Below are 72,089 nucleotides of genomic sequence, written 5' to 3'. Positions count from 1 at the left end.
CCACACTTTTACTGCAGTGCTGAAAATTGTAGGAATACAGCATACAAATTACCACACTTTTACTGCAGTTTAGAAAACTCCAGGAATACTGCATACAAATTAACACACTTGAACTGCAGTATAGAAAGCTGCAGGAATACTGCATCCAAATTGCCACAATTGTACTGCAGTACTGAAAACTGCTGGAATGCTGCATCCAAGTTACCACACTTGTACTGCAGGACTGAAAATTACAGGAATACTGTGTCCAAATTACCACACTTGTACTGCAGTTGTACTGTTGTTAGAACTGCACTCTGCACTTCTACACTTAATACATTTGCTGTACTTCTGTAAATTCTTCAAAACTTGACCAATGACTGCAAACACAATGCAGGTTATTAGCAATCAGCAATTTATTGACATTAAAATGTTTAAAAATGTTTAAAAGTTTTTAAAGATGTGCCTGACCATTAAGACACCTGAGAATCAGCAACGTAATATTTCATATTAAACATTTACTAGCAAATATAAAAATATAAAATAAACATGAAAAAAATTAGAAAAAGTTAAACATGAAAAAGTTAAAAACTTGAAAAAGTTAAAGGCATCCATTTTCACAAATTATCAGAGCAAGTATCATGAACATGTGATACAGTATGCAGTAAACAGTACAACACCTCTAAACTGCAGTACTGTAATGTATAGAACACCCAGCACTGGTAATGTTGTTTAAAATATTTGATCAAATTTTGTATAGTTAATCACAGATTTTCAAATACTGAAATATGACTGTATATATACAGTATACATCTTATTTGTCAAGATGTATAGTAATGTGCATGTGTAGAAATGTTGGAAATTATTCACATTAATAAAGTTATGTCCCCACTCCACCACAGTGAGTGGGAGCTTTTACGTAGAAGAAAAATAGAAAAAAAAAGGTTGCACTAAGCTAACTTTTCCTGATATTTTCCACATTTTCTTTACTGTATGTGGTATATGTTTGGCTTTTCTCTCTCTCCATATGCATGTGTGAGTGTGTGTGTTTGATTGCGTACTGGAGAGAGAGAGAGAGAGAGTGAGAGAGAACTGATGATGTGCTCTCATCTCTGCGCAAGAGAAAAGAAAGCATGAGCAAAGTGCTCACTCTATTTACATTTTAATGTAATTTCAAATATATTTGCATAGCCTATATTTGAAAATGTATTTTCACAGAATGCACAGAATGCAGTTTGTGGACTAAGGAATATTCCTCTTGTTATCACCATATGGAGTAGTAGCCACTAGTAGGCACCAACCCAAATGCGCTGACTAGTGGAAGAACTAACCAACAAGTCAACTAAACTGGACATACCCTAATACAAATATTTCAAATATTGCATGTGACTGACCACGTGAGAAGCAAATTTCCGGGTTCGGGGGATGACCGAACTCGCTTTTCCACATGAATTAATTGTTATCCAAACACATGAGTTTTATCACAGAGGAGCCATGCAAATTTTGTTTTACAGACATCACTCTGAGAAACAATGACCGTGCAAATAGGACTTTGTTTTGCTTTTAGCGCTTATACTGCCCTCATAATTATACTTCATCGAATAGTCCAGTAAGACAAAGTGCAACGAGTTGGCGAGGAAATACTTACCATTGTCACATGTCTGCCAACCATGTTGATTGGTTCAAAAAAATGCTTCACTCCACCGAGTCCTGTGAATGAGTCTTTAGTTTGCTGCGTCTGGGTTAGTTTTGTTCAAAATAATTAGAGCTGAAGGGAATGCCAGAATCTAATGTCAAACTGGTAATTACGTTAATCACGTTAAAAAAAAAAATAAGTAATGTGTCAAACATTGTAAATTAATTGCATGCATTAATTTTGACAGCCCTAGTTTAGAAGCTTTAGAACTGCAGTTCCTTATCTGTCACTCACTCGACGTTGTGTCGATGTAGTGACACTAGGGGTCGCTCTTGGGAGCCCGAGACACCTCTGGTCTTTGATAAAAGGCCAATGAAAATTGGCGAGTGGTATTTGCATGCCACTCCCCCGGACATACGGGTATAAAAGGAGCTGGTATGCAACCACTCATTCAGGATTTTCTCTTCGGAGCCGAACGGTCATGCTCATTGAGCTGAATATTACTGTTCATTCACCTCTGCTGGATCTGACGGCGCATTTCAGCGGCTTCTCCCTCCTCTGCACTGGTGCGATGAAGAGAATGTTTTTCGGCAGAAAAACAAGAGAGTATATTTTCTGAAAGAGCTTTTCTTCCTCTAAAAGAGTATATATTTCTCTAAAAGAGCGGCACACACGGAATGTCTTTTTAAAGATGCCTTTCCGGTTGTGTGTTATTCCTGGTTGCGGTTGTTATCTCTCAACTTCGGATGGTCATGATCGCTGTCTTTCGTGTCTGAGCGACCCACACTGAGGCAGTGTTTGTGGATGGTTAATGTTCTCACTGCGAGAACATGACCATGGCAATGTTGCGATCACGATCAAGCGGCTCCCCGCCTCGGTCCTTCTACCTACGGGTATGAGGCCAGCGCGGTTAGCACTGTGGGCGATTTGGGAACCCCAATGGGATAGTCTCCGCCGGGCATACCCTCGCAGGCCTCCCATTCCCCAGCACGCTCGTCTGCCCCAATCGGGCTTCCGGATGAGTTCGCCGACTCGTCTCATGGCGAGTCTGGCTTCTTGTTCGGAGCCCGTGAAGATGATGAGTTCTCGAGCGCAGCATCGGAGAGCGGGCTTGTCCAGTCGGACACAGAAGCCTCAGCTGGGCTTCCCTCTTCGGGGACGATTGCCCAGTCACAGGCCATTGCCGAAATGATGGACATGCTTTCCCGGGCAGCCGCGAGCGTTGGATTAGAGTGGAACCCTCCACTCTCCCCTGAACCCTCGCGGCTTGATGATTGTTTCCTGGGCTCGCGGCGCCGCTCATAGCAGCCACGCCCCGCTCCAGTGCCATTCTTCCCGGAAGTGCACGAGGAGCTGACGAAGTCATGGGAGGCACCTTTTACTGCCCGGCCCCAATTCCGCAGTTCCCCTGCTCTCACTACCCTCGATGGCGGGGAGGACAGGGGCTATACGGTAATTCCCCCGGTGGATAAGGCGCTCGCGGTGCACCTATGCCCGCAGGGCGCCGCCACCTGGCGCGGATGCACTAAGCTCCTGTCCAAGCCCTGTAGGCTCACATCGTCCCTGACGGCTAAAGCTTTCAGCGCTGCTGGACAAACCGGTCCACCAAGGTGTTGAAAGAACTGCACGAGGGTAGTTCCGTCCCAGATTTGCAAGGTTCAACAACCTCCGGGTGGAACCGGTTTCATCCCAGGTAGTGGCACGCAACACAAGCGGATAAGCCCGGGATAGCCGGCTGGGTGTATCGCTTGCACATAGTGCCTTCCACCTCCTTTTGAGCTGAAGATGTGCGCCATTAATTCCCAGTAGTGTTCACAAGTTTGTTCCCTGGTTGACTTCCTCCAAGCCCTGTGGCAGTCGAGTTTTCGGAGAGATTCGCTGCCGGCCCAGTACACGCGCTAACTAAGAGTCCTGTTCTGGGGTAGGTGCTCCACATGTGGCGGTTCTCAGTAAGGCTAACCCCATGCGATATATATCTTCCGCTAATTCGTTTCCCTGTTGGCAAACTGCATCTTCCTTGGGCAGATCCCCTCTGTCCCAGTCTCCATGTTTGTAGTAACTCCTCCCGCATTGGGCAGGATCTACCTTGAAGACTCTCCACATGGTTGGAAAGACCATGTGATGTATCCTTCCACTTAAATATCCCCCCCTCTCTTTGGGCGAGTTGTGGTCTCCGCTGTGTCTTCCCCTTGGGAGGGACACCCCCCCGACTAGACCTGGCGGCCCAGTCGGATAATCCCCCTTCTTTTTTAGGGAGTGGAAAAAGAGAAGGGGAAAAGAGGCCACGACTGGGTTAAGCCTGTCTCTATCTTTTGGGTAGTCGACTTGTCCCCAAATGGCTGTTCAACACTCATTTCTATGTTGGGGGAGGTTACGTGTCGACCTGGTGTGCTGGCTATGAGGCACACAGTAGTCTGCCCACCACACACCACCAGTTCACGTAACACAGTTCAGCCAATTGTGGCGTTTCGTATAGGGACCCCTAGTGTCACTACATCGACACAACGTCGAGTGAGTGACAGGTAGGGAACATCATGGTTACTTGTGTAACCTCCGTTCCCTGATGGAGGGAACGAGACGTTGTATCCCTCCTGCCACAATGCTGAACTACCCGCTGAAATGGCCGGACCTTATATCGTCTCCTCAGCATAAAACCTGAATGAGTGGTTGCATACCAGCTCCTTTTATACCCGTATGTCCGGGGGAGTGGCATGCAAATACTACTCGCCAATTTTCATTGGCCTTTTATCAAAGACCAGAGGTGTCTCGGGCTCCCAAGAGTGACCCCTAGTGTCACTACATCGACACGTCTCGTTTCCTCCATCAGGGAATGGAGGTTACACAAGTAACCATGACATTTTGTTCAATGTGAAAACTGTATTTGCAATTGAAGCTCTGTTTATGCTGCAGTGCAGCTGTTTAACTACACTGAACTGCAGGTGAACTACACAAACTACAGCTCTACTGCATTGATTTGAAATTGTACTACACTGAACTGCTATTATTTTCCAATGTACTGCAGTTATACCAGTGTGGAATGCAAGTATACTTCACTAAACTGTAGAAGTACTACACTGACCTGCAACTGTACTGTAGTGCACTATATCAGTACTACAGTTAAAAGGCATTGTAAGTGCAGTACAGTTTGTCATTGTCCAGTACAATAAAACTACATAAAACTGCACTTTTTACTACAAACTGCAGACTGCAGTTTAACTGCAGTTCATTTTCGCAAGGGTGTAACTTACTTGGCCAATAAATTTGAGTTCTGATCCTAATTCTGCTGAAAATACCAGCTTAAACAAGCATGAACTTCCATGTTGTTCCAGGCTGGTAAGTGCTGGCATAGCTGGTGGACCAGCACAGTATTTCTCAAGAAGCTTGTTGATCAAGATTGCTCAATCATGACTACTCTCGGATAGATTTTGAAGTATTATGTTGTATATGACAAGTTAGTTCGTAGTCTTGGCGGTCTAGAGCAAGTACGAAGACTTGCTATACAGATATGCTGTGTTGGGCATGATATGATGCTGCTGTACAATAAGACATACATAAGATCCCATCGAAGCAGATCTAGACAGGTGAGACCGTCTTACCAGCAAATGACTGAAATGATATACAAAGAGGGAGTACACAAGATGATTGGCTCATGGATTACAAGACAAAGAAATATTAGTTTGCACCATGGAGTAAACGAGCCGATTGGCTTCACAGATTACATGTCAAAAGAACCTAGATTGTGCAGTGTACCTTTATGACAACATATGACTATTATTCTTGCTGGTTAAGCTGGTCAAGAGGCTAGTGCACTAGCATTCCATTCTGGAGACCAGAATCCATCCATCCATGCTGGCTTGAAAGAGTCACTTTGGTTAGAAATGTCTGTTAAATTATTACATGTAAATGAAATTGTAGCAGATGCTATTGCCAACTGTTTTCTTATGGATAGCCCTTTGAAGGTTTAGGAGGGGATGAACGGAACTGCTGTAATGACAAAATAATATTGCAATTCAAAAGCACCATGTGTGTGCATCTGTTTTTGTGCAGTAAGTGGATTTGTGTTTTGCTCATTTGCGCTTGTACTGTATGTTCGGCTCAAATTCTTAGGTCAAAATAGCTGTTGGGCAAAGCTTTGAATCTGAGATGAATCAGCCAAAAACTTTTCTTTGCACATTATAGGTGTCCAGAGACATGAAGCAGTGCTTGCTACACAGAGGCCTACAGTATCATTTAAGGGGCTTATGGAAAAATGCAAAACTGGAACAATAATGTAAATCTCATGCTTTTTTTGCCAGCTGCACTGGTTTCCTGGAATCAAAGACCTCAACTATGCAATTCATAATGAGTAAATAATCAAGAAGGCCAGAGACAAAATGTCGGAAACTGTAGACTATAATACATCCTATAAAACTGTAAATGCTCTTATCCAATGCAGAGGAGTGTCAAGGATGAGACCAGAGATCCAAGTGTGGAGGCAAAAGTTAACAGAATTTATTTATAATGATACACAGCAGAGCTGGTGAAGCGTCAAGGAACCCGGTACCGACTGATGCGTGGAGGTAGAGGGTGTGTTCATAGGCTTGTGTACATTATGGTAGTGTGGAGCGCAGATCCGCGAGGAATCCACTGGAGGAGAGTGTGTTCATAGGTTTGTGTGCGTCATGGTAGTATGAAGAGCAGATCCATGAGGAATCCTCAGGAAGATAGTGTGTTCGCTGGCATGAGTGCGTCGTAGTAGTGTAGAGGGATAACCAATGAGGAATTCTCAGGTGAAGAGCCAAGGCGAGCGAAGCAACCAACAGAAAGGTAACCACCATCTGGGCTCTATGGCAAAGACTGGCAACCAATACAGAAAGCACGTAACAGGACCGACTAGGGCAGAGAGAGAGTGGTGAGTAACTACACACACAACAACAATCTAGCAATGAACACGAAACAGAATGGGGTAAATATAGGCTGAAAACAAACAATGAACAGGTGCCGCTCGCCAGCTGAAAGTTGGCATGATCAGCATTCCCATGGAAACAATCAGGGTTCCCATGTAAATGCTGATTCCTCGTGCCAGCGGCACCTGAAACACATGAAGAGAACGTGAACACAATAGAACAAACTGGCAGACTTACCGATACTGTGACAGAGGAGCACTTCAGGGTCTATAAGGCCCCTGTTTATTGGTCGAAACAGACCACAGCCTGATTCAAACAACTGGATACAACTTAACAGTTTGATGGCTTATCACCAATGAATCATGAGACTAAGGATATGTTTAAAATGGAATACTAGTGTACTGCTTTCTTCATACTGTGCTGTATACACTTAATGCTGCCTAATATTTTGACTACCATACAAATAGTCTTTCAATGAACATTTCAAACAGTAGTGTTTTATATTGGCTGCATCCAAATATGCATACTTCCCTAATATATAGTATGCAAAAACCAGTATGCCAGTGGAGTAGTGTGTCAGAATCCTCAGTATTCATAAAACAGTAAGCGAGAAATGATTTAAATGGTTTAGATGTTTAAATGGACTCCAGTTTTCACATAGAAAAAAAAAATATATAAAATTATTTATATTTTTTTAAATCAATTATGTGTTCAAACTATTGGCAGTTCAAATAATGTGTCCAGAAAATGTAAAAATCATGGTGATATTACGAATTTAATTTATCACACAGTTGAAGGTCATGTTGAGCGCATTCCTTTGTGGGATACAGTATTCCTTGCAGTTTGCTCTGTTGTATACTGCACATATTGGCAAATGTAGTAGGTCATCCTTGTATTCTATGCAAACAGAAAATTCACAAAAATCATATTTGTATTCCTTGTGCAACCCTGCATACACATGCGTGGACATTATATTTTGGCTTCGCTATACACAATGCATAATTTAATGTAATTTATACTGACTGATCTCAGTTCAGAAAACTCTGGGCTGTCAGTAAAGGGTTAAACTTTTGACATATGGAGTCATGTGATAAAACAACTTGGTGCCGCCCACAGCAGAGTTTGTCTTTGGGAGAAATGCCAACAAAACCACATCTGGTAAGAAATCTAATTAAGTTTTTACATTAGAACCTGTTTTAGTCAAAATATTAGAGTGTCTAGTTTCATCCAATATGCCATTTTTATAATTTGAGCGATTTATTGAGAAACGTCACGCTGTTAAACACAATGTACACTAATGTGTACAATATCACAAGGTTTTCATTACAAATCCTACTATATTAACTGTGCATTTTCACATGGAGAAAATGTTTTTGCTTTCAGAGTCTTTATATGGAGTTATGATGAAATTTAAATTTTTTCTGAGTTCAGTGCAGACAGACAGCACATTGGAGGTTAAGTCGTTCACTAAATAGGGAGCAAGGATGCAAGGGAGCATCCTATAGCTTTCCTAAGTGCATTCAATCCAAACTTCCTATCAAAAGACTGCAGGCTGCAGATCATGTTTGAACCAATCAACATGGTTGGCAGACATGGGACAATGGTAATCAGTACACAGATTCAGAATTTATAATGTATAATTTTATTTTAACATGGTCGGCAGTGATTGGTCATTACTTGTAGCATAAATAATTATGCTAATTTCGAATTGGTAAAATGCTTTAGCACTGGCTATCACTAGTCTGTTTGACAGTGCAAAGAGAAAACATTGAGAGCCTGTTGCCAAAGTAGCAAAAAAACATTGTAACATAAAAGTAAAATAATTTTTATTTGTACAGTTTTTTTATTTTGTGCTTTTTCCAATTCACATTGTTCAAAGCAGCTTTACATAAAATCAGCTGTAATGTCTGCAAAGTCTCAAAAACATGAATAACCAACACTCCTTGGTATTATTTAAAATTTTACAATATAGTCCAGCTGTCCACATATGAGGAAAACTATTTGCTCTAGAATTTTATTATTTATTTATTTATTTATTTATTTGCATGTTTTTAGGTGCTATTAGTTATAAAACAAAAAGGGGAAAATGCACACAGCAGTCTCACTCAGGTCTCAGGAGGATATAATGTATACACTGTATTTACTATGTTTTTATTATTAAGGGTGAATATTGTGGTATGCTATTACAAACAAAGTCCTGTTTTATATCAATTAAGTTGGAGTGAAGTTGGAGTCTGCACATGTGCAGCATGCAATCTCTTTTATCTTAGTGTAGATAAAAGAGACGGACAGACACATTGGCAAAGAGGCAAAGAGACGGACAGACACATTGTTGTATGTATCCAGTTTCAGTCTCTGCTCAGCTTGTGCTGTTTCACACTGTTGCATCATATAGTCCAAGCCTCCTGTTTCTGTTTGGGACTCAAAAGACCTAAATGTTGCCAGAGGAAAGAAAAGTGGAGCGTGTATATACAAAAATAAAATTACAGAGAAGCACGAGATCAGTTACGTACAGCTGTTTGCATGGACAGTGATCACATGGTCATAATACTGTTCTGATATTTACATTCATTTTACATTAATACATTTGACAGATGATTTTATCTAAATTGACTTATAATGCAAGGTATACAGTGCATTTCTTCAGGCCATGCATTCCTTGTGAATCGAATTGTGACCTAGTATTTTAGCACAATGATCAGTTAGCGTCAGGAACACTATTAACACTGATTTTGGAAGATGTTTGGAAGAAGTTGCATTATTGTTACACTGAATTGTAATATGGAATTGCTGTTATGATCTTTCCAATAAAATAAAATAAAAAATAAAAAAATAAATAAAAAAATGATGTTGCATAAATTTTCTTTCACCACAATCGCAAACCCATAAATTGTTTGGTGATCAAACATTGTCAGAAATTCCCACAGCTAGGCCACTAAAATATTTGTCATTTAAACACATCTGTAATCATTTTCAGTCCGAAACTGACCATCTGTGTCTTAGTCTGTAAGCTACCTGACCAGTAACACTCCAGTAGAGCCATTGGTGTCCCTTTTCTGAGTGAAGAAATCGTCATGGTTACTGGTGTAACCTCCGTTCCCTGATGGAGGGAACGAGACGTTGGTGTCGATGTAGTGACACTAGGGGTCACTCTTGGGAGCCCGAGACACCTCTGGTCTTTGATAAAAGGCCAATGAAAATTGGCGAGTGGTATTTGCATGCCACTCCCCCGAACATACGGGTATAAAAGGAGCTGGTATGCAACCACTCATTCGGATTTTCTCTTCAGAGCCGAATGGTCATGCTCATTGAGCTGAATAGCACTGTTCATTCACCTCTGCTGGATCTGACGGCGCATTTCAGCGGCTTCTCCCTCCTCTGCACTGGTGCACTGCAGAGAACGCCCCTGGGCGCTTCGGCAGAAAAACTAGAGAGTATATTTTCTGAAAGAGCGTTTTTCCCCTCTAAAAGAGTATATTTCTCTAAAAGAGCGCACACACGGAACGTATTTTTAAAGACGCGTCTTTCTAAAGATGTCTTTCCGTTCGTGTGTTATTCCTGGTTGCGGTCGTTTTCTCTCAACTTCGGATGGCGCCCAGACACGAAAGACAGCGTTTATGAATGGTTCATGTTCTCACTGCAAGAACATGACCATGGCAACGTTGCGGTCGCGGCTTGCTTTCGTAAGGAAGCAAGCCACCCCAGCGGCTCCCCGCCTTGGTCCTCCTACCTACGGGTATGAGGTCAGCGCGGCTAGCACTGGGTGCGATTTGGGGACCTCAATGGGATCGCCTCCGCCGGGTATCCCCCCGCAGACCTCCCATTCCCCAGCACGCTCGTCTGCCCCATTCGGGCTTCCGGATGAGTTCACCGGCTCATCGCACGGCGAGTCTGGCTTCTTGTTCGAGGCCCGCGAAGATGATGAGCTCTCAAGCGCAGCATCAGAGAGCGGGCTTCCCCCTTCGGGGACGGTCGCCCAGTTACAGGCCGATGCCGAAATGACGGACATGCTTTCCTGGGCGGCCGCGAGCGTTGGGCTAGAGTGGAACCATCCGCTCTCCCCTGAACCCTCGCGGCTTGATGATTGGATTGGAGCTGATGAAGTCGTGGGAGGCACCTTTTACTGCCCAACCCCGACTCCGCAGTTCCCCCGCTCTCACTACCCTCGATGGCAGGGCGGCCAGGGGCTATATGGCGATTCCCTCGGTGGATAAGGCGCTCGCGGTGCACTTATGCCCGCAGAGCGCCGCCACCTGGCGTGGATGCCCTAGGCTCCCATCCAAGCCCTGTAGGCTCACGTCGTCCCTGACGGCCAAGGCCTACAGCGCTGCTTGACAAGCCGCCTCTGCCCTGCACGCCATGGCTCTCCTGCAGGTCCACCAAGCCCTCCGGGCAAGGTCACGGCGCGATCTCTCGGGCGGACGATGGCCACACTAGTGGTCCAGGAGCGCCACCTGTGGCTCAACCTGGTCGAGATGGGCGAGGCCGACAAGACACGGTTCCTTGCTGCCCCCATGTCCCAGGCGGGCCTATTCGGTGACACCGTTGAGGACTTTGCCCAGCAGTTCTCGACGGTAAAGCAGCAGACGGAAGCAATCCGGCACATCCTGCCCCGGCACGGCTCAAGACCCCGCACCCCGTCTGCTCATCGCCAAGGGCGTCCCCCTGCGGTGACTGCACCGGCTCCGCCGCAGCCCGCCCCTCCGGCCCGGCCCCGGCGTGGAGCCCACCGCATGAAGCCGACGCCACCTGTCTCACAGCCGGCACTGAAGAACCCACAGAGGTCTTCGAAGCGCCCCTGAGACGGGCAACCCAGGAACGAGGGAACCCACTCACGTGGAGCTGGTAGAAAGACCACTCCATCCCCCGGTGGAGGGCTGGGTGGAAAATCTTTTGTTGCCTTTTTGTTTGATTTCGCCACACGCCCAAGTGAGCTGCGGTACCCAACAGTTCAGCAAAAGAGCGGCTTCCTTCCTCCCTGGGTCACATACCCGGTGTGTACGGTCGTCACCACGACTACTGTCCACGGGCTTTATCTTGCAGGATTGGCACTCCAGCGGTGCCCTTTCCGCCCCTGAGCACCCAGCTGTGGCACAAATCCACCCCCGATGTGACAGCCTCCACGGGTCGTGAGGACAGGCCTCTTCCTCCCCCGTCCCAGGCTGTTCCGGGGGTGGTCACAAGGAGCCAGGTAAGTGCTTCGATGTCCCTAGACTCAGCACGGCCACAACGTGCTGTGGCACCTCGCGCTCCGCACCGCCGCGAGGTCCCACCTGCCGGTACATCCGACGACGTTGTCTCCTTGGTCCAAATACGCGTTTCCCCCAGTAAGCCTACTTTCACAGACTCTGTGCAAGGCCAGGGAGGACGAGGAGCAGGTCGTCCTGGTAGCACCCTACTGGCCCACCCAGACGTGGTTCTCGGACCTCACGCTCCTCGCGACAGCTCCCCCCTGGCAAATTCCCCTGAGGAAGGACCTTCTTTCTCAGGGACGGGGCACCCTCTGGCACCCGCGCCCAGACCTCTGGAATCTCCATGTCTGGTCCCTGGACGGGACATGGAAGACCTAAGTGGCCTACCACCCGCGGTGGTAGACATGATCACTCAGGCTAGGGCCCCCTCTACGAGGCGCCTGTATGCCTTTAAGTGGCATCTGTTTGCTAAGTGTTGTTCTTCTCGACACGAAGACCCCCAGAGATGTGTAGTCGGATCAGTGCTTTCCTTCCTGCAGGAGAGGTTGGAAGGGAGGCTGTCCCCTTCCACCTTGAAGGTGTACATTGCTGCCATAGCAGCACACCATGACACAGTTGACGGTAAGTCCTTAGGGAAGCACGACCTGATCATCAGGTTCCTAAGAGGTGCCAGGAGGCTGAATCCCTCCAGACCACCCCTCGTTCCCTCATGGGATCTCTCCATAGTTCTTCAGGGCCTACAGAGAGCCCCCTTTGAGCCTTTGCAGTCAGTCGAGCTTAAGGCACTCTCCCTGAAGACTGCCCTCCTGACTGCACTCACTTCCATCAAGAGGGTAGGTGACCTGCAAGCATTCTCTGTCAGCGAAACGTGCCTGGAGTTCGGTCCGGGCTATTCTCACGTGATCCTGAGACCCCGACCGGGCTATGTGCCCAAGGTTCCCACCACTCCTTTTAGGGACCAGGTTGTGAACCTGCAAGCGCTGCCCCAGGAGGAGGCAGACCCAGCCTTGGCATTGCTGTGTCCGGTGCGCGCTTTGCGCATCTATTTGGATCGCATGCAGAGCTTTAGACTCTCTGAGCAGCTCTTTGTCTGCTTTGGTGCACAGCGGAAAGGAAGCACTGTCTCCAAGTAGAGGATCGCCCACTGCTTGTTGATGCCATATCTATGGCATATCTCGCCCAAAACATGCCACCCCCGGTAGGGCTACAAGCCCATTCTACCCGTGGTGTAGCGGCTTCTTGGGCCCTGGACAGAGGTGCCTCTCTAACAGACATTTGCAGAGTAGCGGGCTGGGCAACACCCAACACCTTTGCAAGGTTCTACAACCTCCGGGTGGAACCGGTTTCGTCCCAGGTAGTGGCACGCAACTTAAGCGGATAAGCCCGGGATAGCCGGCCGGGTGTATCGCTTGCACATAGCGCCTTAGCACCTCCTTTTGAGCTGAAGACGTGCGCTGTTAATTCCCAGTAGTGTTCACAAAACTTGTTCCTGGTTGACTTCCTCCGAGCCCTGTGGCAGTCGAGTTTTCGGAGAGACTCACTGCCGGCCCTTTACACACGCTAACTAAGAGCCATTTCTGGGGTAGGTGCTCCGCATGTGGCGGTTCCTTGTAAGGCTAACCCCATGCGATCTATATCTTCCGCTAATTCGTTTCCCTGCTGGCAAACTGCGTCTTCCTTGGCAGAGCTCCTCTGCCCCAGTCTCCATGTTATAGTAACTCCTCCCCCATTGGGCAGGATCTACCTTGAAGGCTCTCCACATGGTTGGAAAGACCATGTGACGTATTTTTCCACTTAAATATCCCCCCCCTCTCTGGGGCGAGGTGTGGTCTCCGCGGTGTCCTCCCCTTGGGAGGGACACCCCCCGACTAGACCTGGCGGCCCAGTCGGATAATCCCCCTTCTTTTTAGGGAGTGAAAAAAGAGAAGGGGAAAAGAGGCCACAACTGGGTTAAGCCTGTCTCTATCTTTGGGTAGTCGACTTGTCCCCAAAAAGGGCCGTTCGACACTCATAACTGTGTTGGGGGAGGTTACATGTCGACCTGGTGTGCTGGCTATGAGGCACACAGCAAGTCTGCCCACCACACACCGCCAGTTCACATAACACAGTTCAGCCTTGTGCCGTTTTGTATAGGGACCCCTAGTGTCACTACATCGACACCAACGTCGAGTGAGTGACAGATAGGGAACGTCATGGTTACTGGTGTAACCTCTGTTCCCTGATGGAGGGAACGAGGCGATGGTCCCTCCTGCCACAACGCTGAACTACCCGCTGAAATGGCCGGACCTTATGTCGAGTGAGTGACAGATAGGGAACAATGGTGCTGCCCTAATAAATGTGCATTTATGGGTAGTTTCAGTTACATAAATTTATCCAAATGCCTGCAAAAGTCTCAAAATACAAACCGTTCTTTTGAAATTATGAGAACCTGATCCCTTTTGCTTGGTGACACAGAAAACAGCCTCGCTCTAAATCAGGTGGCTTCTGACGCTAGACTGAAGCGATGGCAGACCTGATTATAGGGGGCTGAAAGTAAGTTACCTGATCTGTAGCACATTGTATATCTGCCATATAAAACCCTTTATGAATATAAACTATTTCATTGTTCATTGGGTGATATACATTAGTGAATCATGAGCTACACAACCTCATTTTATACTAAAAGGCATTTATATGGTGCCTGAGGCAAGAGTGCTTTTGTTAATTAGAATGGATTTCAACTGTGAATTATTTTTGTGGTTGAGGTTATGATTTTCCCTCTTTTCACATGAATGCTTTAATCAGCCATAGCTGAACATAACCCTTATCCCTTATTTTATTCTTCAAAGTTCCTCCCATATCAGACACTCTCCTGGCTCTCATTGTTTTATAAATTAGGCTTTTGTCAGAATGGAAAGAAGCAAATTTTTGATTACATTCTTTGACAATGAGATTTACATTTTATCTAAAACCCCAACTCTGATTCATTCATGTCTGCAACTTTCTTTATATTCCCACATGTGCTACCAATTATCACACAACGATTACTTACATGCTTTTTCTCTTTGTCTTGATCCTTCTTTTTTCATAAGACATTGCATACTAGACATCTAAAACTCTGACTCTTGAACCGTGGGCTTCTGGTAGCGCGACTCCCCTGACAGATTGTGTATGCAGACAGCACTTAGGGTACAGATTCAAAGCCATTGTGCATGCTTCATGCTCACCAGTGAAAACACATAAGTGCACGATCTGACGACTGGTTGCACTGTAAATCAAACAAACTAGAAGTTGCACCAGATGTATTCCACCCGGCAAAATAGTTAAGCCACAAAATAATTTAAAAACATTGGAAAAGTAGTTTAAGTAAACCACTCAAATTAGCACTACACCCACTCATATTAGCATATCATTAGCTTGACATTATAACCACAGCTGTTTATTGTAAATCTAAAATAAAAACCTACTTTGTTCAGCAAATTAATAGCTGTCAGCAAGAGTTTAGCTCTGGATCATATCAAAAAAGACTAAGCCTACCTTGTCCACATATATTTAGCATTAGCACTGAGGTAGGCCTAAGGTGGATCTGGGTGGCAGCTTTCATTAACAACAATAATGCATGCACAGATTGTTTCCATATTACTGCAAAAGCACATGAACATGCATATTCAATGGTCAAACCTTCATAGCCCCTTTTTTAACAAACCACACAGTTTAGCTTGCCCCTAGCATTTAGGTGTTTCTTAGACCTTATAATTAGTCATGTGTGGGTAATGGCATAGAAAAATATTGGCGACCATGTAAGTTGTCATCTGTCTCATTAAAATCAATGCACAGAGCAGTTGTATTGTTCAGTGCTGCATCGTGTGAGATCCATAAGCACAATTAAGACTGGCATATTTGCATCTGATATATATATGTATATATATATATATATATATATATATATATATATATATATATATATATATATATATACATACACAGGGTTGGGAGGGTTACTTTTGAAATGTATTCCACTACAGATTACAGAATACATGCTGTAAAATGTAATTTGTAACATATTCCATTAGATTACTCAAGGTCAGTAACGTATTCTAAATACTTTGGATTACTTCTTCAGCACTGGTAGATTTTTTCACTTGTTTTGACTATAAAAACTCTGCCAGCACAGTATGACAAAATACACATGTTAAAAATATATTCTCTGAAAAACCAAAATATCTTATGCAGTGTTGTTTCTAAAACAAATTAAATCAAATTGATCTTGTTTTAAGGATTTTTAGATATTTTTACAGGAAAACAATACAAAAATGATTATCAAGAAAATGATTTTTGCCCTAATATCAAAGGTCTTACTAGAAAAAAAGAAATGATGATCTAATGTGAATTCCCTGTCTGTCACTCACTCGACGTTGTGTCGATATAGTGACACTAGGGGTTCGATCTTGAGAGCCCCAATCACCTTTGCTTAAAATAGAAAAGGCCAATGAGAATTGGCGAGTGGAATTTGCATGCCACTCTCCACCCCGGACATATGGTATAAAAGGAGATGGCATGCACCACTCATTCAGATTTTTCTTCAGAGCCGAATGCATGTGTGTGTGTGTTCGTCCTCTCACCTTCGCTTACACTGCTGGATTTTACGGTGCATATCAGTGGTCACCCTCGCACGGTCGAGTGTTTTGCTTCTCCTGGGCGCTTCGGCAGCTGAGTCTACGGGTGCTAAAAGAGTATATTCAAAAGAGTATATTTCCTTCTAAAAGAGCTCATGCAAACGCTTGCCGTCTTTTTAGAGATGTCCTTCCGCGTTTGTGCTACTGGATGTGGCTGTTATCTCTCCCCTCTGGACAGCCATGAAATCTGTCTCAAGTGCTCTTTAATGATGAAGGCTTACAAGGCCGTGGGTCAGGCCACTTCCGCCCTGCACGCCATGGCCATCCTGCAGGTCCACCAGGCCAAGGCGCTGAAAGATCTGCATGAGGGTAGGACCGACCCGGGGCTGATGCAGGAAGTGCGTACTGCGACCGTCCTCACCTTAAGTGCGACGAAGGTCACGGCACGTGCCCTGGGCCGGACGATGTCCACTATTGTGGTCCAAGAGCGGCACCTGTGGCTCAACCTTGCGGCAATGCATGACGCTGAGAAAATCCACTTTCTCGATGCGCCCATCTCCCAAGGGGGGCTTTGTGGCGACACCGTCGAGGATTTCGTCCATCAGTTCTCGACGGTGAGGAAGCAGACCAAGGCGATTAAGCACATCCTGCCATGGTGCGACTCGGCCTCCTTAAGGCCTCCGAAGTCCCACGCCCCATCTGCTTCTCATGAGAGCCTTTCCCCTGCAATGCCGACCCCTGCTCCTGTTCCATCTGAGCCCGTACGCCGGCCTCAGAGAAAGAGATCCTCCCATGGGAAGTCGGCTCCACCTGCCCGTCAGCCGGCCCACAAGAACACCAGATGGGCTTCGAGGCAGTCCTGATACGGGCAGCCCAGGGATGAGGCAACTACTTTTGACTGGTCTAGCCCGGGTGATCTCTCCAGCCCCACCATCGCCCTTGGGCCAGCGTGTGGTAAGTATTCCATCGCCGAGTGCCCTCTGGGCCTCAGCACCCACATGGTCAATGAAAGAGTAGTTTCCTCATTTCCTGGGCCAGCGCAGGTTGCCACCCTTCTGGCGAAGGGAGCAATAGAGCCCATCCCCGTAGCCGAGTTGCGCAAGAGCTTTTACAGCCCTTATTTTATCGTGCCCAAGAGAGGGGGAGGGTCGTGCCCAATCTTGGATCTGCGTGCCTTGAACAAGCCTTACACAGGCTTCCTTTCAGGATGTTAATGCAGAAGCACATCCTGGCATCAGAACGACATCAGGATTGGTTTGTGGCCATCTGAAGGACGCATACTTTCATGTTTCGATCCTTCCTTGACACAGACCCTTTCTTAGGTTTGCCTTCGAGAAATGAACATACCAGAACAAGGTCCTCCCCTTCGGTTGGTCCCTGTCCCCTCGAGTCTTTACCAAGGTCACAGAGGCTGCCCTGGCCCTGCTGAGAGAAAAGGACATATACGCATTCTCAATTATCTCGACGACTGGCTGATCCTAGCTCACTCGCGAGATCTATTGTGTACACACAAGGACCTTGTGCTTCAGCACCTTGACCGACTTGGGCTTCAGGTCAACCGGGAGAAGATCAAGCTCTCCCCTGTGCAGAGCATCTCTTTTCTCGTTATGGATTTGGACTCGGTCACTCTCAAAGCACGCCTTACGACTGAACGTGCTCGGTCAGTGCTGACCAGCCTGAAGACCTTCAGGCAGAAGGTAGCAGTGCCAGTGAAACAATTTCAGAGGCTCCTGGGGCATATGGCATCCTTGGCAGTGGTTCTCCCCCTCGGGTTGATGCATATGAGACCGTGTCAGCACTGGCTACAGACTTGAGTCCCGAGGTGGGCATGGCGCCACAGCACCTGGCATGTGACCATCACGCCACAGTGCCATCAGACTTTCAGCCCTTGGTCGGACCTGGCATTTCTACGGGCAGGTGTTCCCCTAGAGCAGGTCTCAAGGTGCATCGTGGTCACAACAGACACCTCGAACTCTGGCTGGGGCACCGTGTGCAATGGGCAGGCATTGTCGGGGCTCTGGACAGGACCCCGACTCCAATGGCACATCTACTGCTTAGAGTTGCTGGCAGTATTGCTGGCCCTGAGGAGGCTTCGGCCATTGATTCAGGGCAAGCATGTGTTGATCCGGACCAACAACACAGCGACTGTAGTGTACATAAACCGACAAGGTGGCGTACGATCGCATCGCATGTCACAACTCGCCCGCCGCCTCCTCCTTTGGAGTCAGCAGACGTCGAAGTCTCTGCGAGCCACTCACCTTCTGGGTGTCCTCAACCATGCAGCGGATGCACTCTTATAGTATGTACCACTCCACGGGGAGTGGAGACTCCACCCCCACATATTCCAGCTGATTTGGGAAAGATTTGAGGAGGCGCAGGAAGACCTGTTCGCCTCCCAAAAGTCCTCTCACTGCCCCCTTTGTTACTCCCTGTCCGAGGCCCCCCTCGGCACGGATGCCTTGGTGCACAGCTGGCCTCGGGGGCTACGCAAGTATATGTTTCCTCCTGTGAGCCTCATTGCACAGACTCTATGCAGAGAACCAGCTTGACAACTTAAATAATAATGTAATAAACAACTTAACCAAAAACACACAACCATAAACACACAGTACAGCTGCCTGTAATTCTCTCTCTCTCGAACTGTCATCCCCGGCCACCTTTATCCCTCACGATCCCCATCAGGCTGATTGGGGACCGGGCGTGCATCATTCCAGCCCGGCCCCGCCCTCCTCGGCTCTACACTCCTCCCGGCATTGCCTCAGGCTGGGGAGCCCCCGGCATGACGTACATCCCCCCTTCCTCTCCGGGGGGGGACGTGCCTTGCGCCCCGACTGCCGGCGGGTCATCCCCGCCTTCCTCAACCTGGGAGACAGGAGGTGAAAAACAACAACAAAACAAAATAGGCGAGGGAAAGGCCAACACGGAGTGACAGAGAGAGAGAGGAGAGAGAGAAAAAGAAACTCTCTGATGCGCCGTCGCGTGGTCCTCGATCACTCCTCCACCCTCTCAGGCAGACGGCAGCTGCTCCTCCCCGGGCGTCCGGAGTCAGACCTCCGACCCCCAGCAGACAGAACGCCCCTCCGCATTCCCGGCACTCCTCTGCCCCTGGCAGCGGCCCTACCACTCCAGGCGGTCGGGGAGTCGCTTCCCACCCACCCCCCCCCGCGGACGGCGGTCTTCTCTGGGCACCAGAGACCTTATTGTGAAACCAAGAGCTTATTATTGCAAAGCTGAGAGTTTATTTTTCTGAAGTAGTTGTTTATTTTTAGAGTGAATTATTGAACACTGTGAAAGCCCTGAAAAAGTGCATTTGCTGCAGTGGGGAGAATAAAACGCTTATCTGAACCAAAAAATCTGCTTCTCACCTCCTCCTTTCACTGAGAAGTGTTACAGAAGAATTGCCAGATCAAAAAGAATGATTAAGAGGCGCGAAGACCAGTGTTGACCATACGACCTCAGCTTTCCCGGATCACACAATGACATCAATAAACAATGACTCATGGGCCATGTAGGGATGCCGTGGAATGAGTTTTTGACTGTTAGATTTTTTTTAAAAACACGGCTAACCGGTTTTACATTATTTGCACATTTTCTTACTATGCAACAGAACTTAGGCAAATAATTAATTTCATATCACAATTGAACGTGTTAGTGGATGCGTTTCTAAGGGATATATGGACTCTAAGCAAATTCACAAAACATAAATAGGAGGTATATAATAATAGACTCTGCTATATTGGACACAATGTCGCTTATCTGCATCCCGGGAACACTTGAGCATTACAAAAAGTTGCATCTCTCAATTCATCCCTTTTATAGCACCACAGCAAAAAATATTAAACTTACTAGTCTGTCGTTGGACGACTTGTGAAACATCCTGTCCAATTGTTGTGCATCTTTATATAATTTCTGTCATCTGACTTCTTTACATCCGCTGTCTTCAGTAACCCTTGGTCATTCAAATGCTCCCAAACAGATGATTAAAGTCGCTTTTTTAGTGGATCTGAGTCTGGTAGATCAAATTCATCTGTTATATTTTGGAGTTTGTGTGTTTAAACCCCAGTTTCACGTGAATTGAAAGTTCCTCCTGATTAGCATTATTAGCAGCATTGTTCAGGGGTGCGGTTTCATTTTCTCGTGTACTCCTGTAGGGGCAGTGGTGGCTCAGCGGTTAAGGCTCTGGGTTACTGATCAGAAGGTCAGGGGGTTCAAGCCCCAGCACTGCCAAGATGCCACAGTTGGGCCCTTGAGCAAGGCCCTTGACCCTATCTGCTCCAGGGGCACCGCATCATGGCTGACCCTGCACTCTGACCCCAGCTTAGCTGGGATATGTGAAAAAAAAGAATTTCACTGTATATGTGCAAATGTGTGATAAATGAAAAATAATTAATTAATTAATTAATACTCTTTTGATCAGGAACAGTATCAGCTTTATTTGTGGTTTTAAATAATGAATATAAGCTTGATTGTCTTTTCATCATTTTTTATGAAATTAGCCTACTTTTATAAGAAAATATCACCAGTTATACATGCTCGTTCTCCTCTTTCCTGTGCTCAGTGCGCATGCAACTACAAGCATCAACCAATGAGAGATATTTCGCACTAATAAAGAAAGCCGGCACACCTGCATGCTCTCTCTCTCTCTCTCTCCCTCTCCCTCTCTCTTTCTCTCTCAAACACACACAATCAGACACAGGCTGTTACAATTTGACAATGCTCTGGTTAATGCCAGATCGTCAAAATCAACTCCCGGAATGCAAATATCCCAAATCTTACATTTTCCGGAACAGGATCTGGCTCAAATTAAGCACTGGATGCGACCTACTTTACTTCCGTATTGTGATGTATTTGCGAGTGAAACGGCTTATCGAACAAGAAAAAAATTTAGGTCTGGGATTTTATCCATCGATTGTTGATTGTGTTGTGAAAAGTGGCTGTTGCATACCGGAATGGAGGCAGATCTGAATGACAGTGGTACAAAACAAAACCCCTCACCAAAACCTAATGGATAGTGTCATAGAAAGTGTCAAAAGCATAATCTCACAGTTTTTTATATGAGATAAAAAAAAAAAAATACAAAAAAATGCAACAGCTAAAGCAACCACATCATTTCGTGGCACTCCTATGACCCTTTCGGTTCACCTGTCCACTGGCATGCTGTTGTTGAACCTGAAATATTATTATTTATTTTATTTATTTATTTATTTTTTTAAGAAAGTGTATCTTGTTTTAGGTATGTTTTTAGATATTTTAATGGAAAACAAGACAAAAGTAAAAAGCTATTTTTTCCAGAATTTTAAATGGCTGTTTTTGCATGAGTGACAGATATATGGACAAAATGCTGTCATAATGTTCATATAAATAAATAGATATACTTGATTAGGCATAGAGCTTTGGGTCGTTCATGTTTTCTTAACACATACACATTGAGACACACACACACTAGGGTGCTCCATGGACAGAGGCCAGTAGCAGGGCCATCATTAGACAGAAATGAGTGAAAATAAACCTCCTAGGCAGACCCTGGAGGAACAGCTCTTATTATTGCTATTAATAATACAGCTTAGGCGTAACAACCAGAGGTAGCCTCATTTTTAAAAATGATATTTACCTCCATTTTGATGAAGGGGGGCTCCAGGGGTGGCAAAATGGTTCCCACATGTGTGAATGTTAACGCTCTGGTCATTACCCATAAAGACTTTCACAAAGAGAACTTGATAAATTGGACATGTTCTCTGAGCTCTGGAAAGGCCTGCTCCCAACAATGCAATTATCATCGGCTCTCTGTGTTTATTTGTACAGCCATGCCAACCAACACAAAGATGGGCTTGCTTCAAGAGATGCTGAATGTGAGAACAGACAATTTATGATCTGCTAAGGCCTTTTTAAACTAATCTGGAAATAAAAAAAAATAAATAAAAAAAAACATGCGTAAACCATTTTAAGGTGGTTTGCTGGTCTTAGCTGGCCATCAGGATGGTCTAGTTTGATTGCACATCAGGTATCAGGGTTTTGGGTGCTTGTCAGCAGGGTTGGGAGGGTTACTTGAAAAATGTATTCCATTAGATATTACAGAATACATGCTGTTAAATGTAATTTGTAACATATTATGTTAGATTACTCAAGCAGTAACGTAATCTAAATACTCTGAATTACTTATTCAGCACTGGCATATTTTTTAGACTATTTAGAGTTTAGACTATAAACAAGTTAGACTATATATTTTCAAGACAATACTGTATATTTTAGAATACATTTTTATAGAATTTTGGATACTTTTTACAGGTAAACAATAAAAAAAAATATCATTAAGAATAGGATTTTTGCAGTACATCTTTGCTCTAGTATCAATTAATTTTCATTTTTTTGCAAATAATTATATGAAAAATAATGTATGTAAATTCTGTAATAAGGAGTGTTTCTACAATCAAATTTATTTTCAAATCAATTTTTTAATTGTTTTTGCAAATTTATGACAGTAGGGGGCAGGCAACATGCCTCGTAAAACCAACTAGCAAGCAGCGCATCCGCTTTTGTGCTCAAAGACAGCTGAACCGAGTGGAACCAAAGTCTTTCTAGCAAGTCAGTCCACTGTCTGCCATCTTTGGAACGCTCTCGGGAGGCTATTTCCAGTCATGCCACTGCAGCTCCTAGCTACTTGAATGGGGGAACACCGAAATCTCAAAAACGGTTGGTCAAGATTGTGATCAAAGTACATACTTCAAATAAAGCAATTAAATCTGACAATACTGGTATCATAAATTGTGATTCTTTATATGAAGGTAAAATAATGCCTAAATGATTTGCATGCACAGAGTATGTTTGTAAATGCGTAAATGAATTTACAAGCATGATAGAAAAATTTGCATGCTCAGAGTAAGATTTGTGAAAGCGTAAATCAAATTGCAAGTGTAAAAATAAATTGCATGCATACAGAATGTTTTGTAAAGGTGTAAATCAAGTTGCAAGCGTAAGAAACAAATATTAGCAATACTTTAATGCTTTGCATAAGTGTAATTCATGTGTTGTGAATCTGTAATTGCATATTAACACAAAGTAAATGTGGTCTGTATTCTTCTGATTTCCTTTTTTTTTTTTTTTTTTTTTTGCGCTTACACTTTTGGCACTGTTTTTGCACCTAAACAAGGCCAATAACCGTTTTTCCGTGACAGACCGATTCTTCATATGGCTCAGCGTTGTTCCTCTGGGTATCTCTCCTTTCTTAAATATTAAACTGAAATATAAATACATACACAATTTAATTATATTTACTATTAATTATCATTGGCAAGACATTTTTGTGAATATATGGAATTTGCTGGTATCATAGAACTCATGCTAGAAAACAAATTAATAAAGTAATTCTGTGAACAGATAGATAGATCGTTTACTTATATAATTTTGTTTTTTAGAATGAGTTCAATGATATCAGCAAGTTTCATCCATCCATCCATCCATCCATCCATTTACCATACCAATGATAACTGAAAGTAATTAAAATATAATTAAATTAATGAACAGCAACAAGAAACATTTGAACACCAGATTGAGATTTTTATCAATAAACAGTGTCAGCTCAACTTTACACTCGCAATAAAAGAACATGTATGTATTAATATTTAAGAAAGGAGAGATACCCAGAGGAACGACACTGAGCCATATGAAGAAGAAGCTGTCTGTCATGTTATTAAACCAATCAGGTCAGAGTAAACTGGTCAAGGAAAACCTCATTTGATTGGTTACTAGAAGCAGGTAGACCCCCATTCCCCCTCGCACTTGCAAATTTCTTTTCAGTGAGAAATTCATGCCTAAAGTGTGAGTGCAACAAAGGGAAGATGGAACAGTGTATATCAGATTATTTCTGGAAAATATGTATGCCAAAAACACAAGTCATTTACATGTTTGCAATAGTTTATTTTACACATACAGACTGATTCTACGCAGTCAATCCATTTTGCTGTTCATGACACTCTTTCTGTGCTTGCATATTGCTGATTGCAGGTTTGCAATGTTTTTGGCCACGTTTAGGCACAAAAACAGTGCCAAAAGTGTAAGCGTGAGAAAAAGGAAGTCAGAAGATTACACACCAAATTTACTTTGTGTTAATATGCAATTCCAGATTCACAACACATGAATTACACTTATGCAAAGCATTGAAGTATTGCAAATATTTGTTTCTTACGCTTGCGACTTGATTGACACTTTTACAAAATGTTCTGTGCTCATGCAATTTATTTTTACACTTGCAATTTGATTTACACTTTTACAAACCTTACTCTGTGCATGCAAATTATTTAGCCACAATCTTACCTTCATACTTTACCTATATTACATGCAAAAGAAAAACAAACAAAAAAATAAAAAATCCCGGCTTGTATACCTGATGCGCATGTGCGTTCTAGAGTTGATTGACAGGTGACGTCTGTATCTAAAAGGTGACTGACTCTTTTAACTGTAAGGCAGGACTTCCTTTCTATATATGTTGACTGTTGGGCACTCAGAACTCCTTGGTTGAGCATTCCAATTTCTCCCATTCATTTCAATAGATGTGGCCCATCTCTGCTTAATAATCTCTGGTGGAACAGAATGTAGGGATCTTGAGATGCATTTTTCAAAGTTCCAGACTATATTTTACTTAACACAGCATCTTAAAACAAAGTGCTTATGACTAGACATGCTGAAAACAAGTGAGACGCAACATAACCAAAGTAAGACACTCCAAAAGCACCAGTCTGACGGATACATATATAGAATAGCAATTAAATAGCACAGAGGGAAGTAGGCCAATAATAATTTTACGTTTAATTATCTGGAAATAAAATATTTTGACTTTTTTAAAGCAACTTTTTATATTGTCTAAATTACTTATCTTTCGCCTCAGAATATACATATTATTTAATGTATTTGAATTAAATGAATTATAATATTTATTATACATTATTTATATTTTTATATATATATATATATATATATATATATATATATATATATATATATATATATATAATTAGTTTAGTTATTATATACAAAATTTCTTTATTTGGGGGAGTTTCACAGTAAATATTGTTATGAGATTAATTACATTAATTTGATTAATTAATCGGCACATCATGTAATTAATTACATTAAAAAATGTCTTGATTGACAGCCCTAATTATCAAATATAATTGTGCCTGGTAATAGGTGCATATAAGGGCTAGAAATAGCATTTTAGCTTAGCTGAAGCTTCCACGTGACAATTTACACAACTATTTCTGTTGCTCCAAACTTACTTTAAAACTCCACCGAGTGTATCTTTTTCTAATCGTATGTGGACTCTGTTCATAGAATGAGCTTTAGCTTTTTATACAATGCTAAAGGCCACATTGGTTAGCATTTCTCATAAACATCTTTTATTCTTGTAAACAAATACCCAAACTGCATATAAAACATTGACAAAGCATATATTGTTGGAGTAAATGATGAGAGAATTTTTATTTTTGGATGAACTGACACTTTAAGCTTACAAGAGGAAGTTCCTAAATGACGTTATATCCACCTTTTCACTCATAACAGTGTGACAGTGTCCTCTGTCTGCTCGTATGAATGTAACATATCATAAGAAAGTGTTTCACCTCTGTTCAAACACTCCTCAGATCACATTTATATCAATAAATGTTTTCCAAATGAACAGACTAAATATTTTGTGAAACAAATAACAATATGTTTTGAATGTAACTGCATTCTGAATACCAAATACTTTTAAATTGTAACTGTAATGGAATACAGTTACTAATATTTTGTATTTTAAATATGTAACACGTTACACTGTAATTCCCCAACCCTTCTTGCCAGCTGGCTAGTATTAGAGAGTAGTTTAGAAATCCAGATAAACCAGTTTAAACCAGTTAAGACCAGCAAACCATCTCAGATTGGTTTTAAAGAATAAAAATCAGCAATGAATAAACTATGCCAAGCCTTTAAGAGTAGGTTAAGACAATGTGCCATGTTCGTCAAGTTTGCCATATTACATTTATTAGATGTTGAGCGGGTTGTCAGAAAATATCTCACAAACATTTATCTGTTGATGACTTGGCAGGGGCTGTCAGGCACACAGATCCATTATGTTGCCAGAGTCACACACCCAACTGTGGATTGAGTCTGCCAAAAACTGAACCCCCCCCCCCCAAGGCATGGCTGTAGACGCCACCACTGTGAAGGCTGGATGTTACCATTGGCTGTAGTTTAGATTTGGTTCTGAGGTTCCTTTCAAATATAGTTCCAGTGTGATAGAGCAAGGCTTAAAGGGAAATAAACAGAACTGCTCTGCTAAGTGTCCAACTGATCGTGTACAACTCTCAACCTTTGATGGATTTTCAGAACTGTAGAAACTATTTCCAGTAATAACTGGCATAACTGTGTGCTCTGCTTACAACATACAAACATATGCTTTGAATTATAACCCTGTTCAGACTGATAAAGACATCTATCAAGTGTTAATCGTAATATTCTCGAAAGGCGTTCTCAATAGTTTCCCAGTTCAGTTCCAGCATTTACACCAACAAACACGTGCTATTTTCCCAAAATCTTTTGAGGTTCCTAAACATATTTCTATAAAAGCACTGAGTCAATATTAGCATGGACTCTGCACAAATAAAACTGCTCCTTTCCTCAGTCTATTAAAAAGGAATTGTGGAATATTTATGCATCTATTTTTACATTTGGCTCGAAACAAAAACCACCTGTTGATGCAAGCCTCAGATGTGAAACGTCTAAGTCAATTAAGTGTTATCAAGCATGAGTGGATTAAACTGACTTATTATGGTTGAGTGCTGTCTCAATGGTCTGCATGTTTTGGCCACATTACCCCTTCACTTCTTACACATCTGTCTTGACTGTGTGAGGGAGAATATGGTGCCAGAAAATTTATCAAAAATCCATGGAATTAAATGCATGTCTGTAGAGTTTTATCAGTGGTGCCTCTGCCAGGCAATATTTCTCAAGGCCCTTTCACATGATTCATGTCAGGGCTTCAATACACCCCACAATGCAGGCGTCCTGTGCCACCTTGACTGTTGTAGATAACCTCGCAGAAGGCTGATTATACAAGGATAGTAGGTAGAAGGAAAGCACAATGTGTACACAGTGAAAAACAGAAATAAAGTTCAGGCAATGGCTTTGATACATCACAGAAAGAATTTTTTTTGTTTGTTTTTTTTTTTTTTTTTTTTTGCTGTTGAACATGATTTCATTAAACTTTACTGTCTTGGGATGCTCTTGATGAATTTAAGGCACTAGGTGTAGTTTTTGTGTAAACACAAAAAAGTGTTTTTTGTTGCCAAATAATATATATATATATATATATATATATATATATATATATATATATATATATATATATATATATATATATTTATTTTTTTTTTTTTTTTTACTGATTGTTGTGCCAAAGCAAATGTATTCAGGTACAGAATGACATATCATGCATAATGGTGTATATCCAGTGTATAAATACCCATAGGAACCCTGAAATCATGTGTAATTGCACTGGGAGACCTGGAAAAAATTGCCGCCAACAGGCAGTTATGGAGTGCAACATTTGGAAGGGGTATTGTTAAATTGGAAAATCAATGTATCAAGTACAAAATTGCATTGTGCCTTCACAGACATCAACGGAGACAGGCCCAACCACAGCAGTCTCCAAGCCCTGTATTTACTTGCCCTGACTGTGAAATGGATTGGGATACATAGCCGCCTACAACGGCATCGCCGACAACCCTGTTAGCCCTTGTACTACACAACCACAATACAGGAAGTGATGTTATCTTCGGAAACAATGGACAGCAGAAAGAAGAAATACCCATGATTTGATTAGCACAATATTAGCCCTGAAGTACTAAGCTAGGTGCTTTTTTCCAAAACCGTCACTACTTTTACAATTTGGCATAGCTATTTACTAAAAATGAAACACTTTCAAGCAATCAATGCCAAGAAAAGGTAAATATGTAGCAAAAGGCTATTCAAAACTTCAAAATTTCCAAGGATGTGTTACCAGGTGCCACACAAGACAAGAATTCCTGCTATGAACCTTGCTTTACTATATCTTTTCCACTTGTTTATATCTATCTATCTTTCTATCTATTTATTTTATAAGCTCTTGAAAGCTGTCCAGTTTTGCCTACTGCAAGGTCACCAAAATGGTTAAACATATTTTCTATACTCCCTTCCCCATTATCTACCTCCCTTCCGCTCATATCTACTGTATGTTGTGCAAATAAATAGTGAAAAAAAAAATAAAGAAATGGAACTTGTTGTGGTCCTCAAACAAAGTGTTTTTGCATTACTACGTGGTTAGGTTGAGAGAGCCACACTCACATGCTGTGCTAATTCGGTCTCAGGTTCACTGGCAGTTCAGGGTCTGCTATCCAGAAATCAAGTGTTAAATAAAGCGTTATAATCTCCACCTCCACCAAAATGGCTTTAAGAGCACATTCTCGAGGGAGGTCAATAAAATCGTTTTCCATTTTGTGCAACCATCAACAGTTTTAATCATTCATATTAGTTATCCAATAACTTAAATGTCATCTAATCCTGTAAAAACCTTTTGAAAGAAAGCCGGTCCTCACACCTAATTTTACCCCAGTGGATTGTGTAGAGCGCCTGGACAGATTCAAGTTCTTGCAAGGCCTAAGCCTTTAGAACAGGGAAAAAATAAATGAGGACCATCAGGGAATGGCAAAATTGACAAATTCGCTCAAACGGATGAATGAATGATTATCATTTAGGAATGATTGCCTCTATCAAATGGCTATTATGATAAATGTGTGGCGGGGGCATGCTTGACACAACACATGGAGGCTCTTTTGTCTTGCGGTTTTGCCAGGAAAGCTAAAGCATGTTGGAGGAAAAATTAGCAACCTACTCTCAAAGTATGAACGTAACTATAACTACATTTTTGCGAACTGAGATTTACGTGGCTCAGTTTCCTGGTGAAATAAACACTAGAGGCGCAACAAAAATTTTGTGTTTTATTCACTTCTGTACAATGGCTGATAATGACTTTATAAACACGTATTTTTCACTCTATTACTCACACACTGTATGTTATGAAATTGAAAGCTTTTACTATAACGCATCATTTGATAACCAATACATATAAACACTTGTATTACAGACCCACCTAAATGTACACATTTATTCCAATGCGGTTAACTTGTGTGGTAGCTCACCTGATAAAGTGCTGGACTTTGGATTCAAAAAACCGAGGTTTGAGTCCAGTCAAGAACGCTAGATGACAAGTGAGATGAAAATGTCATAAAAGTGACATGAAATGACGTGGCTGCCTCAGAAAATGTGCTTTTCATGTCACATTTGCTTTTCTAGACACTATCGGTTAGGTTTACGTGTTGGTTTAGGATAAGAATGTTTGTTTTGTTTACATCTCATTTGCTTTTTGGACACTATTGGTTAGGTTTAAGTTTTAGGTTAGTGAGGTACGTTTCACTCGCTTTTGGCGCCCCCCGCTGGACATTTCACTGGGAAACTGCAGCAAAACGTGTTATGAAGCACGATATTTAGTTTTGCAAAAATTTTGCAATGCTCACGTAATGTTCATGAGATCAGGCTGAAAATTAGTATTAGGGGGTGTGTAGTAAGGTTGTCACAATATTTTAATAATGTCTTACTGTCAACGTTAAGCTATCAACGAAATTACTGATGAAAATGTTAACTGATGAAGGGAATTTGATTTTGTCAATGATAACAAAGATGCGACAAAATGACACAATGATGCATAATTATTATCATGTTATTAAATATATAGTTCTGAACTTTTATTATCTCACTTTCGCGCACCATTGTAATTTGGTCCAGTTTAATTGTGCTATATCTAGCCTCTGCATATCACATGGCTTTCAAAAACTTGGAATATAGAAAATGTTTCTATATTTACAATATCAGAACACTAAGGCCTTGATTTATAAAAGTTTGCATGTATAAAAACGTGCAAATATTGGGTTATATCTAGAGTCTTTGTGTGCGTGCCATTTGCGTAGACGGCTTTGAGCACATTAGACAGGCCACGTTCTCTTATCTCCTCTTCACTCCCACACTTCCAACCCCAGTTGGAATGGAGCAGTAGGAAGTTACAGAGACATGGCCTCACCAGGAGCACACAGCCTAAAGCCCCTCACCAAACAGTCAGCTTCCTCTCTTTTCCCAGGAACGTGTCTCTCCATCTCACTTTCTCTGTTTTCTTAAGGAAATAATTAAAACAAGGACAGAGCCATTCCAACAAAAGCCCTCACTCCCCTCTAAAGGAAATCATACAGATATCCCCTGCTCTGCCGCGGCTCCATGCTTTGTTTTATGTGCATGTAAGTCCACAGCATTCAGGGGAAATTCTTGCCAGGGAAATATATCTCACCATGAGCTAAGCCCTATGATGAACTGTCTGGGCAGTCATTGTTCAAACAAACATTGTTGTTTCTTCTTTTCTGTCATCTTTTTTTCCCTCTCAGTTCTCCTTGTCTTTGTTCTTGCCTCCCTGCCTGAGGAACAGTAGATGTGTGGTTGAATGGAGGTTTTGGAGAAGGTTTGTGCTGTTCCCTCGTGGCCAGTGTTGGACTCACACTGTGCAGTGGCAGACGCAATGCAGGCATTAGCCTTGATGAGCTCATAGTCAGAGCTAAAGTGCTTTAACATCATATAAACTAATACTCAGGCCTCTGGGAGCTTGCAGGCCTTCTTTGTCTGTGTGAGAGCTGTCTGTGTGAGAGCTGTTCTTTCTCTTGCCGATGTGATAGTCAGGTCTTACTCAGAGCAGTGATTTCTTTATTGTCTCCATTGTGGCTCAAAAAGTCCCGAAAGACAAAAACATAGAGGAGAAATCAAGTGCTTACTTGTGCTTACTTCTATATATTGTATGGCTTCCGAAGATTGCAAATGCACAATATTTGAATACTAAGGCCCTGATTTATAAAAGGTTTGCATGTATAAAAACATGTGCAAGCTTGATAAAACATGCAAAAACTTCAGAGTTGATGATCTAACGTAGTGCTTTAAGGATTGCATCTTTTTTAGATGCGCAAAATAGCATATCTTGGTAACTTTGGAGTGTTTCCCTAACAAATATGCAATTTAGCAGCATGCATTAAACAAGGGTAAAATGAAACGGTGGTATTGGTGCAAATGGATTGAATTGCACTCGCAAAGTAATATATTGTGCCAAAAACTAATTTCAGAAACGGGTACTGCAAGAGCAAATTAATACAAAAGAAAGGCAAAATATTAATCTGATTTACGCTGTGCACAATACTGTCATTGTGGCAAAACAGAGACTTTGAGATAGGAGAATACCAGCCTGATCTCATGACAATTACGTGACTATGGCAGCATTTTGGTATGGCAGCAACGTGCGTACTTTTAGCACAATTACCACACGCAACAGCTTCCTTTTAAAGCTGAAGTATGTAATTTCTGCGACACTAGTGCCACTGGACGGAATTGCAAAAATAAACAATGTTTACTAAACAGCTTTCTGAAAACGCCCCTTGTCTCCAGTTGTTCAAACAGTCAGATACTCCTGCCTCCAAATCACGCCATTGGTTGAGTAACATTTTTGGGGCGGGTCTAAACAGGTCTCTCAATACAAACATGAACTGTCATACCACCACAGAGACACAGTGTTTACAGTTTTCAAGAAAATTAACATCTGAATGGCTACTAATAGTTGTCTTTGCATATTAAGCTGGGATAGAAGAAAGTATTTTAACACCAAAAAAAAGTTACATACTAAAAGTTCGTGTTTTTATTTTAATTTATTTTTATCCTTAAAACTTACACTGTATATTCCAAGTATTTTGAAGACATATGATAGTATTAAGTATTCACTGAAAATATTCCTCCACTGCGGCTCTCAAATCAAACAATCTCAAAGCAATTGACAACATTTACATTTGGTCACAAGACAGGCAAGAACGTCATGGTTACTGGTGTAACCTCTGTTCCCTGATGGAGGGAACGAGACGTTGTGTCGATGCAGTGACACTAGGGGTCACTCTTGGGAGCCCGAGACACCTCTGGTCTTTGATAAAAGGCCAATGAAAATTGGCGAGTGGTATTTGCATGCCACTCCCCCGGACATACGGGTATAAAAGGAGCTGGTATGCAACCACTCATTCAGGTTTTATGCTGAGGAGCCGATATACGGTCCGGCCATTTCAGCGGGTAGTTCATCGTTGTGGCAGGAGGGACACAACGTCTCATTCCCTCCATCAAGGAATGGAGGTTCCACCAGTAACCATGACGTTCCCTATCTGTCACTCATTCGATGTTGTGTCGATGTAGTGACACTAGGGGTCCCTATACGAAATGCCACAACTGGCTGAACTGTGTTATGTGAACTGGCAGTGTGTGGTGGGCAGACTGCTATGTGCCTCATAGCCAGCACACCAGGTCGACACGTAACCTCCCCCAACATAGTTATGAGTGTCGAACGGCCCTTTTTGGGGACAAGTCGACTACCCAAAGATAGAGACAGGCTTAACCCAGTCGTGGCCTCTTTTCCCCTTCCCTTTTTCCACTCCCTAAAAAAGAAGGGGGATTATCCGACTGGGCCACCAGGTCTAGTCGGGGGATGTCCCTCCCAAGGGGAAGACACAGCGGAAACCACACCTCGCCCAAAAAGAGGGGGGAATATTTAAGTGGAAGAATATGTCACATGGTCTTTCCAACCATGTGGAGAGCCTTCAAGGTAGATCCTGCCCAATGGGGGAGGAGTTACTACAAACATGGAGACTGGGGCAGAGGGGCTCTGTCCAAGGAAGACACAGTTTGCCAGCAGGGAAACAAACTAGCAGAAGATATATATCGCATGGGGTTAGCCTTACAGAGAACCGCCACATGCGGAGCACCTACCCCAGAACAGGTCTCTTAGTTAGCGTGTGTACTGGGCTGGCAGCGAGTCTCTCCGAAAACTCGACTGCCACAGGGCTCGGAGGAAGTCAACCAGGGAATAAAGCTTGTGAACACTACTGGGAATTAAATGGTGCACGTCTTCAGCTCCAAGGGAGGTGGAAGGCGCTATGTGCAAGCGATACACCCAGCCAGCTATCCCGGGCTTATCCACTTGTGTTGCGTGCCACTACCTGGGACGAAACCGGTTCCACCCGGAGGTTGTAGAACCTTGCACAGGTGTTGCCCAGCCTGCTGCTCTGCAAATGTCTGTTAGAGAGGCACCCCTGGCCAGGGCCCAGGGAGCCGCTACACCCCTGGTAGAATGGGCTTGTAGCCCTACCGGGGGCGGCATGTCCTAGGCAACATATGCCATAGTTATGGCGTCAATGAGCCAGTGGGTGATCCTCTGCTTGGAGACAGCGCTTCCTTTCCGCTGTGCACCAAAGCAGACAAAGAGCTGCTCAGAGATTCTACAAATAGATGCGTAAAGCGCGCACCGGACACAGCGACGACAGGGCTGGGTCAGCCTTCTCCTAGGGCAGCGCTTGCAGGTTCACCACCTGGTCCCTGAAGGGGTGGTGGGAACCTTGGGCACATAGCCCGGTCAGGGTCTCAGGATCATGTGACAGTAACCTGGACCGAACTCCAGGCACGTTTTGCTGACATAGAATGCTTGCAGGTCACCTACCCTCTTGATGGAAGTGAGTGCAGCCAGGAGGGCAGTCTTCAAGGAGAGTGCCTTACGCTCGGCTGACTGCAAAGGCTCAAAGGATGCACTCTGTAGACCCTGAAGAACTACAGAGGTCCGATGAGGGAACGAGGCACGACCTGGAGGGATTCAGCCTCCTGGCACCTCTTAGGAACCTGATGATCAGGTCGTGCTTCCCTAAGGACTTACCGTCGACTGCGTCATGGTGTGCTGCTATGGCGGCAATGTACACCTTCAAGGTGGAAGTGGACAGCCTCCCTTCCAACCTCTCCTGCAGGAAGGAAAGCACTGATCTGACTGCGCATCTCTGGGGGTCTTCCCGACGGGAAGAACACCACTTTGCGAACAGACACCAGGCTCATAACGTTGACATAACGTCGAGTGAGTGACAGATAGGGAACCAATGACATTCGATATCATTGACATGAAACCATCACCATAGCTGCAATATTTGATTTGAGAGCAACGACTTTCGTCTGTTCCTCACACAAAGCTATCGTGCTGCTCCAGAAGACTTGAAATATAGTGCACATGTGGTATGGACTACCTTTATGGTGCTCTAATGGTGTTTTTTGTGCTTCTTTGTCCCTTTTGTACAGTGGTGTAGTAGTGTCTTAAAAGGTGGGCATACTGTGAATTTATGAAGGACCATTAATGTTCCTTTCATTAGGCTACTATGATAATTGTTAATAGTTTATAATTACTCTTGATTGATTGATTAGATTTTATTTTATTTGAATCAAGCAGGCCATCGGCCCTTTACAGAGGAAGATCGCCCCACTTAAGTGGACCACAGGTGAGGTGTTAAAGGATAGAACCAGGCAGATGAAATGCTGGGTGGAACATTACTCACAGCTGTACGCCAGAGAGACCATAGTTACTGAGAGAGCTCTGAATGTCATTGAGCCTCTGCCCACCATGACTGAACTAGATGCTGAGCCCACCTTGGATGAGCTTTGTGATGCGTTAAAAGCTCTCTCTTCTGGAAAGGCCCCTTGGAAAGATGCAATTCCCTCAGAAATCCTCAAATGCTCCAATGATACCTTAATTACAGAGCTGCATGCAGTGCTTAATTTGTAAATGAAGAATTGCCAGATCAAAAACAATGATTAAGAGGTGTGGATACCAATGCTGACCATACGACCTCAGCTTTCACGGATCACACAATGATGTCAATAAACAATGACCCATGGACAGCATAGGGATGCCGTGGTGTGAGTTTTTGACGGTTAGATTACTGTCTGAGAAAACAAATTGCGGTTTACATCATTTGCACATTTTCTTATTATGCAACAGAACTAAGGCAAACAATTAATTTAATATCACAATTGAACGTATTAGTGGACGCATTTCTAAGGGATATATGGACACTAAGCGCAGCCATACAATAGGAAAACTGATAAATACACAAAATATAAACAGGAGGTATATAATAATAGACTCTCCAATATTGGGCACTATATCACTTATCTGCATCCCCAGCATGCTTGAACATTACAAAAAGTTGCTTCATTCATCCCTTTTATAGCACCAGAGCAAAAAATATTAAACTCACTAGTTTGTTGTTGGACGACTTGTGAAACATCCTGTCCCATTGTTGTATATCTTTATATGATTTCTGTCCTCTGACATCTTTACATCCACTGCCTTCAGTAACCCTTGGTCATTCAAATGCTCCCAAACAGATGATTAAAGTCACTTTTTTGGTGGATCTGAGTCTGGTATATCAAATTCATCTGTTATATTTTGGAGCTTGTGTGTTTAAACCTCAGTTTCATGTGAATTGAAAGTTCCTCCTGATTAGCATTATTAGCAGTGTTGTTCAGGGGTGCGGTTTTATTTTCTCGTGTACTCTTTTGATCAGAAACAGTATCAGCTTTATTTGTGGTTTTAAATAATTTAATAATTTCGCCATTTTTTATGAAATTAGCCTACTTTTATAAGAAAATATCACCAGTTAGACATGTTCGTTCTCTGCTTTCCTGCGCTCAGTGCGCATGCAACTACAAGCATCAACCAATGAGAGAGATTTTGCACTAATAAAGAAAGCCAGCACACCTACACGCTCTCTCTCTCTCTCTCTCTCTCTCTCTCTCTCTCTCTCTCTCTCTCAAACACACACACAGACACAAACTGTTGCAATTTGACAATGCTCTGGTTAATGCCGGATCGTCTAAAACAACTACCGGAACGCAAATATCCCAAATCTTAAATTTTCTGGAACAGGATCCAGCTTAAATTAACTACTGGCTGCATGGGATACTTTGCCAATGCTGGAAAGAAGGCAGCGTACCACAAGATATGAAGGATGCAAACATTGTTACTATCTATAAAAATAAAGGTGACAAAAGTGACTGTAACAACTACTGTGGCATCTCCCTTCTCAACACCGTGGGGAAGTTGTTTGCGTGTGTCATCCTGAATAGGCTCCACAGTCTTGCAGAGAGAGTCTACCCTGAGTCCCAGTGTGGGTTCAGAGCTGAAAGGTCCACCATAGACATGGTTTTAACTGTTAGACAGCTACAAGAAAAGTGCAGGGAGTAAAATAAACCACTGTATATCACCTTCATAGACCTGACCAAGGCATTTTACTTTGTTAGCAGAAAAGGTCTGTTTGCTATTCTGGCTAAGGTTGGCTGTCCCCAAACTCTACTCAGCATTACCAGAGCCTTCCATGAAGGCATGAGGGGGGCTATTGTTTATGACGGATTCATATTCGAACCCTTCGAGATTCTTAGTGGAGTGAAGCAGGGATGCGTAATGGCTCCAACACTGTTCGGTATCTTCTTTGCAGTTCTGCTCAAATATGATTTTGGAACTGCTACAGTGGGCATCTTTCTCCTCATGAGAACAGACGGCAACCTCTTCAAACTGTCGAGATTTAGAGCAAAGACCAGGGTGCTTACAAAGAGCCTAAGGGAGTTTCTTTTTGCTGACGACGCAGCTGTTGTTGCCCAAACTCAGCAGGATCTGCAGTCACTCATGACTCACTTTGCGGAAGCCTGCATGGAATTTGGCCTTACAATCAGCTTAAAGAAGAACCAGGTGATGGGCCAAAATGTGAGTAGCAAGCCATATATCAGTGTAATTTACTATGAAATAAGCTGTCCATGAGTTTGTGTACCTAGGCTTTACAATCTCAGACAATCTGTCACTTGACAGTGAGATCAACAAGCACATTGGAAAAGCTGCTACAATGTTTTCCATGCTGACAAAAAGAGTATGGGCAACAAGCTCACTGTACACACCAAGGTACAAGTCTAAAATGCCTGTGTTTTGAGCACATTACTGTACGCCAGTGACTCTTTTCTCAAAACAAGAGCAGCGGCTCAACACATTCCATATGCACTAACTTAGACGCATACTCTGGATCTCATGGCAGGACAAGGTTCCCAATAGCACAGTGCATGAGAGGACCAGCACTGACTCCATGTTTACCCTCCACAAACAGAGGCATATGCACTGGCTGGGCCATGTCTCCCGCATGACGGATGGCCGAATACCAAAAGATCTACTCTTTGGTAAACTGGAGTCAGAAAAGAGGCAAAAGGGTTACCAAAATTGCGCTATAAGGATGTGTGCAAGCGTGACCTTAATGCTCTTTCCATTAATGTGGACAAGTGGCATTTGCTTGACTCAGATAGGTATGCCTGGAAACAGGGAGTGAAGAAATCTATTTCTGTATATGTAAATACCTTGATGAAGGGAGAAGAAGACAAGAGAGCCCTCAGCATGACCCTTGCCAGCGATACCAGACCGACCTCTGAGAATCTCTGTACACTTTTTCAAAAAAAATAAATAAAAACACAGTTCACTCAATGGTGCTGCGACATCAAGTTAGTAGATTGAAAAAGTTCCAGGTCAAAAGCCTTCTTGTTGTTCTGGTGGCCATTTCGTATCATCACTTATTTTAGGTGGGCATACACAAAATCCTAAGAAAGATAGGTTTGCACACGGTGTATGCCTGTGTATGCCCTTGACTTGTTTGTTTATATTTATTTTTTTATATCAAAATGGTGATCTAAGGCTTGTTTGTTACATACTGTATTTAGAATATTTGAACAATAAGTGGTTGATTCATGTGGTAGTCCACAGGCATTATGGAATTCTTTAACGTTTAATTGTATCGTGTCCCACATTTCATGGAGAAAGTTTGGGTCAGTTGCAAAGGCCCATTATCACCCTTCACACACAGCTGCAGATCACAGAGTCTTTAATGCATTCAGTGGCCTGGCAATAATACTCCACTCGCTGTTCACAGCAATTGACCCATTAGGTCCAACTGTTTCTTTAAACTTTTGAAACATGGCCAATTTCTATACTGCAGGGGCTTTTTTGCTCCGTTCGAGGTAGTCACGTGCCTGTGGTCTTCATTAAACGACCGGGCATTAAAAGTACAGTCCGGACCTCTCTGGAGCAAGCGATAACCACGCCTGAGCAACCCTGCGCCCAGTGCTGCTTTCTGTTGTAGCGCCTCCTGAGACCCTCGCGTTGCCACACAGACCACGAAACAGTCAAATCTCCCCTAAGCCACATATCGCCTCATGAACTCTGAGTCCCACACTTCTGCAACACAGAATGCTGGGAGATTTATGGAATCAGTAAGTGTGAATCACAGGGAGATTGTAAAAGGCAGTTCTGTTTTTTATAGAGGCTGTGGACCAGAGAGGAGGACAGGGTTCAGTGTGACACACTGTGACATACACTGCTTTATATTACATTCCTGATCAATCACTATGCCCTGAGCTTCACTCTGTATGAGTGTGGAAAGATGAAATAACAAGAGAGGTCACCAATTTCTTCCTAATACTTATAAACCTTTACTATGTAACCATACAACAGTTTCCGCAAAAATAACATACATGAAATTAATGTTACTAATGTAAACTCATTTCTAAAATGTGTATGTGTTTATAACATGTATGTGTTCTCTTTCAAACAGTGTAAGAAGCTGCCAGAAACTTTCTGCCGAATTGTTTTGATTGGCTTTGTTTTTTTGTTTAGTTTTTTAAAAAAAAGCACAGTAAGCTGTGTATATCAAGCTGTGAATATCAAAATGTCCACTTCAAAGTTCAAAAACTCTTTTGGTTATTATAGTTTTGCATGATCAAATACATTTTCTATTCATACTATTTTTACATTCACTTTTAATTTCATTCGATACAATTTAACATTGTGTTATATTTATCAGATGGTCTGTGGATGGTGCTTCACCCTTCTCTTCTCTTTGCATCACCTGAAAACGCTCAATTTCTGTCATCTGAACCAGTTTCAAAAGTGAAACCGCACAAGAGAGACCCAGCGTGTGTGCAACAGAGACTGAATGGCAGCCAGAGAAAATAATAGTTTTGAGATTTAAAACTTCAGTAAATTAAGCTTGAACATTTAATTTGTTTTATATCTGCATGTATAATGTCTAGTAATACATTGGCATTGTACTGCTGATCTCCTGGGATTTTCACACACAACAGTCTCTGGAATTCAGTCAGAATGGTGCCAAAAACCTGTATATGCATGATTTTATGCATTGCACTTCTGCCACACGATTGGCTGATTAGATAATTGCATGAATAAGTAATATATGGCATATATATATATATATATATATATATATATATATATATGCAGTATAGATTATCAATCTGTTTGAGACAGATTTATTATAAGGGCTTGTCTAAAGACACATCAACGTACATACGTATGCATCAAACGGACACTTTTGGTGCATCACACTTTGGTTACATCACAATATAAACACAGTGTGTTTTTGTGTCAAGTTAAACATAGTTTGAAAAGCACTTCTTGAGACCCATGCTTTCGGAGTTGCACTCCGTCCAGCTTTGTCCATCTTGCTCTTTGCTCCATAATAAATGTCGTGGGCTGTCACTGCAGTACCAACAGTAATTCGGCTACTTGTTAAAACGTCTTGGTTACTGTTGTAACCTCCGTTCCCTGATGGAGGGAACGAGACGTGTCGATGTAGTGACACTAGGGGTCGCTCTAGGGAGCCCCAAACACCTCTGATCTTCGAGAATTGGCCAATTGGAATTGGCGAGTGGAATTTGCATGCCACTCCCCCGGACATAAGGGTATAAAAGGAGCTGGCTCGCAACCATTCATTCAGGTTTTGCGCTGAGTAGCCGAGACAGGGTCCCGGCCATTTCGGCGGGTAGCTCAGTGTTGTGGCAAGAGGGACACAACATTTTGTTCCCTCCATCAGGGAACGGAGGTTACGACAGTAACCAAGACGTTCCCTATCTGTCACTCACTCGACATTGTGTCAATGTAGTGACACTAGGTGTCCCTATACGAAATGCCACAACCAGCTGAACTGTGTTACATGGACTGGTGGTGCAGGTGCAGGCAGACCACTGCACACCCGGCCCCCACGTAACCTCCCCCAATGCCCCACGAGTGTCGTAAAGCCCCTCACACCCTGGGGACAAGACAAACTCATAATGGGGACAGGCCATGCCAGCCGTGGCCACAAAAATAGAAAATCATTTAGCTGGGGCCATATTCGTCCCAAGGGGAAAGACACCGCGGAGACGTGTCTGTGAATACGTCAAATTTCTCCGCCGAATTCACCTGCCACAGGGCTAAGGAGGAAAGACATCCAGGGTTTACCATCTCGTGAACTCGCATGGGGGAAAAAAGCACATGTCTTCCCCTCTGGGAGGGGAAAGGTGCTGTACACAAGCGGTACACCCGGCCAGCTGCCCCGCATACTTACCTGTTTGTACCTGACAACACATGGGAAGAAACCGGCTCAACCCAGAGATTAAAAAATCTTGCGAAGGTATTGGGTGTTGCCCAGCCCGCTGCTCTACAGATGTCTGCTAGAGAGGCACCAATGGTCAAGGCCCAGGAGGCTGCCACACTCCTAGTGTGCTTGTAGTCCCAAAAGGGTGGAACGTCCTGGGCCTGGTATGCCAAGTTGATGGCATCCATGAACCCAGTGGGCGATCCTCTGTTTGGAGACAGCCCTCCCTTTCCGCTGTCCTCCAAAGCAGACAAAGAGCTGCTAAGAGCGTCTAAAGCTCTGCGTGCTGTCCAAATAGATGCACAAAGCACGCACCAGACACAGCAACGACAAGGCTGGGTCTGCCTCCTCCTGAAAGGGGTCGTGGGAACCTTGGGCACATAGCCTGTTCGGGGTCTCAAGATCATGTGAGAGTACGCCGGACCGAACTCCAGGCAGGTGTCACTGACAGAGAATGCCTGCAGGTCTCTAACCCTCTTGATGGACGTGAGCGCGGTCAGAAGGGCAGTCTTCAATGAGAGAGCCTTTAGCTCAACTGACTCTAGGGGCTCATACGGGGCTCTCCGCAGGCCCAGCAGGACCACGGAAAGATCCTACGAGACAATGAGGTGTGGCCTAGGAGGATTCAACCTCCTCACGCCTCTAAAGAACCTGATGATCAGGTCGTGCTTCCCAAGGGACTTACCATCCACCGCATCATGGTGCGCCGCTATAGCGGCCACATACACCTTCAAGGTGGAGGGGGACAGGCACCCCTCCAACCTCTCCCGCAGGAAGGAAAGCACCAACCCGACTGTGCATATCTGGGGGTCTTCACCTCGGGAAGAACACCAATTTGTGAACATATGCCATTTCAAGGCATACAGGCACCTCATAGAGGGAGCCCTGGCCTGAGTGATTGTGTCTACCACCGCCGGTGGTAGGCCACATAGGTCTTCCGCGTCCCGTCCAGGGGCCAGACACGGAGACTCCAGAGGTCTGGTCGCAGGTGCCAGATGTTGCCCCGCCCCTGAGAGAGGAGGTCCTTCCTCAGGGGAACTTGCCAGGGAGGGGCTGTTGCGAGGAGGGTGAGTGCAGCTCTTTCAGCACCTTGGCCTGGTGCAGTTACAGAGGGCCATGGCATGCAGGGCGGAGGCGGCCTGTCCAGCAGCACTGTAAGCCTTGGTCACCAAGGACGACGTGGACTTAAAGGACTTGGACGGGAGTATCGGGCTATTCCACCAGGTGGCGGCGTTTTGTGGGCACAGGTGCACCGCAACTGCCTTGTCCACCTGAGGAATCACCGTGTACCCCCTGGCCGCCCCACCGTCAAGGGTAGTGAGAGCGGAGAAGCTCAGAGGTCGGGTCTGGGTAGTAAAAGGTGCCTGCCACGGCTTCACGAGCTCCTCGTCCACCTCCGTGAAGAATGGAACCAGGGCGGGGCGCTGCCGTGAGCGGTTCTCTGAGCCCAGGAACCAATCATCAAGCCACGAGGGCTCAGGGCAGGGTGGAGGGTTCCACTCAAGCCTGACGCTTGCGGCAGCCTGGGCAAGCATGGCCGCCAGCTCCGCATCAGCCTCAGACCAGGCGACCACACCCGAAGGTGGGAGCCCAGTCAAGTCCTCCGGGTCTGACTGGATCAGCCCACTCTCCGATGCTGCAATTGAGAGCTCATCCTGCTCTCGAGCCCCGAATGAGACATCCAACTTGCCCTGGGGCGAGCCGCCTGTCTCATCCCAGAACTCGCCTGGGCAAACGAGTGTACTGGGGAATGGGAGGTCCGTGGGAGATTACCCAGCAGAACCACTCCCATTGGGGTCCCCAAATCACCCCCAGTGCTAACCGTCACAACCTCGTACCCGTAGGTAGAAGGACCAGGTTGGGGAGCGGCTGGAGTGGCTTTCCCCCATAAGAAGGAAAGCCGCTGCCGCAACGTTGCCATGGTCATGCTCTCGCAGTGAGAGCATGAGACATCCATGAATGCTGTATCAGCGTGGCTGTAGCCCAGACACATGAGGCAGCGATCGTGGCCGTCAGAGGCAGAGAGGTAACGACCGCAACCAGGAACTATACAAAGACGAAAAGTCATCTTTAAAAAGATGCTCTCTGTCAGTGCCACTCTTATAGAGGAAAATATACTATTTTATCATAATACTGTATATACTCTCTTAGCTGTCAAAGCGCCCAGGGGCGTACTCTGCACTAGTCGTGCACGAGGGGGAGAAACCGCTGTAATGCGGCATATATCCAACAGCATACAAATCGTGAGGTGAATGGAACGGCAGTGGAACTCGCTGGTTCTACACCGCTCGGCTCCAAAGAAAAAATCTGAATGAGTGGTTGCGAGCCAGCTCCTTTTATACCCGTATGTCCGGGGGAGTGGCATGCAAATTCCACTTGCCAATTCCCATTGGCCTTTTCTCAAAGATCAGAAATGTTTGGGGCTCCCAAGAGCGACCCCTAGTGTCACAACATCGACACAATATCGAGTGAGTGACAGATAGGGAACCATACTTTACCTCACCTGGCAAGGTAACTTCAAGTAAGGTACCTTTTAATCAAGAATGTGAAATCTCTAGTAGAGAAGTCTGACCTCTCTAATTGTGTGTTCGTTTCTCACCCTTACTGTGCCAGCTAGATTTAAACATTTCCCCTGTTTTTTGTTTCTTTCCCTCTCTTCTCTGCTCATCTCCCGGTGTGTCGGCCTGAGTGACTACAGTAATAACAACCCAGCTTGAGCCCTGCCGAGCCCACCACTGTCCCGGGACAGGAAATTAAAGTGAAATACCGAGTACAAGGCTTGCTAGCACACTCTCCTGTGCCAATAAAACAACGCTAACCTTACTGTCATCTTTACAGCCTACACAGCCATTATGGGGAGTTTTCTGTGTTTAAGAATAAATCACAAAGGCAGCGTATGAGGTTTACCTCACAATGAGATCAGAATAAGAGGAATATGCAGAGTAGAAAAGCGCTCAGCCATATGAGTCATAAAATACTGTTGGCCTGAGTGAACCCCCTGTCAATCAAAGAAGTGCATGTGAAACAGTATGGGAATGGTTACAAAAGATACAAAAGTTTTGTAGACATTCTTAGTGGAATTAAAGGAATTGTTCACCCAAAAATATATATTCTGTCATCATTTACTTTCCTTATTCAGTGTAACTCAAAAGGAGATGTTAGGCAGAATGCCAGCATCAGTCACCATTAACTTTCATTGCATCTTTTTTCCATACAATGAAAGTACAGTTAACAGTGACTGAGGCTGGCATTCTGCCTAACATCTCCTTTTGTGTTCTTTGGAATACAGGAAGTCATTCAGGTTAAATAATGACAAAATTTTCCTTTTTGGGTGAACTACCCCTTTTATGTCAGTACAGTGATCTGTGTTGCCAGAAAAAAAATGTCTCTTGTAAGTGAAAACTTTGCATAACTGGCCAAAGAGCATAATGGATTTTCGTCAAGTCAGCTCTCAAGACCTACAGCGTTCGTTATCAAATTCTGCCAGTGCTTTCAAAGATGCCAAGAAAATGCCAACATCTCATTCTACATTTTAGACAGCTGCATATCATTTGAGACAGAACCCAGACACTAAGCACACAAAGAGGGCAAAAGTGACTGAAAAACTAGAATGAAACAAGCTCCTGTTAATTCAATGCATGTTGCCCAAACCACTGGACTTAAGTGAATTTGACTTTTCGTCTTATTTGAGGGAGCACTCTCTTTACGCTCCAGAATAAATAGCATCACCTGCAGGACAAAATACCAAATATAGTGTGTCAAAGTGGTTTGTCAAAATGCAGGATGTCCAATCTCAGGATCCAACATGGAGAGCCTCTGCAAAATGACCATAAGGCTGAGATCATTTTCTGAGGTAAATGGTGAGTGGGTCATTTCCTGATGAAGAGGCAATATTCTAGTAACAGACTCATGTTGAAATATTACCCCACAAGCAAGAGTTCATGAAGACAAAAACTGAAAAACAACTGAGGCGAGGCTGAAACTTCGGCCAAAGGCAAAACACATCTGAGACGCATGTATGGCTCATGAAATCTCTTCTATACATATAAATAAATAGATTTGTGGGATTAAAGTCCAAATAACTTGTGATTATATTAATAAAACATTCTAAAATAAATACTGGTGAACATATCTGATCCAACTTAAAGATTTGTGGACTAAAACCCAGTGATGAAAGCCAGATGGTAAAAGCGCAAATTACTCCTGATGACTGTATTCACTTTGTAAAAGAAAGCAGATTGGTGATGCACTGTAAAACAACAGCGTTGTTTACATTTGGATGGAAATCCAGACACAAAGGCATCAAATGCAAAACATGGCTATTGTTATGGCAGACCTTAATCGGGGTAGGCGCCATATTGAATTTTTCGCAAATTAAAACGAGGCTGTGAGGGATAGACATGTAGTCAAATCAATACCTTGGTGTAGATCTTTCAGCTGACAAAACATTAAAGGGGTCATGACATGAAGAATACATTTTTCCTTGATTTTTGTACTGTAAAAGAGGTCATTGTACTATAAAACATACTTGTTTTAGAACTTAAAACTTCCTTCTCACTGCAAAAAGAGCATTTGTTGAAATCAAGCTGCCAAAACAGCTCGTTCTCTACTTCCTCCACATTGTGTTGTCACACTGTGGTATTCATTTGCATCTGACCAGCTCACAAAAACACATCAATGCCTACTTTACCTTATCACTTCCATAGCCTGCCCAGTAGTGGTTAGCAGTGAGGTGGCAAGGAGAGAGCAGTTCAGTCAAGAGTAGAGATCCAATCAAAACAGTGGGTGTTTACTGTCAAGTCTAAAAGAAGAAGCAGCACCAAAACCGAGCTTCAGAATGAGGGTGGAAAATGATTGTTATACAAATATATGACTTTTTTCTTTTGTACAAAAAAACTTTACTAATATTATAAGTGAACCTCAGGGAACATTTTCAAATAATATAAACAATGCATGTCATGACCCCTTTAAAACACATCATGTCAAATCTCCAGGTAATTTGGGCTGTGGAAAATTATGTGTGATTTAAAACATTTAGATAGTGCTACCCATTAAACACAGGATTTCACAAATATTTGTTTCATCACAACCCAATGCCAATATTGATGAATGTGTAGAATGCTGGAGCATACAACATGTCTCATGCATGACAGTGGGTCTCATTTCCTCATAAATGGAGTGCAGAAAAAGTTCTAATGCAAAATTTCTACTGGATTCACAAAAGATGTGCGTTAGAGGTCTGCTACCTGACAAACCTGACATTAACTGTATAACTTAGAGTTCAGGTCAGGTTCGGGTTTGTAATTAATTAAAAAAAACAATGCAAGCGAACAGACAAGTTAGGGGGTGGTCACACAACGTATTTTCATATGCATCTGCACTGTTTTTCAATTGCTTTTTTTTTTTTTTTTTTTAGCATTTTATTCTACATTTTTTTAGACACGGTGTAAAGTTAAAAACTATTGATCTGTTTCTCACCTACACTTATCATATAGTTTCTGAATATATGGATTTAACCGCTGGAGACATATGGGTTACTTTTATGCTGCCTTTATGTGCTTTTGGAGCTTCAAAAGTTTGAAACCCATTCACTTGCATTGTATGGATCTACAGAGCTGAAATATTCTTCTAAAAATCTTTGTTTGTGTTCAGCAGAAGAAAGAAAGTCATACACATCTGGAATGGCATGAAGGTGAGTAAATTATGAGACAATTAAAATTTTTCTGTGAAATACTCCTTTAAGGTGTGCATGTTAGTAATTTTCAATAAACATTCCCAAACGGAGTTACAACCTCTCCTACACAGCAATTCAACACTCTCTGCAAATGTATCTGTAAAGATGCACTCACCTAAGAGCATGTTCGACAAGATCTTCAATTAAAGCCAAGTTCTTTTAACCAGTTAGGGTTAGGTTTAAAATTTTATCGTAAATTTAGAATAAATTTAAGTGCAGACTTATTGATGAATCATGATTTCTATGTGAAAACATGTACTCACAGTTAGTGAATGAGGCCCAATATATTTTAATGCTCAAGTATGTAATTTCTGCGCTACATGCAGCACCAAAGAAAATTGAGCTGCTGAGGTCCAATAAGTGTATGTGGGTATACACAGATTGTAAAACCATGGATCAACCACTATAGTGGCTTCTGAATATTAAACCTAAAATCTGTCATGAACATAACATTATTGGTAAAGTGGGAGCAATTATAGCTCAACTTCAGAAACACACCACACGTTGGCCTGGTCTTTGTAAAATGGAAAATAAGCCATGATGAAGGTTTTGGCAAGTGGTTTGTGGCCTGGGACCTAATGCACACAATTCTTTTTTTTTTTTTTTTTTTTTTTTTTTTAGTGCAATGGACCACAAAACTGTCATGTATTTAGCTACAAATTATTTTTTGTTTATCTTGCATACATTGGACCATTGCCATGGTAAATAACACTTATGTATACCAGTCATCACTAGGTCATAATGTGTATCACTCATAACTGAGACATTGAACTTGTATGATATAATCTCTGTGGTAATTAAGGTAAGCAGATGTCAGTAAAACTTGATATTTTTGTGGTTAGTACATTAAGACTAACAAGACCCTAAAAGTATTAATGTAATTTCCCGCACACCATAATAAACACAGTGTGTGTTCAAACTAAATTGACCTCATTCACCATGATTGTGTGATGACCCAGTGAAGCAGACTAGATCTAGCCACAAGCTACCTTAATTAGCAATATTTGGCAGAGGTTTTCATGAGCAGAAACTCTGGAGTAGAAGATCTGTGTTGGTTGGCCTTCTAAAAGATTGTAAAGCTGCTGTGAAAAATGATATGCTCATGAGTTATTATGTGCCTTTCAGTACGTTGGACAATTTGTAGTGCAGAACAAATGGCAGACAGTAACATTCAGTCTAGTGTTTCAGTGTTGCGTTCCTCTGTCATCCTTTCCTTCCTTCTTTCTCTCCGTTCCAGACTATAAATTCTCCGCAGAGACCTGCTGGCAGAACCTCTTGCTCAAACAGTTTGGTTAATGTTAATGCTGGCTAATTTGGACCCACACTTCCTGGGTCAGAATAAGCATCAGAGCCATCTTACTGGAAACTTTTACCACAATCCATCTCCATCTGTTTGTTTAGGACACATCAGATCCTCAATTTTAAGTTAATGACTGTGAAGCACGCATGAGTTGGTCAGTTTGCACACTATTAAGCCACTCTCTGGCCACCAAGCTGGTCCTGAAGGATGCAGACATTATTATTTTTTTTTATTTTTTTTAGATATCTTTGGTTAAAAGATAAAGCTGGCATGCGTTTTGTTTTAACAGACGTTCTCAGACGATGTCTGCACCTCTAATGGTATGTGTTTTGTCTCTTTAAAGAGAGTGACTCTGGGTAGGTTAAAGCAGAGGTGGCATTGTCAACATTGTTCGGTAGGCTATTTGGTTTGCAACACTATCATTGTTGCAAAGCATTGACACGCTTGACTGAATTTTTGTTTTCCATAATCTTAAAAAGCTTTTGATCTAAAGGCCGATGCTTAAATGCTTGAAATTATTTTTATAAATTATGCCTGCGTATACATTTCCTTAGTGCCAAGAAAAGTGCCCAACTTCAATTTTGTCAGATAAAATCAATTTTAAAAGTTGATTGAACTGTGTAATGTAGAAAAAGTTGAGATTACTTAAAACAATCAATAAAGTCAACTTTTACGGCATTTAAGAAACTTACATTTTTAAAGAGTTAGCACATACAATGTCAAGTTTGGTTGTGAAGGTAGGCTTTTGAGCATGCTCAGTTTGATCACTGATGTTGATCCATTAGGGTGATTAGTGTTCGCTTTGATGAAATTTCTTTAGTTTTGAAGTTGGCATAACTTCTAAAAGTACCTAAACCACCTTTAAAGTTGGACCAACTATTTGGCATCTTGGTGGGGCTGACACATAATCTTATGTTGAAATGTAGATCTGCTTTAAAAAAAATATATATATATAATATATATATATATATATATTATATATATATATATATATATATATATATATATATATATATATATATATATATATATATAAATCTTATTATATTATTTTCAAGAATAATGAAAATAATGAACAGCTCTACTTAAAAAACAAGTTTATTGAAGAGTTTGAAGACTTTGTCTGAAGAGTTTGTAGTCGTAGAATTGATTTCTATGCCCAGCCTAGTTTGACATTTTTTGGACCGGTGCCAGTTCACAGTGGACCGAGTTACCCGTGCAATGCTAAAAATAGAAAACAAGAAATTGATAGAATGTACTGTCGCTCGTCACTGCTGGTTTGGACAAAAACTCTGATTACCATAGAAAAGATACCTTTTATTGAGTGTCATTTTCTGTCAGGGTAGGACACAGTGGGACTGTGGCTGCTTGTAGACTCCTCTATGTTTCTGTTTGATTTCCAAGTACTCCATTCAAAAAAATAAGGCTGGGCATAGAAATGCATAAATTCTTCAACTACAAACTCTTCAGACATGTTTAGTAAGTTCTGTTCTCTGTAGGGGTGTGACTGTAGCTCACGAGACGAGACGACACATGATATTGGGTTCACAAGAACGAGACGAGACGATATTTTAACACTGTTTTGAATAAATCTTAAATGATGAAATATATGACTGGAAAAATAGTCTTTTATTCGACTGAAAGTCACAAAATGCAAAACAATGCAGGTGCATTTTGAAATGTTTTAACTAATCATCTTGTAATGAATGTCACTTCAGTTCTACTTTCTGAATATGAATTATCATATGCAGTAAAAGACAGAACAATATGCAAGCACTGTAAAAGGTTTTGCCACAAACTCAACTGACTGGCTTCTCTCCTGTATGATTTCACATGAGTCTCTTCAGACCTTATAACTGTGCATGTACTATGCATGAGCTTCTAACTTCTAATTGAAGCTGTGTGTGACCTTCTAACTGAACTCCTTTCCACAAATTGAACATAAAAAATGAAAACAGTATAAATAAAAAAATAAATAAAAATAACACTAAGTTTTTCTTTGTCTTATTTTTTAAGTGCAACCATAATCAAAGTAGTACTCTCTCAATACTAAAAGTGCAAACAGAGACTGACCAATTTTTTCTTCAAGCATGATACAGAGCTAAGAGATGGTTACAACTACACAGCCCAGTCTAAGATATGATCATTTTCTATTTCAAGAATATAAGCATGTCTACGTTTTCTGGCAGCAGTTGAGACCTTTGGGCAGTAACTATGTCTCCTGCAGTTGAAAAGACATGCTCACTTGGAACAGGGGTAGCAGGGACGGAAAGGTATGCTTTGGCAAGTGGAGACAGCAAAGAATATTGAGAGCAGTTTTCTCTCCACCACTTCAGAGGGCAGCTACTGACTGGAATAGAGGCCTCATATCAGCTGCAATGAAAACGCCGATGTTTCTCGTTATTGCCATGGCTCTAGCACTTGACTGTGGAAGTTGAGATGCAAAGGCATTTTTCAGCCTTGTCTGGCCTTTCAGTGTTTTCTTCACAGGCGTGGTTGATTTTAGTTGAGAGCTGTGGTGGTTCTGTAGGTGACTTTGCATAGTGCTCGTGTTAGCCGCAGTGTACAGCACTATTTTTTACAGTGCTTACATATTGTTCATGTCTTGTCTGTCACTCTGTCACCATTTATTGTTTCCACCGTGTACCCAAAATGCTGCCACACAAATGATTTAAAAGTGGCGGGGGCATCTTCTATGCTAATTTCACCCTCACACTTCGTCATGCTGATATCATGAGACAGCTTTTCACCTTGACGAGAAATATCGTCACGTTAAAATATCGCGTAACACCCCATGTTCTCTGTGTGCAGCTGTGTTGTGTTCTGCTGTCACTATCGCTGTAGAGGACCTGTTTTTAGATAAACAAAATGAGTTTTCACTTGAACGCCCCAGTGTCACAAGGGGGCTATGTGAACTATTGCTCTTGTGCCCTATCATGAATGTGCACAGGAGATCAACAGTCAGTGAACATTTCCACTAAATAATACATAAGATTTCAATTTGTTTCTCACCAAACCTTATTGAATGCTTTCATAACAATCATGAGTCTCATGGAACAATTTATTAGACTTCTGAATTATACTTTTGTATTCTTTTGAAGCTTGAAGAGGTGGTCACTATAAATTGCTGTTCTATGACATCACTGAGAACAACATTGTGGAGGTGAGGGCGTGGTGGAGCGTTCGTCCAGAGTGAGAGAAAGCAGTAAGGGTGCACACACCTGAGCACAATATGTCTAACACCTGTTTCTGATTGCAGTGAGCAATGGGGAAAGCGATATAAGGAGGAACCATGCCAGTGACTGGGAGTGAGAGAGAGAGCTAGCACACACATGCCCAGACTGTGTTACATTTTGAATAAACCATTTTGAGCTAAGAGAATAAAAACTACCTGTTTGAGTTGAAGCCATGTTTTCCGTTTCCTTCTTGTCCCCCCGAATGAACCCCGTTACAAAAACGTTTTCACAATTTCTCCCTTTGTGTTAAGAAAAAGAAAGTCATATAGGGTTATAACAACACAGGGGTGAGTAAACAATGACTGACTTTTCATTTTTGGGGTGGTAATGCTAATTTCCCTGAAATTGATTTAACTGAAAAATGTTTTGAAGCTGGTTGCCTTACTTTTTTAAGTTTACTCAGCTTTTTTTTTTTTTTTTTTTTTTTTACAGTGTGCATCCAGAGTGTGCAGAGTTTTAATCTATCGTCAAAGGGTAGAAGCTAAAATATAATATAGTTCTGATTTAAAATTTCTGGTAATTAATGTAGGCATAATTCACATACTTCCATTTATGTTATTTCAAAGTTTTGATGACTTTACTATTAATCTTAAATGTGGAACTTTTGATTGAGTAACTTTTGTTCCCCTTCTGTCACTCACTCGATGTTGTGTCAATGTAGTGACACTAGGGGTCGCTTTGAGAGCCCCGAACACCTCTATTCTTTTGAGAAAAGGCCAATGAGAATTGGCGAGTGGAATTTGCATGCCACTCCCCCGGACATACGGGTAAAAAGGAGAAGGAATGCCCACTCTCATTTAGATTTTTTCTTCTGAGCCAAGCAATTGTACTATCAGCGAGCTGAATACTACTGCTGTTCCATTCACCTCTTAAGAAGCGTATGCTGTTGGATATACGGCACATTTCCAGCGGCTTTCTCTCCTTCTGTACGACGAGTGCAGATTTCACCCCTGGGCGCTTCGACAGCGCTAAAAGTGTGTATATTCCTGCTAAAGAGTATATTTTCTCTATTAGAGCACACACATTGGTGTTGAACGTCTTTTTAAAGACGCGTCTTTATAAAGATGCCTTTCCGTCTTTGTGTGATTCCTGGATGCGGTCGTTATCTCTCTGCCTCCGACAGCCACGGGCGCTGCCTCAAGTGTCTGGGCAGCGATCACACTGAGGCAGCATTTGTGGATGGTTCATGTTCTCATTGCGATAATATGACCATGGCAATGTTGCGGTTGTGGCTTTCCTTCTTCCGAAGCGGGAAAGCCACTCTAGCCACCCCCCACGCTGCGCATTCTACCCACGGGTAAGAGGCCAGACTGGCTGGCGCTGGAGGCGATTTGGGGAGTTCAATGGCCGTGGTCTCGCCAGGTAATTCCCCGCAGACCTCCCATTCCCCAGCACACTCTTTTGCTCCCGTCCGGTTCCGAAATGAGACCAGCCCACCTCATGGCCAGCTTGACGTCTCTTTCGGGGCCTGCGAGAAGGATGAGTCTTCGATCGCTGCATCAGAGAGTGCACTGGCGATGTCGGACGCTGAGGACTCCACCTTCGGGTCTACCCGCCCAGTCTAAGGCTGACGTAAAGCTGACCACCATGCTTGCCCGGGCCGCCGCGAGTATCGGGTTGGACTGGAACCCTCCACCCTCCCCTGAGCACTCGCGGCTTGATGATTGGTTCCTGGGTTCAGGGCGCCACTCATGGCCACGCTGGTTCCTTTCTTCCTGGAGGTGCACGAAGAACTGACGAGGTTGTGAAGGGCACCTTTCACTGCCCAAAACAGACTTCCGGGTTCATCCGCTCTCACTACCCTCGAAGGCGGGGTGGTCCACGGGTACACGGAGGTCCCTCAGGTGGTTAAGGTGGTTGCGATGCACCTGTGCCCGCAAAACGGCACCACCTGGCGGGATCGTCCGGCGCTCCCCTCCAGAGCCTGTAGTACTACGTCCCGGAAGGATCCTAAGCGCCCCTGAGACAGATGACCCAAGGAGCGAGACGTCCATTACGGAGCTGGTATCCAGACCACTCCATCTGCCGGTGGAGGGCCGGGAGGTAAATCTTTTGTTTCCTTCTCTTTTTTTGTTCGCTCCCAAATTGTCAAAAAAAGAGCGGTTTCCTCACTCCTTGGGTCACATAATCGGTGTTCACGACCGCCGTTGTCACGGCGACCAGACACTGAGCACTCACAGCCAGGGCCCCGTGAACGCGGTCCCCCTGTTCTCGCGCGCCCTGCTGCGCCATGCCTATGGCCAGCCGGTTGTGACGAGTCTCGAGGACAACCCGAGAGGTCCTCTTCCTCAGTCACTAACCTGCTCTTATGCCGGATACGCAGAGCAAGGTTAGTGCTTCGAGGTCCCCCTCACCGCAGCCACCTCGGGAAGAAGCAACGCTCCTCAACATTGCGTCACCTGCTCCTCCCCGCCGCGAGGCCTCACCTCCAGATACATCAGATGCAATTGTCCCTTTAGTGCCCCTCGCCCGGAGCTTGGCTGGCCAGGACCATCCGACTCAATTATGCGATTCAGTTCGCCAGGCGCCCGCCCCGGTTCAGCGGCATCCGATTCACTTCAGTGCAGGGCGAGAACGCCGCCACCCTGCGTGTGGAGATCGCGACCCTTCTTCGCAAGGGCGTGATAGAGCCTGTCCCTCCAGCCAAAATGGGGAAAGGGTTCTACAGCCCTTACTTCATCGTACCAAAGAAAAGAGGTAGGTTGTGGCCAATCTTGGACCTGCGAGTTCTGAACCGGGCCTTACACAGACTCCCATTCAAGATGCTAATGCAGAAACACATTTTTACATGCGTCCGGCATCAAGATTGGTTCGCGGTGGTAGACCTGAAGGATGCATACTTTCACATCTCTGTTTTACCTCGACACAGACCCTTCCTACGGTTTGCTTTCGACGGTCGGGCGTATCAGTACAAGGTCCTCCCCTTCGGCCGCTCCCTGTCCCCTCGCATCTTTACAAGGCAGCTCTTGCCCCTTTAAGGGAAGTGGGCATCTGCATCCTCAACTACCTCGACGACTTGCTGATTCTAGCACACTCTCGAGAGTTGCTGTGTGCGCACAGGGACCATCTAGGGCTTCGGGTCAACTGGGAAAAGAGCAAGCTCTCCCCGGTTCAGAGCATCTCTTTTCTCGGCATGGAGTTAGACTTGGTCTCAATGATTGCGCTGACCTCCATCAAGAGGGTTGGGGACCTTTGAGTGTTTTCTGTCAGCGACACTTGCCTGGAGTTAGGTCCGGCAAATTCTCACGTGATCCTGAGACCCCGGCCGGGCTATGTGCCCAAGATTCCCACAACCCCCTTCAGGGATCAGGTGGTGAGCCTGCAAGTGCTGCCCCAGGAGGAGGCAGACCCAACCCTGTCATTTCTGTGTCCGGAGCGTGCTTTGCACACCTACTTGATTGCATGCAGAGCTTTAAATGCTATGAGCAGCTCTTTGTCTGCTTCGGCGGACAGCGGAAAGGGAATGCTGTCTCCAAACAGAGGCTTGCCCACTGTATCATGGATGCCATCGCTCTGGCATACCAGGCCCAGGCCGTGCCCACCACTTTGGGAATACGAGCACACTGTACTAGGAGTGTGGCATCCTCATGGGCACTGGCCCATGGCACCTCTCTAGCAGACATCTGCACAGCAGTGGGCTGGGCAACACCCAATACCTTTGCAAGATTTTACAATCTCCGGCTTGAGCCGGTTTCGTCCCGTGATTTGTCAGATACGAACAGGTTTGGTAATACAGAACAACTGGCCAGGTGTATTGCTTGTGTATAGCGCCTTTCCCCATCCCTGAGGTGAAAGCATGTGCTTATACCCCCAGTTGAGTTCACAAAGTCGTGGACCCTGGATGTCCTTCCTCCCTAGCCCCATGGCTCATGAATTTGGCGGAGGAGTTCGCAACCAGACCCACTAAAGATACTAATATGCCTTGTACTGTGATAGGTGCTCCACAGGTGTCGATTACTCAGATAACCCCCTGTGATGTATTTTCCGCTGTACGGTCTCCCTGTCAGCAGACCCACATCTCCCTTGGGCAGGGCCCTCTCTGCCCCCAGCCATCGTGTTTGTAGAGCTCCTCCCCTTCGAGGCAGGACCTACCACCACGCCCCTTCCATGTGTGGCTGGTGAGCCCACGTGTCGTATTGCCACATGTTGACCACCCCTTTGGGCAGGATGTGGTCTCCGTGGGGTCTTTTCACCCTGAAAGAATAGGAATGGAAAAGAACACCTTCCCAGATGTGTATAATAGCATTAGATGGCCCCAGCAGGATCTAATAATCTGTGGTGAGAAAACATAGTGAGAAAAGGCCGCAGCTGGCGTGGCCTGCTCCCATGCTAGTTACGTCACTCCCCCCCCCCCAAGGGATGTAGGGAACTACATGATGTCTTTTTGGGGCATTGGGGGAGGTTACGTGCAGACTGATGTTCCTGCTATTACGCACGCAGCAGCTTGCACCTGCATCAGCAGTTCACGTAACACGGTTCACCTGTTGTGGCGTTTTTCTATAGGGACCCCTAGTGTCACTACATCGACACAACGTCGAGTGACAGAAGGGGAATGTCTTTGTTACTGTCGTAACCTCCATTCCCTGATGGAGGGCACGAGACGTTGTGTCCCTCTTGCCACAATGCTGTACTAGCCGTTGAAATGGCTGGACCTTGTCTCAGCTCCTCAGCACAAAACCTGAATGAGAGTGGGCATTCCTTCTCCTTTTATACCCGTACGTCCGGGGGAGCGGCATGCAAATTCCACTCTGCAATTCCCATTGGCCTTTTCTCAAAAGAATAGAGGTGTTCGGGGCTCTCAACACAGCGTCTCGTTCCCTCGATCAGGGAACGGAGGTTATGACAGTAACCAAGACGATATGGTCTCATCAGTCTGATTTTATAAATTAAACCTGACTGAAGTCTATAGGGACTGGTCAGATGCGTTTTTCACATAAATACATTTCTATAACCTACAGACAGTTTGCATACACACTGCAAAGGATTTATTTGTGCATTATGTATGCATATGTATCTGTTTACATGATCAGTTCTACTTGGCATCATTCCAGACACTCTCGCCATGCTAAATGAGAGATTACAGCATAATCAAACTCTCCTCAAAAGTCATCAGCTTATTCTAAAAGCATACTGTCGAGAGGCCAGGCCTAAGGAAATGACTCAATGAGCAATCAGGGTATTTGGCACAAGAGGCACTTTTCAAATCAAGATCTCTTCTGTTTGTATGACAGTTCAAACTTTTCTTGTTCCTATTTGTTCGGGTTTTGCCTAGGGCCAAACAAAAATCAGTTATTGGTGCTTTATCATTCTGTAAATTGTTTACAAAAACAGAAGAAGCCGGGTTACAGTCCTCCCTGGGAGTGTAAAGCTTTTTATATCTTCATCAGTGTGATGGCCGCTCAGTTGCACTGTAGAAGGCGCGGCTGATGTAGTCACTGACCTGAAGCTGTAGTAAATTACTCTTGTAAATGTCCATTGAGGCTGAGAATGACTACTGCAATAGTCCAGCCATTTAGTGTTGGACATGAGTCAACAGAACATGTGTGAGATAAGAATCAAAAGGGGAGCTGGCATTTTATGAAAACCTCCATTTGCGCAAACAATTTTAGGTAATTTTACCATCAATGTGCCATTGCAATGCTCTCTAAAATAGCAAAAAAGAGAAGGAAACATTTCAAAAAGGTGTTTTTTATTTTTATTTTTATTTTTTTATTTTTATTTTTTTTTTGGAGGAGGATCTCCATTATCTTCCATTAGAAATTCTCTTTTTCTGCCTCATTCATACATGCATCACGCACACAAAAAATATAAAAAAAAAAAAAAAGGAAAAAAGTAAATAAATAAATGTCATGTATTGCATGAGTTTAAAGAACATTCTCTGCCTAGCAGAACATTTTATTATATAACCATGTACCACTGCAAAACAAATATGGCGACCTCCTCTGATATGGCCATTTTTCGAATTTTGCAATCAGTTACAGGCTGTAAGAGCGTACTTGCAGGTAAGGCTAAAGCTAATTCAGGGAATAAAGCATGGAAAGAAGGAGAAATAGGACATTTTGTCTAGATGAAGGACATCTATAATACCTGGAGAAAGCATTCCCAAATGTAGTATTCGTATTTATCTCAATTATAGGCTGACACCTGGACAATGGTAAAACATCCAATATAATACAATGAAATATTTTCTATTTATGTTGCTTGAAAAAAAAAAGAAAAAAAAAAAAAAAAAAAAAGTCAGTGGAATATGTGGCTACATTCGAATGGTTATCAATGGAGAAAGATGCTTTTTGGGTCCAGATGGTGTAGTTATAGCATCTACCTGCAGAGGCTAACTGAGCCATGCTAACCAGCTAATACTTGACCACTCAGATAGCACACATACATCTCCAAGAAGTCTGATTTAGATCTTTTCATCTGGAAAGCATCATAATCTAATTAACTAAGTCTGTTGATAAGTACATCTGAAAGACATATTCACATCTGTTGTTAAAGACATCTGTTTTGGCTGTTGATAAGTACATCTGAAAGACATATTTTTTTACGTTGTTTGCTCATCTGCAATACATCTTATAGACATATTGCAGATGAGCAAACAACGTAAAAAAAATATGTCTTTCAGATGTACTTATCAACAGCCAAAATGTGTATAAATTGTGGTGTCCATTTTCAGGAGTATTTATGGTAGTTCTCTTTATTGCTGAATCACAGCACAGGTAGAGATGGAAATAAACTGCAAAAGGATGTAACAAATGAAATAAACAAAGAATATCTGAGCATAGCTGATGTTTCATGTTTCAGTCTGTGCGCACGTTCATAGAAACAGTATGTGTACAGGTGCGGTCTGTCAATCAAACATGTGCACTCTCAAACTCACTTGAGAGTCACTCATCAGAGCGTGAATCTTTGTGAAATCTGTTTGAATAACTCATATAGGAGATGTATATGCTCGCTCATAATAACAGGGGAAAAAAATAATAGTTTATCCTGCAATAACGGCACTTCTTAAACTACTTCAAAGAGTTCTCATCAAAAATCCTCCATGTGCAGCAATGACAGCTTTGCAGATCCTTGGCATTCTAGCTGTCAGTTTGTCCAGATACTCAGGTGACATTTCACCCCACGCTTCCTGTAGCACTTGCCATAGATGTGGCTGTTTTGTCGGGCACTTCAATGGGGTTAAGATCCATAACACTCTTTTCCAATTATCCGTTGTCCAATGTCTGTTTTTCTTTGCCCACTCTGAAATTTTTTTATTTTTTTTTCTGTTTCAAAAGTGGCTTTTTCTTTGCTATTCTTCCCATAAGGCCTGCATCCCTGAGTCTTCTCTTTACTGTTGTACATGAAACTGGTGTTGAGCAGGTAGAATTCAATGAAGCTGTCAGCTGAGGACATTTGAGGCATCTATTTCTCAAACTAGAGACTCTGATGTACTTATCCATTTGGCTTTCCACATCTCTTTCTGTCCTTGTTAGAGCAAGATGTCCTTTGTCTTTGAAGAATGTAGTGTGCACCTTTGTATGAAATCTTCAGTTTTTTGTCAGTTTCAAGCATTGTATAGCCTTCATTCCTCAAGACAATGATTGACTGAGAGTTTCTAGAGAAAGCTGTTTCTTTTTTGTCATCTTTGACCTAATATTGACCTTAAGACATGCCAGTCTATTGCACACTGAGACAATGTTAAGCTTCATTTAACAAACCAAATAGCTTTCAGCAGTGTTTGATATAATTGCAAGTGATTTTCTAGTACCAAATTAGCAATTTAGCATGATTACTCAAGGATAAGGTGTTGGAGTGATGGCTGCTGGAAATGGGGCCTGTCTAGATTTGATCAAAAATGACTTTTTCAAATAGCGATGGTGCTGTTTTTTACTTCAGTAATATCCTGACTATACTTTGTGATCAGTTGAATGCCAATTTGGTGAATTAAAGTACCAATTTCCTTCAGAAACAGCAAAATCTGTACGCTATTCCAAACTTTTGGCCACCAGTGTGTGTGTGTGTGTGTCTGTATATATATATATATATATATATATATATATATATATATATATATATATATATATATATACAGCTCTGGAAAAAATTAAGAGACCACTGACTCTGGATTTACTATTTATAGGTATGTGTCTCTTAATTTTTTCCAGAGTATATCTTGCTTTGAACATATCTCTAGTTGACAGTGTCTTTGACAGTGACAACAGAACAGAATATATCTGTTTTATGGATTGCAATGAATGTGGTAACTGTTACTTTCATGGTTTGGGTTAAGGCTCCTATTTTTTCCCATTTCCTTATGTTTCCTTGTTTTGCCTTTCCTTGTGTTTTCTGTGTTTGTCTTTTGCTATCCCCCCAGTTTGTTTGTGATTGTGGTTTGTTCCGGGCATGGCGCTCCACTTGGCTCCTCCTTCTCCTCCTCCAGATTGTATCAGCCAACTCATCTGTTCTTCATCTTCTAATCAGCCTGCAAATACTTAAACCCCGGTTCCCTATCTGTCACTCACTCGACGTTGTGTCGATGTAGTTACACTAGGGGTCACACTTGGGAGCCCAAGACACCTCTGGTCTTTGATAAAAGGCCAATGAAAATTGGTGAGTGGTATTTGCATGCCACTCCCCCGGACATACGGGTATAAAAGGAGCTGGTATACAACCACTCATTCAGATTTTCTCTTCGGAGCTGAACAGTCATGCTCACTGAGCTGAATTCCCACGACTGTTCATTCACCTCTGCTGGATCTGACGGCACATTTCAGCGGCTTCTCCCTCCTCTGCACTGGTGCATTGCAGAGAATGCCCCTGGGCGCTTCGGCAGAAATAAGAGTATATTTCTCTAAAAAAGTATATTTCTCTGAAAGAGTATATTTCTTTAAAAGAGCGGCACACATGGAATGTCTTTTTAAACACGCGTCTTATTAAAGATGCCTTTCCGATTGTGTGTTATTCCTGGTTGTGCTCATTATCTCTCGCCTTCTGATGGTCACGATCACTGTCTTTCGTGTCTGGGCACTGCTCACGCGGAGACAGCATTCGTGGATGGTCATGTACTAATTGCGAGGACATGTCCATAGCAACGATGCAGTCGCGGCTCGCCTTCGTAAGAAAGAAAGCCACCCCAGAGGCTCCCCGCCTCGGTCCTTTTACCCACGGGTATGAGGCCAGTGCGGCTAGCACTGGGAGCGATTTGGGTACCCCAATGGGACCGCCTCTGCCGGGTATCCCCCCGCTGACCTCCCATTCTCCATCACACTCGTCTGCCCTGATCGGGCTTCTGGATGAGTCCGCCGGCTCGTCTCACGGTGAGTTCGGCCTCTTATTTGGAGCCCGCGAAAGTGATGAGCTCTCGAGCGCAGCATCGGAGAGCGGGCTCGTCCAGTCGGACGCGGAATGCTCAGCTGGGCTCCTCCCTTCGGGGATGATTGCTCAGTCACAGGCTGACGCGGAGATGACGACATGCTTTCCCGGGCAGCTGCGAGCGTCGACTAGAGTGGAACCCTCCGCTCTTCCCTGAACCCTCGCTGCTCGATGATTGGTTCCTGGGTTCGCGGCACTGCTCAAAGCCACACCCCGCCCCCGTTCCTTTCTTCCCAGAAGTGCATGAAGAGCTGACAAGGCTGTGTTTTTTTTTTTTTTTTTTTTACTGCCCGGTCTCTATCTTTTCAGCTTCCCCGCCCTCACTACCCTCAATGGTGGGGCAGCCAAGGGCTATTCGGCAATCCCCTGGTGGATAAAGGTGCTCACGGTGCACCTATGCCCGTAGAGTGCCGCCACCTGGCACGGGTGCCCAAAGCCCCCGTCCAAGGCCTGTAGGTTTACATCATCTCTGACGACCAAGGCCTACGGTGCCGCTGGACAAGCCACCTCCGCCCTGCACGCCATGGCTCTCCTGCAAGTCCGCCAAGGTGCTAAAGGAACTGCACGAGGGTAGTTCCGCACCGGGATTGATGCAGGAACTGTGCTCGGCGACTGACCTCGCTCTCCGAGCGACGGAGGTCACGGCGCGGTCTCTCGGGCGGATGATGTCCACATTAGTGGTCCAGGAGCACCACCTTTGGCTCAACCCGGTCGAGATGGGTGAGGCCGACAGGACACGGTTGTTTGCTGCCCCATCTCCCAGGCTGGCCTATTCGGCGACACCATCAAGGACTTTGCCCAGCAGTTCTCAACGTTGGAGCAGTAGACGGAGGCTATCTGGCATATCCTGCCCTGGCGCGGCTCTAGAGCCCGCACCCTGTCTGCTCGTCGCCAAGGGCGTCCCCCTGCGGTGACTGCACCGACACCGATACAGCCCACCCCTTCGGCCCGGCCCCGGAGTGGAGCCCACCGCAGGAAGCAGACGCCACCTGTCTCGTGGCTGCCAAGAACCTGTGACAGGCTTCAAAGCACCCTTGAGACGGGCAACCCAGGGACGATGAAACCCGCTGCTCTGGAGCTGGTAAGCAGACCTCTCCATCCCCCGATCTTTTTGTTACCTTTGCATTTAATTATGCTGCATGCCCAAGTGGCTGCAGTACTCAAGAGTTCAGCAAGAGCAGTTTCCTTGCTCCCTGGGTCACGTATTCGGTGTGCACGGCTGTCATCACGACCACCGTCCACCACTCTATTTGGCAGGTTTGGCGTTCCAGCCACGGTCTCCCGCCACTGAGCGCCCAGCTGTGGCACAAATCCACCCCCGATGAGACAGTCTCCACAGGTCACGAGGACAGGCCTCTTCCTCCCCCATCCCAGGCTGTTCCGGGGGTGGTCACAAGGAGCAAGGTAAGTGCTTCGATGTCCCTAAACTCAGCACAGCCACGACATGGTGTGGCACCTCGAGCTCCGCCCAGCCGCAAGGCCCCACTTGCCGGTACGTCCGACAATGTTGTCCCTTTGGACCCCCTTGCGCGGAACTTGGACGCGTGGCTTGCGCTTTCCAATCCATCGCGATGGCTGGTCCGGACTGTCCGACTCGTCTACGCGATTTAGTTCGCCAGTTGTCCGCCCAGGTTCAGCGGTATCCACTTCACCTTGGTGAAGGATGAAAACGCTGCTAGCTTGCACGTGAAGATCGCTACCCTCCTACGGAAGGGCGCAATAGAACCTGTCCCTCCGGCCGAGATGAAGAAGGGGTTTTACAGCCCCTACTTCATCGTACCGAAAAAAGCGCCAAAAATTGGGTTGCGGCCAATCTTAGACCTGCGAGTACTGAACCGGGCTTTACACATACTCCCTTTCAAGATGCTGATGCAAAAACGCATTCTGGCGAGCGTTCGGCATCAAGATTGGTTCACGGCGGTAGACCTAAAGGACGCATACTCACCCTGTCGGAGTTGGCCTGTTTGAAAGCATTCAAACAGAAAACAGCGGTTCCACTGAAACTTTTTCAGAGGCTCCTGGGGCATATGGCATCCTCAGCGGTAGCCACCCCGCTCGGGTTGATGCATATGACACCGCTTCAGCACTGGCTTCAGACTCGAGTCCCGAGATGGGCATGGCACCACGGGACACATCGCGTGGTCATCACGCCGGTCTGTCACCGTCTTTTCAGCCCTTAGACCGACCTCTCATTTCTACGGGTAAGTGTTCCCCTAGAACTGGTCTCCAGGCGCGTCTTGGTCATGACGGATGCTTCCAAAATGGGCTGGGGCGCTGTTTGCAATGGGCACGCAGCCGCCGGCTTGTGGACGGGCCCACGACTGCATTGGCACATCAACTGCCTCAAGTTGTTGGCAATTCTGCTAACCCTGCGGTTTCGGCCGTTGATCCAGGGCAAGCACGTGTTAGTTCAGACAGACAACATGGCAACGGTAGCATATGTCAACTGCCAAGGCGGTCTGCGCTCTAGTTGTATGTCACAACTCGCCCGCCGTCTCCTCCTCCTCTGGAGTCAGCAGCACTTCAAGTCGCTGCGAGCCTGCGGTGGTAGACATGATCACTCAGGCTAGGGCCCCCTCTGTGAGGCGCCTGTATACCTTTAAGTGGCATCTGTTCGCTAAGTGGTGTTCTTCCTGATGCGAAGACCCCCAGAGATGTGCAGTCGGATCAGTGCTTTCCTTCCTGCAGGAGAGGTTGGAAGGGAGGCTGTCCCCTTCCACCTTGAAGGTGTACATTGCCGCCATAGCAGCACACCACGACGTCCAGCTGATTTGGAGTCGATTCAGTCGAGCACATGTAAACCTGTTTGCTCCCCGGGAATCCTCCCACTACCCGCTTTGATACGCCCTGACCGAGGCACCCCTCAGTATAGATGCGCTGGCACACAGCTGGCCCCCAGGACTATGCAAATATGCGTTTTCCCCAGTGAGCCTACTTGCACAGACCATGTGCAAGGTCAGGGAGGACGAGGAGCAGGTCGTCCTTGTAGCACCCTATTGGCCCACCCAGACATGGTTCTCGGACCTCACGCTCCTCGCAATAGACCCCCCCCCCCGGCGAATTCCCCTGAAGAAGGACCTTCTTTCTCAGGGACAGGGCACCATCTGGCACCCACGACCCGACCTCTGGAACCTCCATGTCTGGCCCCTGGATGGGACATGGAAGACCTAAGTGGCCTACCACCAGTGGTGGTAGACACAATCACTCAGACTAGGGCTCCCTCCACAAGGTGCCTGTATGCTTTGGATTGGTGTCTGTTCGCTAAGTGGTGTTCTTCCTGATGTGAAGACCCCCAGAGATGCGCAGTCGGATCAGTGCTTTCCTTCCTGCAGGAGAGGTTGGAAGGGAGGCTGTCCCCTTCCACCTTGAATGTGTACTTTGCCGACATAGCAGCACACCATGATGCAGTCGACGGTAAGTCCTTAGGGAAGCACGACCTGATCATCAGGGTCCTAAGAGGCACCAGGAGGCTGAATCCCTCCAGACCGTGCCTCGTTCCCTCATGGGACCTCCCTGTAGTTCTTCAGGTTCTTCAGGAGCCCCCTTTGAGCATTTGCAGTCAGCCGAGCTTAAGGCTCTCTCCTTGAAGACTGCCCTCCTGACTGCACTCACTTCCATCAAGAGGGTAGGAGACCTGCAAGCGTTCTCTGTCTACTCTAACATGATCCTGAGACCCCGACTGGGCTATGTGCCCAAGGTTCCCATGACCCCTTTTTAGGACCAGGTGGTGAACCTGCAAGCGCTGCCCCAGGAGGAGGCAGACCCAGCCCTGTCTTTGCTGTGTCCGGTGTGTGCTTTACGCATCTATTTGGATCGCACGCAGAGCTTTAGGATCTCTGAGCAGCTTTTTGTCTGCTTTGGTGCACAGCGGAAAGGAAGCACTGTCTCCAAGCAGAGGATCGCCCACTGGCTCATTGACTCCATAACTATGGCATATCACGCCCAGGACATGCTGCCCCTGGTAGGGCTACGAGCCCATTCTACCAGGGGTGTAGCGGCCTCCTGGGCCCTGGCCAGGGGTGCCTCTCTAACAGACATTTGCAGAGCAGCAGGCTGGGCAACTCCCAACACCTTTGCAAGGTTCTACAACCTCCGGGTGGAACCAGATTCGTCCCAGGTAGTGGCATGCAATACAAGCGGATAAGCCCGGGATAGCTTGCACATAGCGCCTTCCACCTCCTTTTGAGCTGAAGACGTGCGCCATTAATTCCTAGTAGTGTTCACAAGCTTTGTTCCCTGGTTGACTTCCTCCTGTAAACCAGGAGGAAGTCGAGTTCCCTGTGGCAGTCGAGTTTTCAGAGAGACTCGCTGCTGGCCCAGTACACGTACTAACTAAGAGTCCTGTTCTGGGGTAGGTGCTCCGCATGTGGCGGTTCCCTGTAAGGCTAACCCCATGCGATATATATCTTCCACTAATTCGTTTCCCTGTTGGCAAACTGCGTCTTCCTTGGGCAGAGCTCCTCTGCCCCAGTCTCCATGTTTGTAGTAACTGCTCCCCTGTTGGGTAGGATCTACCTTGAAGACTCTCCACATGGTCGGAAAGACCATGTAATGTATTCTTCCACTTAAATATCCCCCACTCTCTTTGGGCGAGGTGTGGTCTCCGCGGTGTCCTCTCCTTGGTAGGGACACCCCCTGATTAGACCTGGCGGCCCAGTCGGATAATCCCCCTTCTTTTTTAGGGAATGGAAAAAGAGAAAGGGAAAAGAGGCCATGGCTGGGTTAGCCTGTCTCTATCTTTTGGGTAGTTGACTTGTCCCCAAAGGGCCGTTCGACACTCATAACTATGTTGGGGGAGGTTACGTGTCGACCTGGTGTGCTGGCTATGAGGCACACAGTAGTCTGCCCACCACACACCACCAGTTCACGTAACACAGTTCAGCCAGTTGTGGAGTTTTGTATAGGGACCCCTAGTGTCACTACATCGACACAACGTCGAGTGAGTGACAGATAGGGAACGTCATGGTTACTTGTGTAACCTTCGTTCCCTGATGGAGGGAACGAGACGTTGTGTTCCTCCTGCCACAACGCTGAACTACCCGCTGAAATGGCCGGACCTTATATCGGCTCCTTAGTATAAAACCTGAATGAGTGGTTGCATACCAGCTCCTTTTATACCCGTATGTCCGGGGGAGTGGTATGCAAATACCACTCGCCAATTTTCATTGGCCTTTTATCAAAGACCAGATGTGTCTCGGGCTCCCAAGAGTGACCCCTAGTGTCACTACATCGACACAACATCTCGTTCCCTCCATCAGGTAACGGAGATTACAAAAGTAACCATGACGTTCTCCAGTCACTCATCACCAGATCGTTCAGTCAGCCAGTGTGGAACTAACGTTTAGGCCTACTAGTAAGTTTTGCTCAGCTCTACCTATCTAGAGTTTTGCCTTTTGTGTGTAACTCCCAGTCTCTCCTATATTCCAGGACCACTACTCATCCGGCCTGCCAGCCACTCACTGCCAGCCTGGTCAGTCTTCTGCTTCTACCTTTGCCAGCCTGCTTTCCGCTACCTGTGTCTACAAACATCTTGTTATAAACTCTTTGAACCAACTTCCTTCTCTCTGTCAGTGTTCTTCTTTTGGGTCCAGAACTGTCATTTGTCATAACAGTTACACGCCTAATTTGTAGGCTATAAATAATGTATAAAATAATTACTATAAATTTAATCATTCTTACTATAAAAATGTTTAATATAAAAATACTTCATAAACAGTATATATATATATATATATATATATATATATATATATATATATATATATATATATATATATATATATATATATATATAATGTATTTAGTTTATTTGCTGTCTGGAGGCACTTACAAGAATCTGATGACTTTAGTTGCTCCCAAGGTAACACAGCATAGCATTCAGTCATCCAGCACTTCGCACACAATAAAAAAGGGTTCTAGAATGAGAAGGTACAGAGAAGTAAAACAATGTATACAATGTGCTGAAAATTAGACTGAAAAATATGTAGGTATATAAATTAGTTTGTGTTGCAGTGAATGCAAAACACTGGATGTGTTTTTGTGTTTAAAGATGAAGGGAATTATGAATTCACTGTAAATTAATTGTGGACGGTAAAAACGTTGTTTATTTGCACACACTGTTTAGTGCCCGGTTCACTAAAGGGATTATGCAGATCAGGCTACAGTGCAAATGCGATCACAAAATCTGTGCTGCACGCAATTTGTGCATGGTGCAATTCCGATCTTGATGAATTACTGCTGTCATGATCAACAGAAAATGTACACAAGCATCTCTTTTTTTTAGTAAACTTCCATTTACCACCTGTTTTCCTCAGGAGGTAATAGTGCAATGTAAAATGCGCCGGGCAAACTTTTCACGTGAACACATGAGCCACTGTGAACGAGCTTGACTAATTCTCTCATGTCAATAGACATCAAGATTTTCACTTAAAAATGATATACTGTATATTTTTGTTGTTTCTCACCAAAATCTTATCATATGCCTTTGGAAGACTTGGACATATGGCACTTCTTTTATGATTACTTTTACAGATTACCTATACTTTAATGATACTTTTGAGTAATTTTTAAGAAATTCTTATGGGTTTGGAATGACTTGAAAATTTTTAAAATTATGACAGAATTTTCATTTTTGGGTGAACTATTACTTCAAATGAGAGCTTTTGTGGAATATTTTAGCTTTTACAAATTCATTTTTCAAATCACAGAACTATTTTTAGAACTGCAAAAAGGTGATTAAAACAGTTGCAAAACCTAAACAAGAAAAAACCTGATCTGATAGTATAAACTTTCCCTTATTCATACATGTAAATTCGAACCTAAAATCTTCATGTCAATTTTATATATTAACTACCCAATTGCAAATAAGTTACTAGGCACACAAGGTAAATCAGAACAAGTTACATGATTTTTTTTATTTTATTTTATTTTTTTATAGCCATATTATCAACAGACCTGCTTGCTTTTACTCTTTGTTTCTCCTGTTGCCATCAAAAATATTGTTCCTCTGGCTGGAGGATGTGACATGATGATACATGTGAAATAAAACAAGCTGCAATCTAGCACACATGCATTCATTGTATGCCATTGTATAATTTTCTTAAAACAAAAGAAACCTCACAGATGGGAACAAATATATTGAACAACTGGTTTGATCACCCTGCGTTCTCACAGAGCTTTTAACATTTTCCATGCAGAACAAGCCAGTCAAAATGGCTCTAATAAATGGGTCAACATATATCCTCCAAATACCTCTGTTCTCTTCCATACTTTTATATACATTCCAAACTGCAGCACTAGGGAATAGCAAAACAAATAGTCTACATACATCTTCCTACAACTTCAGCCTCCTAATATACTACTAAACCAATGTAGACTTCAAAAAAATAAAAATTAAAAATTAAAAAAACTGTGTGAGAAGATATAAGTCTTTATCATAGAGTTGTGTGTTTGGGGGGTGCTTGTGCACCACAGCTGCCTCTTACTCTCTGCCAAAGAGATACTAATTGGCTGTCTGTTGTCTCTGTGGCCCCTCCTGCTCACAGGGGCCTTTGGAGATCTTGGCTCTACTGCAGCTTCTGTGGAACCGAGCTGGGAGGGTTAGCGGGTGAAGAGACGTTTGTTTAGCTGTCAGCCACTGACCGTGTCTAGAGCACAGCAGATAAAGGGAGATTTTTATTTTCCTTTTTTTAATAGTAAAACAAATGAGTTAGTCGAGGTGTATTGAATCCCCCTAACCCTCAGGCAAACGATGATGAGTGCTTTGGCAGATTTCTGCTCCTGTCCAAGAAAAACAAGCCATGAAGAGGGGTCTGAACTTAGGACAAAAAAAGAAATCTGAGCATGAATGGAACAATCTTCAACTGATCCATTTAAAGTCAAGTTTGCCTCATGAACAATAATATAATACTGTGTCCTGACCAAACACAATGCTGTAAGATTCAAGCATAAATAAATTTGTCTGTCCTCACTGTATGAGAAATTGCTGCGTGACACGACATGATCAGAGTCAATCAGAATATATTTGATGTTAATGTCAACATAATCAAACAAGAAATTGGCATGTTGCTACTGAATCTTCCCTTACGAAAATCGAGAGTTAATGGCAAATTTGCCACAAGCTTGCCAAAGGTTTACCGGAGGTTCACCACTACCGGCAAAGAGCTGCAAACTTCTGGCAAACATTTGCAGTGAATCAAATGCTCATTTGCATGTGAAATGATGAGTGGAAAATTTGCGGCAAGTTTGCGGCTAGTTTAGATTTTTTGTAAGGGTTCCGGTACCCTAAAGTCAACCCTATTCTGCCGAATTACTGACAAGCAACATCTCTCAACAGAAATTTTTATCAATTCAAAACTGTTAACCTGTTCCTGGTGCTATTGATAGCATGTTTCTTGAACTGCCTCAGAGACACAGATTCTGGTCCAGAAGAAGCCAGGAAGAAATCACGTTCACATTAACAATGGTGAGTGGGATTCTAAGGTTGCGTTTTTGCTATAAAATAACATTTTCACTCCACTGAATGTAAGGTTTAGGGTTGGGGTTGGGTAAGGGTTTATGGTTAATAAAATATGAATTCCTGTTGACTGGGAACCAGGAAGTAATTTTGTTCACATAAACAATAGTGAAGTTGCATTTTCGCACAGAAATTACATTAAATTTACAGTTAAGGCCTCTGCATACTTCCTATGAATTTAAAGAACGAATGAGTGTGACGTCATTTAGTAAAAATATCTGGCCAAAAAGGTGTTTTTGCTTTTGTTTTGGTGGGTCATGTAACAGCTCGCATGAGCATACTTTTAGGAAAAGTTCTTACAGAGTGCTAAACACCTTCTTACTGCTATTGGTCCACATCATAATAGGTGTGACCTGGAGCTCTACCTACTTTGAGGTCGACAGCTAATTGCTGTTCATCAGTTACGATCAGTCAACATGAACACACACAAACTGGTGCAAACTTGCCTACATCTGTACGATTGTTTGCTAAGAGACATTTTCCATGAACATGTCATGTGATTTTTATTTATTTTTTATTTTTTATTTTTTTAATCTACAAAAGGAATCAAATATACTCAAATACTCTTAAGTGCTCATTCACTTATGTGCCATCTGTGGCCAAAAGCCAATCTGCCCAAAGTAAGGTATGCCTATCATCATTCTTTCGTCTGTATTCAGCACGTTAATAGTAGTATCAGTGTCATCATAAATTACAAGAACACAGTGTAATCTATGCAAATTATGGTCACGTGTAGCATGTTAGTGCATTAGTGTCAATAATTCACAATGTAAACAAGACAATTTACACAATATATACTGCATATATATTTCTTTAAATCATCGAGTGGTTGAAACAGCTTCTTTTACTGATCTGATGTGAATTCTACTTACATGTAGTCATGAGCATCCTCATATTTAAATGTACCTTTAAAAGCCTCCCACAGCGACGTGCCCAGTGTCTGATTTTTCACAGTATACCGTTGCTCAGCTGTTTCGAACTTACTTTTATCTCTGAATGAATAACGAAGAAGAATTTCTCCATAAGTGTGCTGGGGCCTTTAGGGTTTGAGAGCTAATAAAATGTAAATCTCTAATAACTATATAACAAAATTTACAACTAAATATACAACTGGCTTTTGGTTCCACTCTGTTGCCATTTAACCAAAAACTGGAGCTCAAGGGTGCTGTAGAGCTGAGGAGGGCGGGGCCGGGCTGGAATGAGACACACCCGGTCCCCAGTCAGCCTGATGGGGCGCGCGAGGGATAAAGGCGGCCGGGGACGACAGTTCGAGAGAGAGAGAATTACAGACAGCTGTGCTGTGTTTTTAGTTGTGTGTTTTTGTTTGGGTTTTTGTTTAATAAATTATTATTTAAGTTGTCAAGCCGGTTCTCGCCTCCTCCTTTCCTCTAAACCCCCTTACACTGGTGCCGAAACCCGGGAAGGAGGAGGGATTCCCGTCGCAGAGTCCTCGACACTGCCGTCCACCCAGGGGAGCGCCGCTGCCGTCCGACGGGGGACGGAGTAGCCCGACTACCCGGACGCGGGGAACGGCCGCCGTCCGCGAGGCGAGTGGGGACGGGACTCCCCGACCGCCTGGAGCGAGGGAGCCGCTGCCGGGGGCGGAGGAGTGCCCTGCCATCCCCCGGGAACGCGGAGGGGTCGAGAGAAGACCGCCGTCCGCGGGGGGAGGAGGGAAGTGACTCCCCGACCACCTGGAGTGGTAGGGCCGCTGCCAGAGGCGGAGGAGAGTCCCCACGGGATGCCGGGAATGCGGAGGGGCGTTCTGTCCGCTGGGGGTCGGAGGTCTGACTCCGGTCCGCCCGGGGAGGAGCGGCTGCAGTCCGCCTGAGAGGGTGGAGTAGTGATCGAGGACCACGCGACGGCGCATCAGAGAACCGGTGAGGTTTTTTTTTCTCTCTCTCCTCTCTCTCTCTCTGCCGCTCCGTGTTGGCCTTTCCCTCGCCATTTTGTGTTGTTTTTTTCTCCTCCCAGGTCGAGGAAGGCGGGGAGGACCCGCCGGTAGTCGGGGCATAAGGCACGCCCCCCCACCCGGAGAGGAAGGGTGGGGGGGATGTACGTCATGCCGGGGGCTCCCCGGCCTGAGGCAACGCCGGGAGGAGTGTAGAGCTGAGGAGGGCGGGGCCGGGCTGGAATGAGACACACCCGGTCCCCAATCAGCCTGATGGGGCGCGCGAGGGATAAAGGCGGCCGGGGACGACAGTTCGAGAGAGAGAGAATTACAGACAGCTGTGCTGTGTTTTTAGTTGTGTGTTTTTGTTTGGGTTTTTGTTTAATAAATTATTATTTAAGTTGTCAAGCCGGTTCTCGCCTCCTCCTTTCCTCTAAACCCCCTTACAGGTGCTAATACATTTAACAACACTTTCAGCTTTGGCCAATTGCTTTTGGTAAGCACAGACCGATTTCAGCATCAGAACTTTTGACATGCTGTTGCCAAATTCACAGTGAGATCAGTCTGTTAATATACAGTTATGAGAAGCACAATTTTAGACCAATAAAAGATCACAAAGGGAAGTGCTACCTGGCACGACTAGACGCCACATAAATAGAAACTATCCCTGCTGTCAGAATATAGGCTGCCTTTGATGATGGATGCATTTCATGGCTGGTAAAAAAGTATCTTCGTACCTAAAGAAGATTGGCCTTGTCCCATGACTCGAATATATGACAGTAACAACAACTGCGAAAATAATGTACTCTGGTTTTGTTAAACAAGCACAATTTAGGCACAAGAAACAACTTTATTCTTTATACGTTATGTATTAGTGCTGTCAGTCAATTACAATTTGTAATCGTGATTAACTGCATCGTTTTTTGTAGTTAATCACGATTAATCATAGATTTTAAAAGTGCTAAAATTTGACACTAAATATACTTTTCTTGTCAAAATTCATTTATTTACATTTTAGGAAAGAAAACAAAACTATATGTAACAATATAATGCTTTATTAAAATTTTCCAAACAAAACCTTCCACAGTATAAAGATTGAAATGCACTGAAATAGCACCAATTCAAGTAACATTAAACATTTCCCAAAGTCTAAATGGGAGTTTGACTAATTGAAATAACTACTCCCCACATACAGTAGGCTGCATATTCATTGCAATGTGCATTAAATCCCTTAAACTCTCATCCTCAGCCATATTAATCTGCCGGTAGACTGTGACTATCCACTTTGTTACAGCAATCGTGAAGCTGCATACATGATTTGCGTCAGAGTGTCAACACCTGCGCCGCGCGCCGCTTTGAACTCA

The sequence above is a fragment of the Myxocyprinus asiaticus genome, chromosome 32, assembly GCF_019703515.2.
Source record: "Myxocyprinus asiaticus isolate MX2 ecotype Aquarium Trade chromosome 32, UBuf_Myxa_2, whole genome shotgun sequence".
NCBI lineage: Eukaryota > Metazoa > Chordata > Actinopteri > Cypriniformes > Catostomidae > Myxocyprinus > Myxocyprinus asiaticus.
Note: the sequence above shows the minus strand (reverse complement) of the source record.